Source organism: Elephas maximus, chromosome 21, assembly GCF_024166365.1.
Source record: "Elephas maximus indicus isolate mEleMax1 chromosome 21, mEleMax1 primary haplotype, whole genome shotgun sequence".
Taxonomy (NCBI): Eukaryota; Metazoa; Chordata; class Mammalia; order Proboscidea; family Elephantidae; genus Elephas; species Elephas maximus.
The window spans coordinates 6,601,504-6,673,592 of NC_064839.1; positions in this window are offsets into that span (position 1 = coordinate 6,601,504).

Genomic DNA, 72,089 nt, shown 5'->3' on the forward strand with positions numbered 1-72,089 from the left:
TTTGTAAAGGACCCAGCTTTCATCAACCACAGACCAAGACCCCCAAGTAAACAGAGAAGTTCTGTCTCTCCTACAGACTGACATTGTCCTGTGGGCATTTCCTATAATAAGGGGGAGAACATAAGTTATTTGAGAACATCCTACTCCTATAGAGTCATCTCCTAGTATAAGGAGCTGCTGGTTCTTTGTGGACACGTTCTCTTTCTGAACAACCATCTCTAACAGATGGGCAATCTGGGCCAAGTCACTTGCCCCATCAGAACCACAGCTTCCTCATCTGTAAAGTGAGTTGACTAAATTAGAAAGCACCTAGAATTGTATGTTAAAGAGACCGCGTATGGATTGAATTGTGCCCTGCCCCCTGTGAATATAATCATGGCTGGGAACAGAGGTTTCTTTGTTACGTTACTGAAGAACGTCACTACAGGGTGTGTCTAAACCCAATCACTTCTGAGTTATAAAGACACAGATGCAACACATACATGGGAAGACGGATGCCATGTGAGCGTCACAAAAACCCAGGGCCACCGCCGACAAGGAAGGAATTGACATGGCCAACACCCTGACTGGGACTTTTAGCCTCCAGAGCTGTAAGAAAGTAAATTTCTGTTCTTTAAAGCCACGCACTTGTGGTTTTTTTGTGTCACTAAGATAGGACCTTAGATGTTCTTCATTGTCCTGCAATCCATTGTTGAATGTCCTCATTGATCTGGGAGCAGAGTCATCATCACACATTCCCAGGGCAGTCAATAAATTCTGGTCCCCCAGGGTTCTTAATGGTAAGGGACTGGTACTTCCCATTCACCCAGTCCAAAGGGACCTTCTGTGTTCGAATATGGGAGTTTGCAGATGATTTCCATAAAGTTGGAGTAAGGGCATCTGCAGAGCTTCCTTTAATTGACCCATCAAGGATGGAGCTGTTGTCTTTGGATTTATCCAACGTGCAAGTGCTCCGCAGAGACAAGAGAACAAACAGAGTGATTGGATCCACCCAGAGCTTGCCTCCTCCTTGGCCTTTGTGAGGGCGTCTCGAATGGTCTACACCCACGTACCTGAAACACCATGAGTGTGTGCATCCCTGCTGCTATTGTTAGTTGCCCTGGAGTCACAGTGGGCTCAATGCACAATGTGGGGTAAGCAGAGTGGTACAGAAGAAAGAACAAGGATCTCTGCCTAGAGAGTGGGAAGTCTTGGCTCAAATACCTTCAATTTGTATGACCTGGGTCAGTTAGTAACTTCTTTAGCTTTCAGACTCCTGATCTGTAAAGTGATAGGGTTAATAAAGTTTGCCTCAGTGGCTTCTCACGAGAATCAGATGAGATAGCATGTGTGCAGATGCGTACTAAATTGTTAGGTGGTACAGACATGTGAGGGATTTTGCTCTTTACAAGAGTGGAAGGGACTGAGCCAGCTGTGATCCCACAGCCCCAGTGCCTCCTGAATAGATCAGTCTCAATCAGTAACATTCCAACACATGGAAAACAGTGTGAGCTCGAAAGCTAATAAACTGATATAAAACTACAGGCTTGAGGAGGGAGGCCAGCCTGGGAAATGTGTTATGAGCTGATCAGAAAGGAGAAAGGAAATAAAGTCATTAGCTTAATTAAGGGGCAGGAGGGAACGATGAAACATATCTCCAGCAAAACCAAATTAAGCATTTAGAAGATATTAAAAATGCATTTGAACTCCACTGGTGCTGCAGCTCTGTAATAACACTTTCTAGGGCTGTAGCCAGCTATCAGGTCAATCTGAAGTCAAGAAAAGGTGCGCCACCCCAAGCCTTCAATAGTCATGTCCCCTAATATAGTCTTCTCACCACTCCCTCACCTATGACCCAGGCATCTCTTCGTGTCTGAAACCAAACTCTCTGCCTCTCTTCCCCTCTCCATCCCATGGCTCTTCTATTCTCTGTGTCAGCTTCATTCTCAGGCAGCTCTTTCACAAGGTAGCCCTTAGCAACACCAGGGTTATATCCTTCTAGCTAAGCAGACACAGTTTCTCTTTCCCAATAGTTCCCACAAAAACCCTAGAATCTTACGTCATTTAGCTGAGTCAGATCACATCTCAATTTCTGAGCCAATCCCTGGGTCTAGAGGGATGAAATATTCTGTTGGGTTAAGATTGGATCATAGATACTTTTTGGAATTTGAGGGTGGGACCCACATGAGCCGTGGACTAAGCATGAAGGAGGGGTTGTTCTTCCAACAGAAAACTGAGGTGGTATTCTGAGAAAAGGGAAAGTACATGCTGGGAAGGCAAGCAGAATATGACTATCTTAGGAGCCGGTCAGGATGCAATAGGGGGTTTGACTATCCATTAATAACTGGAAGGTGGAATGTACAAATTATGTATGAAGAAAAGTTGGAAGTTGTCAAAAATGAAATGCAACGATTGAAGATCGATATTCTAGGCATTAGTGAGCTGAAATGGACTGGTATTGACCATTTTGAATTAGACAATCATGTGGCCTACTATGCCAGGGAAGACAAACTAAAGACAACTGGAGTCACATTCATTGTCAAAAAGAACTTTTTAAGATCTATCCTGAAGTATAATGCTGTTAGTGATAGGATAATATCCAGATACCTACAAGGGAGTCCAGTTAATAAACCTATTATTTAAATTTATCCACCAACAGCTAATCCCAAAGATGAAGAAATTAAAGATTGTTACCAACATCTGCAGTCTGAAATTGATCAAACATGCAATCAAGTGGCATTAATAATTACTGGTGATTGGAATTCAAAGGTTGGAAACAAAGAAGGATCAGTAGTTGGAAAATATGGCCTTGATGACAGAAACAACACCAGAAGCGGCATGATAGAATTTTGCAAGACCAATCAAGTATTTGTTGCAAATACCTAAATAGCAACTATACACACGGACTTAGCCAAATGGAATACACAGGAGTCAAGTCAACTACATCTGTGGAAAGGGATGACAGAGAAGATCAATATCATCAGCCAGAAAAAGGCCAGGGACCAACTGCAGAGCAGACCATTAATTGCTCATATGCAAGTTCAAGGTGAAGCTGAAGTAAATTAAAACAAGTCCATGAGAGCCAAAGTATGACCTTGAGTACATCCTGCCTGAATTTAGAGACCATCTCAGGAATAGATTTGACACATTGACCACTAACGACTGAAGACTAGATGAGTTGTCGGATGACATCAATGACATTACACATGAACATAGCAAAAGGTCATTAAAAAGACATACACACAAAAACAAAAGTGGATGTCAGAAGAGGACTCTGAAACTTGCTCTTGAATGTAGAATAGCTAAAGCGATAGAAGAAATGATGAATTAAAAGCTCAATAGAAGCTTTCAAAGGGCTGATGGGGAAGACAAAGCAAGGTATTATAATGAGATATGCAAAGATCTATAGTTAGAAAACCAAAAGGGAAGAACATGCTTGACATTTCTCAAGCTAAAAGAACCAAAGAAAAAATTTAAGTCTTGAATTACAATATTGAAGGATTCTATGGGCAAGATATTGAATTATGCAGGAAGCGTCAAGGGAAGATGGTAGGAACACACATAGTCACTGTACCAGAAAAAACTGGTCAATGTTCAACCATTTCAGGAAGTAGCCTATGGTGAAGAACCAATGACACTGAAGGAAGAAGGCCAAGCATCACGGAAGGCATTGGTGAAGAAAAAAAGCCCTCAAGAATTGATGGAATACCAATTAAGATGTTTCAACAAACAGATGCAATGCTGGAAGTGCTCACTCATGTATGCCAAGAAATTTGGAAGACACCTACTTGACCAACTAACTGGAAGAAATCCTTTTACATGCCCATTCCAAAGAAGAGTGATCCACTGGAATTTGGAAATTGTTGGACAATATCATTAATATCACATGCAAGTAAAATCTTGCTGAAGATAGTTCAAAAAATGGTTGTAGCAGTACAGTGACATGGAACTGCCAGAAATTCAAGCCGGATTCAGAAGAGGATGTGGAACCAGGCATATCACTACTAATGTCAGATGAATCTTGGCTGAGAGCAGAGAATACCGGAAAGATGTTTACCTGTGTTTTTTGACTACACTAAGACATTCAACTGTGTGGATAAAAACAAGTTAAGGACAACATCACAAAGAGTGGGAATTTCAGAACACTTAATTGTGCTCATGCAGGACCTGTACATGGACCAAGAGGCAGTTGTTCAAACAGAACAAGGGGACACTGCATGGTTTAAAGTCAGGAAAGGTGTGCGCCAGGGTTGTATCTTTCACTATATTATTCAATCTGAATGCTGAGCAAATAATCCAAGAAGCTGGACTATATGAAGAAGAGGTGGGCATCAGGATTGGAGGAAGACTTATTAATAACCTGCGATGTGTAGATGACACAACCTTGCTTGCTGAAAGTGAAGAGAACTTGAAGCACTTACTGATGAAAATCAAAGACCACAGCCTTCAGTATGGATTACACCTCAAAATAAAGAAAACAAAAGTCCTCACAACTGGTTCGATAAGCAACATCATGATAAATGGAGAAAAGATTGACATTGTCAAGGATTTCATTTTACTTGAATCCACAATCAACACCCATGGAAGCAGCTGTCAAGAAATCAAAGGATTCATTGCATTAGACAAATCTGCTGCAAAAGATCTCTTTAAAACATTCAGAAGCAAAGATGTCACCTTGAAGACTAAGGCAACACCTGACCCAAACCATCATATTTTCAATTGCCTCATATGAATCTGAAAGCTAGACAACAAATAAGGAAGGCTGAAGAAGAACTGATGCCTTTGAAGTATGGTGTTGGCGAAGAATATTGAATATACCATGGACTGCCAGAAGAACAAACAAATCTGTCTTGGAACAAGTATAGCCAGAAAGTTTCTTAGAAGTGATGATGATGAGACTTCATCTTAAGTACTTAGGACATGTTATCACAAGGGACCAGTCCCTGGAGAAGGACATCATGCTTGGTAAATAGAGGGTCAGAGAAAAAGAGGAAGACCCTCAACGAGATGGATTGACACAGTGGCTGCAACAATGGGCTCAAGCATAACGATGATTGTGAGGATGGCTCAGGACTGGGCAATGTTTTGTTCTGTTGTACATAGGGTCGCTATGAGTCGGCACCAGCTAGACGACCTCTAACAACAACAACAACAGAGGGTCTGACATTAAAAAAAAAAAATCTTGGATGGTGCAGAGAGTTGATGCAGTTGTGTTCTGAAGACTAAGAGAAATGCCGTCATAACCCCAGGTTGGAGAAGAATTTATGACAAAAACATCTCCCTGGCAGAGCAGGGTGTCTGCCCCAGACTCAGCAAATGAAGCCCAGCTTAATTGCTTGCAATCTTGGATGATCTTCTAACTCTTTAGCCCGAGGAAGGGAAAACTTGCATAGATAACCTGCTTTCCCTCGTTGGCATGCTGAGCTCTGAGAAAGTTATTTAACCTCTCTCAGCAGTGATTCCCCAGCTGTAAACATAGGATGACAATCCTTGCCCATTCAGGCTGCAGGCAGAGCTGGAGAGAGCAGGATCTGTAACAAAGGCTTTTCAGGCTGGGGGCTAGGGAGTTTTTTAGAAACGTGACCTGCATCTGAAGTTTTCATAGGTTTTGTCAACTGAGGAGTTTAGAGAAACCTTCTCACCAACTCACAAAATACTTGGCAGTGTTCTCTGCTTCTAGTGTTAATGGAAGAATGAAATTCCCTGAAAATATACTCTCTGTATTGACATTTGTTCTTATGAATCCAAAGGAAACCCTGATGGCATAGTGGTTAAGAGCTACGGCTGCTAACCAAAAGCTGGGCAATTAGAATCCACCAGGTGCTCCTTGGAAACCCTATGGGGCAGTTCTACTCTGTCCTACAGGGTCGCTGAGTTGGAATCAACTCCACGGCAACAGGTTTGGTTTGGTTTTTGGATGAGTCCATGTAAGCCAAGATGGCAAGATATGAGTACTGTCTAAGGGTTAGTCTTGAGAAGTTGGTAGCAGTTATTCTAAAGCAGAAGGATTAAACACATTGATTCTGGAGTAGGCTTGGGAGGTGGAGTGGTGAGTAGATGCTTGCCCCGCAAGAAGCTCAGGATTTATTAAGGGAGAGAGAGAAAAAGACAGAAAATGAACAATTACTCTCTAGGGCAGGTTTTGCCCATAGGACAAATCCAGTCCATCACCTGTTTTTGTATGACCCCAAAACTAAAAATAGTTTTTACATTTTTATATGGCTGAAAAAAAATAAATAAGAATATTTCGTGATAGGTGAAAATTATATAAAATTCAAATTTCAGTGTCCATAAAGTTTTATTGGAACACAAAAACAAAAAAAAGCAGCTGCTGTTGTGTTGATTCCAACTCATGGTGACCCCTTGTGTGTCATAGGGGAATTGTTCTTCATTGGGTTTTCCATGACTGATTTTTCATAAATAGATCATCAGGCCTTACTTCTAAGGCACATCTGGGTAGACTTGAACCTCCAACCTTTTGAACCTCAAACCTTTTGTTTAGTAGCTATCTTAATTACCTAGTGCTGCTGTAACAGAAATACCACAAATGGACGGCTTAAAAAAACAAATTTATTTTCTCATAGTTTAAGAGGCTAGCAGTCCAAATTCAGGGTGTCAGCTCTAGAGAAAGGCTTTCTCTCTCTCTTTCGGCTCTGAAGGAAGGTCCTTGTCTCTTTTAGCTTCTGCTCTTGGGTGGTCTTTGTGTGGCTTGATATCTCTCCTCCCCCTTCTCTGCTTCCCCTGATTGCTTGTTTAATCTCTTTTATGTCTCAAAAGAGAGTGACTCAAGATATACCCTATACTAATCCTGTCTCATTCACATAACAAAGACAACCCATTCCCAAATGGTATTATAACCACAGGCATAGAGGCTAGGATTTACAACACATATTTTGGGGGACATGATTCAATCCACAACATTTGCACCACCCAGTGACCCCTAACAGAGCACAGCGAAGTTCGTTCATTTACATATTGTCTATGGCTGCTTTTGTGTTTCCGCAAGGCTCACAAAGCTTAACATATTTTACAGAAAAAGTGTGCTGACCCCTGCTCTAGAAAGACATATTTCACTCCAATAGAGGAATGGATATGAAGAAGGCCCAAAGGGAGAAACTTTCAATGTGATATGAAATTTGATGGGGCTTGAAGATGGGTGGGATTCTAGCAGGAAGAGATAATGTGAAGGGCCATAGACTTAGAGACTTGTATCTCCATTTACAGATGAGGAGGAAGAGTTGAGGGGTAGAGCTGACATTTAAAGCCAGTTCTGACTGGTTCCATAACTCCTGCTCTTTCTGACTGCCCCCTTCCAGCCTGCCGAGAGCTGTGAGTGATCGGGCAAAAGCTGTGAAGAGGCATGATTTCCCTCCCAAGAAGCTCCACCCAATTCTATACCTACAGGGCTACCATATCAAACTTTGGAGTTAGAAAGTGATGTGATCCAAGTCATGATTACAGAATGATTACATTAAAAACATTAGCAGTTGCAAAAAGGGTAGGTTGGAAAGAGAAGAGAAGTGATGTTGAGAAGAACAGTTAGGAGACTAAGGCTGGAATCTGACTCAGCAAATGAGGGCTTGATCCAGGATAGAGGTAGTGGGGTAGGTCAGAAACACTTAGGAGAGGCAGGAATAACCAGTCCAAGGAGAGTAACTTGATGCCAGAGGTGAGAGAAAGAGATGGCTTCTTGGATTTGAGTCTGGACAGATAGAGGCACTGGAGGAGGGCAAGATCAGTTGTGGAAGACGGTGAGTTTCACTCCATCTACAAGTTTGGAGTGATGATAGGATGTCCAGGGAAGAGCTCCAGATGACTGTGTCCATGCCAGAGCCAGGTTGCTTTGACCCTGGGTGGCAGAGGAATAGAGGGGCAGGAAGCGATCACAGAAGGGAGAAAGGGGAAAGTGTGGATGTGTGCAGAAAAGAGAGAACAAGAGCAAGGGCAGAAAAACTCAGTTTGAGATCCAAGGCAAGGGTGACAAACTTAAAAAACACAGCACTTCCAGATTGGTCAGGTGGCCAGATGTGGGCAACGGTGGAGCCAAGAGTTGGTGCCCCATTGGGAGGAGGCCGCAGTTTCTTAGTTTTAGACATTGTTGCCACAGGAGAAATACATGAGAAAAATCCAAGGGAAAGTGGAATACTGGATATTTATGTGCCATCTTCTGATTTTTAAATATTAGCAAAAATGCGATTAAAAGGAAAACACTGGACAAGTCAATCAAACACATCTGAAGGCTAAACCTCACCTATAGACCGCTAGTTTGTAGTCTTTCACCTGAGACCAATACCAGTAGCCATCGACTTGACCTCAACACATGGTGACCCCTTGTGTGTCAGAGCAGAACTGTGCTCCATAGGACTTTCAATGGTTGATGTTTCGGAAGTAGATCACCAGGCCTTTCTTCCAAGGCACCTCTGAGTGGACTTGAACCTCTAATTTTTCAGTTAGCCGCTGAGTGCATTATTGTTTGCACCATACATGCACTCCCTCACCTAAGAAATATATATAGAAGCCCTACACAATTTGAAACCTTCTTCTTGGTGTTCTTTCCCCAATCCCTCCTGAATTGGTGGCATAAGGCCCTTCCCATGGCAGTCTATAGCACATCTTCAACGCAGCAGGGGTTGTGCCTGTGGCTGAGATGACCCCATCTGGGCACTCCATGCTCTGAGGATAATAGCCAGAGGCGAGAAGAAGCAGAAGCTTAAAAACCACAAACACCAACCAACAAAAAATAATTTAAAAATGACTTTCAGTCTTATGAAATGATAAGACAGAAGGGAAAATCCTTTGGGGACTCTGGATGTTCTCCTGGCTTTTAGGGAAGACTTGGTCCCCAGGGGCAGAGATGTCTGACTGCCCTGGAAAGGGAGATGGCAACAAGCAATCCCAGAGGTCCTCAGGGTTGCACCAGGGACACCATCTGGCTATTGCTGAATGGTGAGCCAGGTCTGGGGATGAGTGGAAGTGGACTTTCTCCTGGAAGCCTAGATTTCTTCTTCTGTGGGGGCCTTTCACCTGGGAGAAAGCACTCTGCTCAAAGATACACATTTGGCAAATGTTCCTTCTATCTTAAGTCTCCGTGCACGGTCAGCTAGACTCTGGAAAAGACCTCTTCATTATGTGAAACTCATAAAGTACTTCTTTTTCCTGCTCAGGAGAATGTAGTTGCAATCAATTGAGCAAGTCTTCAGGAAGTGCCTGTCATGTTCCTAGCCTTGTGCTAAGGGCTGCTGGACACAAGAGGCAAGAAGGAGGAAGTGCAGCCTTTCTTTCTCCTCCAAGGGCTCCCACCATTACTGGGAAGGCAGAGGAGACATGTGGAAATAGACACACCTACTCCAGTCTGTGTCCAGCGGCTCAAGGGAGGTGAGACAAGCCTGGACTGGGGAGTTGAGGAGAGTTTCCTATTAGAAGGTCCTAAGAGAAATTGAGGGATGGAATGTCTTCATGACAAATCCTTGGATCCTTACAGAGAATGTCTGTACTTTTCCTTTCTGAGTCCTCTTCAAACATCCCCTGGAAGACAGGGCTGAGCCATACCTTCTCCTGATGTCGTTTAAATGGTCCTTCAACTCACTGGCTGGGGAGCTTGTCCTGAGAACAGCAGGGTGGAGCCACAGAGAACTGAAAGACCAAGGGAAGATAACGTGTTTGAGAATGAAATAGTCTGGCCTGAGCAATAATGCAAATAGATGCTGAAAGAGCTATGAGGTACTAGGGTGGAAATCAGCAAGATAAGAGATTAGAAGACAGAAATTAAGTTCAGAGAGGAGAGCGGAAGACAGAGATGTTAGAGAAACAAGTGCTTTTTATAGGCCCCTAGGACCTCACCCTTGGATGGAGCAGAAGCTGACACTGAGTTAGCTTAGACAGATATTTTCATGAAGTTAATCTGTGTGTATACCCATCACTGCAAGGCTTGAATGTGTGGCTGGGGCTGGTAGAAGTTAGCTCTAAAAATATTACTTTGTCTTCACCACAATGAAAATAATTTCTATTTTTCTAATGCCTCTCTCAGCCATAGATCTGGGATCAAACCTCATTGTGGCTCATCTTTTCCGCATGTTCAACCCAACGTTCCTTACTTTCTCCCAAGAGTACTCTTCGATAAACCTGCCCGCAACTCCTCATCTCAGCTTCTGTTTCGGAGACAAAATTTAAGACAAAACCTTAAATTCATCTGGCTCAATTACTCAACTGTTGCATAAGTTGCCTGCATTGCCTTCCAAACCAGAAAGGCCCAGCCCCTGCTTCCTCATGCAGTGAGAGGACTTACTACTTCTTGCAGCAGCATCCTGCTCTCACACTTGCTGTGAAGCTCTCCTTGTTAGAAAGTCTGTCCTTAACTTCAATTGATATTCAGCTCCCTGTTTAGAAGGAGGCTTATTTTCTGGGTTCATATTATGTGTTTTTATTTGTTCTAGCTGTAATTGCTTTGGACAACAAGCAGAGTGATATACAGTCCTCATACCTGAGAGGTCACATACAATTCCATACCACCTTTCTAAGGGAGGGAAGATATGCTCCCAAAATGTGTTAGTGCCATTGGAATTCAGAGAAGGAAGAGAGCGTTGTTGGTATGAAGGGTGGTGGTGGAGGGACTTCTTGGAAGGGTTGGCACCAGAGCAAAGCTCACAAAGATGTGTAGGATTCTTACAGTTACTTGGCATAATACTTTCTAGAGTTGATGTGGGGCATATATTGAAATTGAAATACATGTCCTTTCCCCACCTGCCTCTACTTGCCCTTCTTTAGCAGCAGCTCTTTGACTTTCCTTTGGAGGTTTCTCCACTCATTTCATATGATTCAAATGGGGTGGCCAAACTCCCTCAACTTCAAGGACGAAGGACTAACTTGTGACTCAGATTTGGCCAGTTTTTTTTCTCTCTCTTGACAGTGATGGACATGTGACTGATTAATCCCATAAGACTTAATCCCAGGACTTCTACTAGAATTACTGGAAAATTAGAAAATCTAATTTTGCTGGGGTTACTAGAGTGGACAGGAGTAATCTGGAAGCCTCTTTGGAACAACCACAGAAAAAAGCAGAATTTAGCTTAGGGCTGGAGGAGAGTGAGAGTGAGAGCAAGCGAGAGAGACTTTGATTTTGATTTGATGATACTGTTTGAGCCTTACCTAGTCTTTAAAACTGCATGAACTTGAACCAAAAATTCTCTTTTGTACTTAAGTCAATTTGCATTCAGTTATTTATCACTGGCAATAAAATGACTTCTAACTAATACAGCCATGAAACCAGTGCCTGAGTTCTAGTCTGACATCAAAGCCCTGCTCTTACTATTCAGCAGTACTATTCAGAGAAGGGACATATCCCAAGAAACTTGGTGGAAGAAGGCTTCCTAAAGAAACTGAGACTACAGTTCATCCAGAAGGAGCCTATAAAGGTGGCTCTGTAAGTCCCCCATTTGTAGAAGTTCAGACATACTCGTTTGCTTATATCCTGAAGTTCTAGGATGTTATTGGTTTTTATTCGGTGTTTGACTCTCCACAAGATCCTATGCAGAACCTTAATCTTTTTAGATTGCCTTTAGAACAAGCTCCTCTTCAGGCTTATCTTCAAAGAATTCCAGATACCCAAGTAATTTAAATGGCTTCATTCCTGAGGCGATCTTGAAAATAGCTCATTTAAAAATGATTCTTAATTTGAAGACTATCTTAAAATCATAAGAAACACCACATTGAGTTGATCCCATGATTCTCCCTGTGATGTGGGCATTAAGGGACACTGGGGGCAAGGGACATATTCTCCTCCCTATCCATCCTCTCCAGGATTTTGTAGACTTTGATCAATTTTTTTTCAGCTTTTACATTTCCAGAACAAAGTAGCTCATTTTGATCTACCCTTGAATGTCATCTCTGTCCCCCACCTCCTTGATCATTTTCATTGTCCTCCTCCTCACTTCCTCCAGCTTCTTTATATCTTTTCAAGGTATGCCCAGAACAGCACACAGTACTTCCTGAGATCAGAGAGTCAGGCTTTTATCTTTGCTCATTGATGTTAAAAAATGTGATCATGACATAATGAATTATTCTGAGGAATTTATATTGGAATCTAATTTATATTGGAATCATTCCTTCCTTCCTTCTGACATTTGCTGTTTTACTCACTTAATAAGTAATTAGGAAGAACGTACTGTTTGCCCAGGCTGGTGCTAGGTCTTTTGGCCAAAGAGGATGAAGAATCATTCTCTATTCTCAAAGAGTTTACAATGAGCTGGTAATGCAAGACCAACTTAAAAGAAACCAACAACAATCACGTCTTCCACTAGAATCTTACATGAAACATTGAAGTGCTTTTCTATCCATTATCTCATCTGAGTTTCACACCAACTGCAGTTTCATAATGAGGAGGCTAAGAATTAGGGCAGTGGAGACACTCAGGATTTACATGCAAATCATCTGCCTCCAAGTTCATGAACCTTTCCCCTGGACAATGGATGCCATTATAGCACCCAGGAAAGGTCTGAACTCTGAAGCACACAACAGTAAAGATCCACACTCTGAAGTGAGTTACAGCCTGAGATAAACGTGAGAATAAAATGTTTTCATAATATAAGTACCGGCAGAGGGTAGGCTTTTGAAAGCTTAGGGTCTTTCTAGAATTATATTAATGGATTTAGAACGGGCTGAATCCACTTTCCATATCACCTCTGTTCTCGGAGAGCTCTACTTCCCATCAGTCATTTCCTCTTCATACAAATACAACAGCTTGGTTTTGATTTAGCAAGTCTCCTGTCTCCCACTCTCAGCTCAAATTTGAGTGACCCCAGCACTTGACTCCAGCAGTCAAGCCTTGAACACTAAGCATCATTACCTCCATGCTACTGTGATTGGTCCAGAAATGGGCGAATTTGAGACAATAAACATCATCCCTGCGATTTCTTCTGGAAAAGGTGGAAAAGGCAAGTTCTCTTTCTTCCAAGTTCTGAGCTGGTGGGAGATAAGCATGAGGCTACTGGTGACCATCTTGCCAAAATGCGCACAGAGAAAAGCAGAGTGGCGAGACAGAGATGGATAGGTGAAGAAATACACTGAGCCCTCCTTTCCAGTCCTGGACCTTAAGTTACGCAAGCCAGTGGTATACTCCCGTCCACACACAAATCACCTCTGGGCAGCGTGAGCGTCTCCCTTCCCTCTGCATCTCTTAGGCCTATCTTCTCTTACCCATGATTAAGTGCTTTAGCGTATCTCCTCTTCAGGTTCCACAGACTTAGAGCTTCATAAGGTTAGGCACCAGGTCTGCTCTATTCACCACTAAATACCAGCAGGGAGCCCTGGTGGCACAGTGGTTAAAGTGCTCAGCTGCTAACCAAAAGGCCAGCGGTTCAAACCTACCAGCTACTCCATGGGAGAAAGATGTAGCAGTCTACTTCATAAAGATTTACAGCCTTGGAAACCCTATGGGGCAGTTCTACTCTCTCCTATACTGTCGCCATGAGTTGGAATCAACTCGATGGCAGTGAGTTTTTGGGGGTTTAAATGCTGGCAGAGCTGGGTGGGAGAATAAACTCCACATTCGCACTGGGATGACGCCACATTCCCTCAGGGCCAGATGAAGTGACTGCAGCCATTCCTTCTAAGGTTTCAATAACTTAATACGGCATCACAAGTAACTCATGACTGAAAGTAGTCAAATTAACTGCAGCACTAAGTTTGTGAATTATTTATCTTTATTTAATCTGGCAGGCTCAAGCACCGCTGTGTAACACACTATGTATCACCATAGCTCCACTGTCACTGAAATCCCAACAAGCATTCTCGAATGGGTGGGGTCCGCTGATTGTCTTTTCCTTTGCAAGTTATTGAGATTTTTTATTTTTCTGGTTCTTCCTTTGTCAAACAATTTTGGATTATATCCTAGATATTCTGAGTATTTTGCTCTATGACTTTGGATCTTGTTTTAATCCTATGGGGAATGTTGATTTGTTTTTTTTGTTTGTTTGTTTGTTTTAACAAGGCAATCAACTGAGTTACAGCCAACATTTAATGACTTGTGGTTTCAGTGATAGTTTCCAGGCCTTTGCAGGGCTGTTCAGATTTGTCCCACAGGTGTGGGACTCTGGGCAATGGCCTACCCCATGGCTCAGCTCTGCAAGCCTCAGGTACACTGTTCTTGGTCAGATCCATGTATGTGCAGCTTTGGGGTTCATATGTGACTCTATGGGATCCCTTTATGAGATCAAGCTGCCCCCTCTCTTCAATATTTCTGACACTCTGGCTTCCAGAATTATTCCTTCTCCCTTGTCTTCTGTCTAAAACCTGGGATATTAGTCTCCCTGCTCTGATGCACAATCCCCGAAACTGTATCTACCTCTGAGGTCAAGTATCAGAAAGACAGAGATGAAGCAACAGGAATCCCCCCTATCTTGTTTAGATGACAATTCCTCTGGTCAGAGAGAAGGCTTCCCTTCCCTCAGACTTTTAGGTACTTGTCGGTAGCCACTAGCATCCCTGCTCCGCCCCTACCCAGCTGCCACTCACCCACTGTGAGATGACAGCTTTGGGGCTGGGGGTTGCCTGGGAACTGGAATGGAAGGGAAAAAAAACTGCACAAAACCAAACATGAGGGGATGTCACCTACTCTTTCTGTTCTGTAGACCCCTCCTTCTCACTCTTTGAACCAGAAACAGTTTTTCTTAAAGCTCTTCCTATCTATACCCAGTGTGAAGTCCCAAGACTTGGGCTTGTTTGAGTTCAGTCCTGGAGAATCAGAAGGAAAAAATCTCAGGAAACCCACCCCTGGAAAACTTAGAGTTCAAGTTCTTGTTCCCTTTGCAGCCTGCCAGCTACCATTTTCTTTTCAGGTCCTCATGTAGCTGCTCCATGCAGTCCACGTAGGTTCTTAGTTGAATTCAGTGGCCGATACAGGATGGACTCTGTTGCCCTCACCCAGAACCGGAGCCTTTCTGCCTCTACTTCTTGTCTGTCCTACCAGGACATTAGTGCCTGGAATTGTGCCAAACTTTTTTGCTGCTTCCATAGTTCCTAAACTATGTGTCTCGCAACATAATGAGATTTGCATGTGTTATATAAGTTTATCTTCACAACAACTCTAAGATACAGGTATCATTTCTCTCATTTTACAGACTAAGGAACAAAGTTCAATAGTGTTAAATAACTCGTTCAAGGTCATAGCTAATAACAGATGGATCAGAATTCTAACTCTATCGGTATTTTTGCCTGTGCTGGGGACATGATCCTTGTAATAATTTTCAACATTAAAAACCAGTTGCCATTGAGTCATTCTGACTCAAGGTGACCCCATATGTATCAGAGTGGAATTGTGCTCCATAGGGTTTTCAATGACTGATTTTTTCAGAAGTATACTGACAGACCTTTCTTCTGTGGCACCTCTGGGTGGACTTGAACCTCCAGCCTTTCAGTTAGCAGCCAAGTGTGTTAACCGTTTGCACCACCCAGGAACTCCTGTTCAACACAGATGACAGTATTACTACTTCCTTACTATAAAGGAAAAAAAGAGCTCAGAGAGGCAACAAAACAAATCAGGAGTCAAACCATCTAAGGTCCAAGTACTACCAACCGAAAACCAAACCCTTTGCCGTCGAGTCGATTCCGACTCCCATCGACCCTGAAGGACAGAGTAGAGCTGCCCCGTAGCATTTCCAAGGAGCAGCTGGTGGGTTCAAACTGCAGACCTTTTGGTTAGCAGCCGAGCTCTTAACCACTGAGCCACCAGGGTTTCCCAAATACTACTACTTCACAGGAAATTTATGTAGCTAGGTGTGTAAAAAGTGCTCAATAAATGCCTTTGCAGAACAGGGACCTTCTAAAGAAAACATATTGTTCAACCTGAAGGAATTATTTTCTAATAATGGAGAAACTGGGTTAATGTTTTAGGCCCTTATGGCATTGCTTGGTAACCCCACACAGTGTGTTTGTCCATCTGTTTGCGGGTGCATGCCCCCTTTCCTCATTTCATTGATTACTGAACCCCAGTTTTTCAATTTCCTAAGTGTTTGTAACTGGAGCAATCACATTTTAATCTGTCGGTTGCCCTGGATTCTCTGCATTTCCCACAGAAGAACAAACTAAAATCCATGGACGAGTCTTCTCTGTACAGTAGCCTCCCACCTCCCCAAGCAGATAGCGTGTATAAACCTGGGGCCGCGTGATCACTCTCATCAGAATGGAGGAGATGATGAAACCTGGAATTTGTACAGAACACCTTTCCACAAGGCTGACTCTTCCTCAGATGAGAATTCATTCACCACGGTCTTTGAGTCCTTCAGGTAGAATAAAGGTGTTACTATAATGATTTTTTTTTTTTTTTATAATGATAGCCTATGAAATGAGATTAAATGCAGTGCCCTTGCTTCAGAGGGCTCTCTGTAGCAAAGAAGATGATAATAAAGACAGAAAACACATCTTGCTGTATTTCCATAACAACACAGCTTACGGCTCCAGTGGGGCAAGGAGTCAGGCAAGAGATTTACAGATGCTTTGTTGATGTGCAAATTTCTCTGAATCAAGGAAAGGCACAGAGCTTCACTTAGGTGTATTTTCCCAGGTAATATTTTTTTTAATAATTTTTATTGTGCTTTAAGTGAAAGTTTACAAATCAAGTCGGTCTCTCACACAAAAACCCACATACTCCTTGCTACACACTCCCAATTACTCTCCCCCTGTTGAGACAGCCTGCTCTCTCCCTCCACTCTCTCTTTTCATGTCCTTTTCGCCAGCTTCTAACCCCCTCCACCCTCTCATCTCCCCTCCAGGCAGGAGAGGCCAACATAGTCTCAAGTGTCCACCTGATCCAAGAGCCTCACTCCTCAGCAGCATCCCTCTCCAACCCATTGTCCAGTCCAATCCATGTCTGAAGAGTTGGCTTTGGGAATGGTTACTGTCCTGGGGCAACAGAAGGTCTGGGGGCCATGACCGCCGGGTCCTTCCAGTCTCAGTCAGACCGTTAAGTCTGGTCTTACGAGAATTTGGGGTCTGCATCCCACTGCTCTCCTGCTCCTTCAGGGGTTCTCGGTTGTGTTCCCAATCAGGGCAGGCATCGGTTGTAGCCGGGCACCATCTAGTTCTTCTGCTCTCAGGATGATGTAGTCACTGGTTCATGTGGCCACCTTTCTGTCTCTTGGGCTTGTTATCACCTTGTGTCCTTGGTGTTCTTCATTCTCCTTTGATCCAGGTAGGTTGAGACCAATTGATGCATCTTAGATGGCTGCTTGCTAGTGTTTAAGACCCCAGAGGCCACTCTTGAAAGTGGAATGCAGACTGTTTTCTTAATAGATATTATTATGCCAATTGACTTAGATGTCCTTTGAAACCATGGTCCCCAGACCCCTGCCCCCACTACGCTGGCCCTCGAAGCATTCAGTTTATTTAGGAAACTTCTTTGCTTTTGGTTTAGTCCAATTGTGCTGACCTCCCCTGTACTGTGTGCTGTCCTTCCCTTCACCCAAAGTAGTTCTTATCTACTATCTAATTAGTGAATATCCCTCTCTCACCCTCCCTCCCTCCCCCCTCTTGTAGCCACAAAAGAATGTTTTCTTCTCAGTTTAAACTATTTCTCAAGTTTCTTATAATAGTGGTCTTATACAATATTTGTCCTTTTGCAACTGACTAATTTCACTCAGCACAACACCTTCCGTATTATGAAATGGTTCACAGATTCCTCACTGTTCTTTATCGATGCATAGTATTCCATTGTGTGAATATACCATAATTTATCCATTCACCCACTAATGGGCACCTTGGTTGCTTCCATCCTTTTGCTATTGTAAACAGTGCTGCAATAAACATGGGTGTGCATATATCTGTTCGTGTAAAGGCTCTTATTTCTCTAGGATATATTCCAAGGAGTGGGATTGCTGGATCGTATGGTAGTTCTATTTCTAGCTTTTTAAGGAAGCGCCAAATCGATTTCCAAAGTGGTTGTACCATTTGACATTCCCACCAGCAGTGTAGAAGTGTTCCAATCTCTCCACAGCCTCTCCAACATTTATTAGTTTGTGTTTTTTGGATTAATGCCAGCCTTGTTGGAGTGAGATGAAATCTCATTGTAGTTTTGATCTGCATTTCTCTAATGGCTAATGATCGTGAACATTTCCTCATATATCTGTTAGCTACCTGAATGTCTTCTTTAATGAAGCGTCTATTCATATCTTTTGCCCATGTTTTAATTGGGTTATTTGTCTTTTTGCAGTTGAGTTTTTGCAGTATTATATAGATTTTAGAGATCAGGCACTGATCAGAAATGTCATAGCTAACAACTTTTTCCCAGTCTGTCCGTAGTCTTTTTACTCTTTTGGTGAAGTCTTTGGATGAGCATAAGTGTTTGATTTTTAGGAGCTCCCAGTTATCTAATTTTTCTTCTACATTCTTTATAATGTTTTCTATACTGTTTATGCCATGTATTAGGGCTCCTAACATTGTCCCTATTTTTTCTTCCATGATCTTTATCGTTTTAGATTTTATATTTAGGTCTTTGATCTATTTTGAGTTAGTTTTTGTGCATGGAGTGAGGTATGGGTCTTGTTTCATTTTTTTGCAGATGAATATCCAGGTATGCCAGCACCATTTGTTAAAAAGACTGTCTTTTCCCCCATTTAACTGTTTTGGGGCCTTTGTCAAATATCAGCTGCTCATATGTGGATGGATTCATGTCTGGATTCTCAATTCTATTCCACTGGTCCATGTATCTGTTGTTGTACCAGTACCAGGCTGTTTTGACTATTGTGGCGGTATAATAGGTTCTAAAATCAGGTAAAGTAAGGCCTCCCACTTTGTTCTTCATTTTCAGTAAGGCCTTATTGATCCGGGGCCTCTTTCCCTTCCATATGAAATTGGTGATTTGTTTCTCCATCTCATTAAAGAATGTCATTGGGATTTGGATCGGAATTGCATTAAATGTATAGATCACTTTTGATAGAATAGATATTTTTATACTGTTAAGTCTTCCTATCCATGAGCAAGGTATGCTTTTCCACTTATGTAATTCTCTTTTGGTTTCTTGCAGAAGTGTACTGTAGTTTTCTTTGTATAAGTCTTTTACATCTCTGGTAGGATTTATTCCTAAGTATTTTATCTTCTTGGGGACTACCGTAAATGGCATTGATTTGGCGATTTCCTCTTCGATGTTCTTTTTGTTGGTGTAAAGGAATCCAACTGATTTTTGTATGTTTATCTTGTATCCCGATACTCTGCTGAACTCTTCTATCAGTTTCAGTAGTTTTCTGGAGGATTCCTTAGGGTTTTCTGTGTATAAGATCATGTCATCTGCAAATAGAGATACTTTTACTTCTTGCTTGCCAATCTGGATGCCCTTTATTTCTTTATCTAGCCTAATTGCTCTGGCTAGGACTTCCAGCACAATGTTGAATAGGAGTGGTGATGAAGGGCATCCTTGTCTGGTTCCCGATCTCAGTGGAAATGTTTTCAGGCTCTCTCCATTTAGGGTGATGTTGGCTGTTGGCTTTGTATAAATGCCCTTTATTATGTTGAGGAATTTTCCTTCTATTCCTCTTTTTCTGAGAGTTTTTATCATGAATGAGTGTTGAACTTTGCCAAATGCCTTTTCTGCATCAATTGATAAAATCATGTGATTCTTGTCTTTTGTTTTATTTATGCAGTGGATTATATTAATTGTTTTTCTAATGTTGAACCATCCCTGCATACCTGGTATGAATCCCACTTGGTCATGGTGAATTATTTTTTTGATATGTTGTTGAACTCTATTGGCTAGAATTTTGTTGAGGATTTTTGCATCTACATACATGAGGGATATAGGTCTATAATTTTCTTTTCTTGTGGTGTCTTTACCTGGTTTTGGTATCAGAGATATGGTGACTTCATAAAATGAGTTTGAGAGTATTCCATTTTTTTCTATGCTCTGAAATACCTTTAGTAGCAGTGTTGTTAACTCTTCTCTGAAAGTTTGGTAGAACTCTGCGGTGAAGCGTCTCGGCCAGGGCTTTTTTTGTTGGGAGTTTTTTGGTTACTTTTTTTTTTTTCTTCAATCTCTTCTTTTGTTATGGGTTTATTTAGTTGTTCTACCTCTTTTTGTGTTAGTTTAGGTAGGTAGTGTGTTTCCAGGAATTCATCCATTTCTTCTAGGTTTTCAAATTTGTTTGAGTATAGTTTTTCATAGTAATCTGATATGATTCTTTCAATTTCAGTTGGGTCTGTTGTAATATCGCCCCTCTCATTTCTTATTTGCGTTATTTGCTTCCTCTCCTGTTTTTCTTCTGTCAGTTTGGCCAATGGTTTATCAATTTTGTTGATTTTTTCAAAAAACCAGCTTTTGGTCTTGTTAATTCTTTCAATTGTTTTTCTGTTTTCTATTTCATTTAGTTCAGCTCTAATTTTTACTATTTTTTTTCTTCTGGTGCCTGTGGGTTTCTTTTGTTGCTCTCTTTCTATTTGTTCAAGTTGTAGAGATAGTTCTTTGACTTTGGCCCTTTCTTCTTTTTGTATGTGCGCATTTATTGATATAAATTGGCCTCTGAGCACTGCTTTTGCTGTGTCCCAAAGGTTCTGATAGGAAGTGTTTTCATTCTCATTGGATTCTCTGAATTTCTTTATTCCATCCTTAATGTCTTCTATAATCCAGTCTTTTTCGAGCAGGGTATTGTTCAGTTTCCAAGTGTTCGATTGTTCGATTTCTTTTCCCTGCTTTTCCTGTTATTAATTTCCACTTTTATGGCCTTATGGTCAGACAAGATGCTTTGTAATATTCCAATGTTTTGGATTCTGCTAAGGCTTGCTTTATGACCTAATATGTGGTCTATTTTAGAGAATGTTCCATGTGCGCTAGAAAAGAAAGTATAGTTGGTTGCTGTTGGGTGGGGTGTTCTGTATATGTCTACAAGGTCAAGTTGGTTGATTATGGCATTTAGATCTTCCGTGTCTTTATTGAGCTTCTTTCTGGATGTCCTGTCCTTCACCGAAAGTGATGGGTTGAAGTCTCCTACTATTATTGTGGAGCTGTCTATCTCACTTTTCAATGCTGATAGAGTTTGTTTTATGTATCTTGCAGTCCTGTCATTGGGTGCGTAAATAATATGGTTATATCTTCTTGGTGTATTGCCCCTTTAATCATTATATAGTGTCCTTCCTTATCCTTTCTGATGGATTTAACTTTAAAGTCTATTTTGTCAGAAATTAATATTGCCACTCCTGCTCTTTTTTCATTGTTGTTTGTTTGATATATTTTTTTCTATCCTTTGAGTTTTAGTTTGTGTCTCTAAGTCTAAGGTGTGTCTCTTGTAGACAGCATATAAATGGATCGTATTTTTTAATCCATTCTGCCACTCTCTGTCTCTTTACTGGTGCATTTAGTCCATTTACATTCAGGGTTATTATGGATAGGTATGAATTTAGTGGTATCATTTTGATGTCTTTTTTTTGTGTGTTGGCAGCTTCTTTTTCCCACTTGATTTTATGTGCTGAGTAGGTTTTCTTTATATATTGTCTTTTCCTCATATTTGTTGTTGTTGATTTTGTTTCTGCTGAGTCTGTATTTTTTTCTTGTATTTTATTTTGATGAGTAGGATAGTTTGTCTCCTTTGTGGTTACCTTATTATTTACTCTTATTTTTCTAAATTTATAACTAACTTTTATTTCTTTGTATCGCTGTATCTTCCTCCCCATATGGAAGGTCTATGATTACATTTCTTAGTCCCCCTTTATTATTTGAATGTTGTCTTCTTTTATATAATAACATCGTCGTTGCCCTGTGTTGGTTTTTTTAATCTTGCTTTGTTTTCTTTTTTTTTGGATTTTCCTGTCTGGGTTGACTTCTGGTTGCTCTGCCCAGTGTTCTAGTCTTGGGTTGATACCTGATATTATTGAGTTTCTAACCAAAGAACTCCCTTTAGTATTTCTTGTAGTTTTGGTTTGGTTTTTATGAATTCCCTCAACTTGTGTTTATCTGGAAATGTCTTAATTTCACCTTCATATTTAAGAGACAGTTTTGGTGGGTAAATCATTCTTGGCAGGCAATTTTTTTCCTTCAATTTTTTAAATATGTCATCCCATTGCCTTCTTGCCTGCATGGTTTCTGCCGAGTAGTCCAAGCTTATTCTTGTTGGCTCTCCCTTGTAGGTGACTTCTCTTTTATCCCTCGCTGCACTTATAATTGTCTCCTTATCTTTGGTTTTGGCAAGCTTGATTACAATATGTCTTGGTGACTTTCTTTTCAGATCTACCTTATGTGGAGTTCGATGAGCATCTCGGATAGATATCTTCTCATCTTTCACAATATCGGGGAAGTTTTCTGCCAACAAATCCTCAACAATTTTCTCTGTATTTTCTGTTATCCCTCCCTGTTCTGGTACTCCAATCACTCATAGGTTATTTCTTTTGATAGAGTCCCACATGATCTTAAGATTTCTTCATTTTTTAAAATCCTTTTATCTGATTTTTCTTCAAATATATTAGTGCCAAGTGATTTATCTTCAAGTTCAGAAATTCTAGCTTCTACTTGCTCAATTCTGCTTCTCTGACTTTCTATTGAATTATCTTATTCTGTAATTTTATTGTTAATCTTCTGAATTTCTGATTGCTGTCTGTCTATGGATTTTTCCAGCTTATTAAACTTTTCATTATGTTCCTGAATAATCTTTCTGAGTTCTTCCATTGCTTTATCTGTGTGTTCCTTGGCTTGTTCTGCGTATTGCCTCATTTCCTTCCTGATGTCTTGAAGGGTTCTGTATATTAAACTTTTGTATTCTGCATCTGGTAATTCCAGGAATGCACTTTCATCTAAAAGATCCCTGGATTCTTTGTTTTGTGATCCTGTTGAGGTGATCATGGGCTTTTTCTTTATGTGACTTGATATTGACTGTTGTCTCTGAGCCATCTATAAGTTATTGTTTTAGTTTATGCTTGCTTACTGTGTCGTAGCTTCTTGCTTTGTTTTGTTTTGGTATACCCCTATGGGTTGCTCGAGTGAGCTAGCTTGATTCCTTTCGCCTTTGGAGCTCTGGTGTCCTGTCCCCAGCTGGCTAGAGCTGTTATCAGGTATATCAGTCTAGGAGTCCATTCAGTTGTCTTGTATGAATTCAGCTCAGGTTTCCAGGTGGCTGATATCAAGTATGTGGTACAGGCTCTGTCCTACAGTCTTAGAGGGGCAGGGGTGATTGGCGTATATACCGGTATCTGATTGTAGCAGGGCGTCACGCTCTGAACAAGGCAGGGGGCTGAGAACCGACCCCCAAGAGTCTCTGAGGAAAACGTGTCTCTGTTCCCTAGAGTGTGCTGGTGGGTGGGCTCTGCAGAGGGACCATGAGCACCCAAAGATTTTGTTGTAAGGACTAGGAGGTACCAGTTATCCTTGGGTCCCTGTCATGGGTGGCTGGGCGACCCAAGTGGAGCCAGCAGTCCTTAGGTCCCTGTTGTGTGTAGGTGAGGACCTTGTTTAATAGGCAAAGCAATGTCAAACGTCAAAACCCACCTCTCCACCGCACCATTGAAATGGTTGGAGTTTGCCAACAAGGGCCTATTGTCCCGAAATAGGCCCACACAAGTCCATGCAGAAGGGAAAGGTGCTCAAGGTCCACGGACAGTTTATGCCTGGACAGGAACCGCTTGTGCCCTGAGCTCCCCCAGTTAATGGAGCTAGCAAATTATCTGTTCCCCCAGTTGCAAATTTTTTCCTTCCCCAAGGCTGGGAGGACAGCTCCAGGTACTCACCAGGGTCTCTCTCAGGCCTAGGGATTCAGCTGCTGAAGCTGGCTTGGAGGTGGGGGGTGGTGCGGTAAAATATACGCAAGTACTTGGCTTTTGCCGAGAGTGCCCTTCTGCTCAGGTTCCGGAGGTGTGAGTAGGCTGTGTGGCTGGCTGCTTCTCCCTGAGGAAACTGCGGCCGAACGCTAGGACCAGCCGCTGCAGCCGCTCTGGGAATGGTGCCTGAGGGCTCCCTGCGATTCAGGTCCAGCAACTCCTCTCGGCTTCTGAATAGTCTCTTCCTTCCCCTGCCCCTCAGTTCATTGTCTAAGCTTGCCTTTGATGCTCAGGGCTCCAGCTTGTCACAAATATACTCGTTTCACTTGTTTTTTTTGGGTCTTTGTTGTAAAGAGGGCTCGACGGAAGCATCTATCTATTCCCCCATCTTGGCTCCACCTCTCTTCCCAGGTAATTTGGTGGAAGATAAATTCACCAAAATGATCAGCCTTTGGAAATCATTTTACCAGCTCATTCTCAAACTCTGTTACCAGTGACTTTTTTTTTTTTTAAATACAGAGGCTTGTACCATCAAAACAAAACATACTTCACTGAAATTGAACTATTTGGAAGTCTTCCTTAGTGTCTCAGAAATGCAATGCTCTCTCCTCTGAGCTGTTACTTTTATCTTTTTCCTTTAGAGACTTTAATTTAATGAACACGGAGGGTATTCAGATGTGCATAGTCAATTCAGTGCCTGCCCGGAAGAGAAATCCCCTGAAGCACGCACACCACTACCACCACTGCTGTCAGCTGCAAGAAGAAAGGCACAGATTTTGTAAAGCATGAGAATAATCAGCCCAAAATGCTAGAAGTAAGTTAGATATTCACCCTATGGATAGATGATGATGGTCAGAAAGATTTTTCCTAATAGCTTGAGACTGTAGATTCCAGGCCATCATAGGACAGGAAACGGGATCTACATCCAATGTCATCTCGAGTCAAACCCACATTTCCCCAAAACCCCTAATTGGCAGCATTGTGGCCATTGGAACTTTTAAAGTTGATGTCCCAAAGTCTGTTTACCTTGCACCTGGAAGACGACTTTTTAGAATTACAAAGGATATTTTTAAAAAGAGAAAACAGTCACAAAAACCAGAACATCACCCCACTGAGTTTTATAGATTCTAGTTGCAGGCGGTGAGCTCACAGATGGCGGAGTGAAGTCACCAACTGAGGGAAGAGCCTGTCTGGTGCCAGAGAACCACACGGCCAAAAAAATTTAGAAAGAAACCCATACCAAGCCAGGTGACCCAGGTTTTAAGGACTGGAGTCCAATTAAGAATAGGTTCAACTGTTGACTTTCTTACAGGTCAAGGCCCCAGAGAGGGGACAGAACGTCACTAGAGCCCTGAAACCATGTGATGAGAACTTCCTCAACTGTTCATAAGGTTCACATCTGCTGTGTGTTTTACTTCCAGCACCAACTTGCTTACATGTACTTTCACTAGAGATCTGGAGTGTGTCTTGTTGGATAAAAATAAGACTAAAATGAAGGGAGAAGACCAAAGACAAATGAAAGGTGGAGGATTGCTCTCCTTTTATTTCCAGGTTTCTTTCTTTTCTTAGTATGAGAGTGTATGTGCATATGATCTCATGGCTGGGTTATTTTGTGTATGATTAGACCAACTGTTATTAAAAGTAACCATTTTCTTAATTTATGTAAATTGTACAATTAACCCAGGTTCTCATTTTTTTCAGCTATGTATTTTCCTAACATTTAATTCATTCAGTAATTTATTGAACATTTGCTTAGCGTCATTCTTCCTAAGTACAAAGCACCCTCCTAGGCATTGGGGAGTGGTGTTAATAGGAAGATGAATGAGATATGATTTTTGTCCTCAACACATCTAGCATGAATACGTATAGAAGCAAAATGAAAATGAATAAGCGGAATAAAAAAGGAGAATGCAATAAATGTCATAAGATGTTTTGAAAAGTGACGTATTTGCTTAACCAACCCAACTTTAAAATGCAAGGTCTGATAGGGGGTAGATCCTTCTTTGCTCAATGATGGGATTGAGTTATTTAGATGAGATCATATGGGGGTTAAGAGGTGGTAGAGATCATTCTGGTGGGCAGAAGTCAGAGAGAGTAACACAGAGGAAATGCTGTCTGAGTAGATTGCTGAGATTTGAGTATTTGGAGATGAAAGGAAGGACTTCCCAGGAAAGCGGAACAACATGAGCACACGCTCAGCAGTGGGATAATGAAAGATGTGCTTGGCAATGTATAAGCCATCCAGTTTTCCTGAGCAACTATCACAAAGTACACTGAAAGGCACTGAACAAGAGTAAAACTAAATAGTTAGACACTTGATGTCCTGGCAGGATTAGCAAAGTGTGGGATGCAGCCTGCTGGGAAATAGTCTGTCATTTGAAGGAAGCTAAGTTCTAGAAACATCAAAGTCAGCCAAGAAGACACTAAAAGGCGGAAAAGTGATCTAAGTCGTCTGGGCCTTGTTTTTTTTCATCTGTAAAATGACCTTATAGCACCTACATTGCAAGGTTGTTTTGAGTGGGCAAAGTGCTAGGCTGCTAACCAAAAGGTTGGTGGTTCAAACCCATCAGCCGCTCCACAGGAGAAAGATGTAGCAGTCTGGTTTTGTAAAGATTTGTTGTTGTTAGATGCCATTGAGTAGGCTCCATCCCATAGCAACCCTAAGGACAACAGAATGAAACACTGACCAGTCCTGTGCCATCCTCACAATCATTTCTATGCTTGACCCCATCGTTGCAGCCACTGTGTCAATCCATCTCACTGAGGGTCTTCCTCTCTTTCATTGACCTTCCACTTTATCAAGCATGATGGCCTTATTCAAGGACTTGTCCCTCCTGCTTACATGTCCAAAGTACATGAGAAGAAGTCTTGCCATCCTCACTTCTAAGGAGCATTCTGGTTGTACTTCTCCCAATATAAATTTGTTCATTCTTTTGGCACTTCATGGTATATTCAATATTCTTCACCAACACCATAATTCAAAGGCATTAATTCTTCAGTCTTTCTTATTCCCCGTCCAGCCTTCTAATACATATGAGGTGAATGAAAATGCCATAGCTTGGGTCAGGTGCACCTTAGCAATCAAGTGACATCATTGCTTTTTAACACTTTAAAGAGGTATTTTGCAGCAGATTTGCCCAGTGCAATAGGTTGTCTGATTTCTTGACTGTTACTTCCAAGGGCATTTGTTGTGGATCCAAGTAAAATGAAATCCTTGACAACTTCAATATTTTCTCTGTTTATCATGATGTTGCTTATTGGTCCAGTTGTGAGGATTTTTGCTTTCTTCATGTTGAGGAATAATTCATACTGAAGGCTATACTCTTTGATCTTCATCGATAAGTGCTTTAAGTTCTTTTTGCTTTCAGCAAGCAAGATTGTGTCATCTGTATATTGCAGGTTGTTCATAAGTCATCTAACCCTGAGGCCATGTTCTTTTTCATATAGTCCAGCTTCTCAGATTAATTGCTCAGCATACGGATTGAATAAGTATGATGAAAGGATACAACCCTGATGTACACCTTTCCTGATTTTAAACCATGCCATATCCCCTTGTTTTGTTCGAACAACTGCCTGTTGGTCTATGTACAGGTCCCAAAAGAACACTATTAAGTGTTCTGGAATTCCCATTCTTCTCAGTGTTACCCATAATTTGTTATGACCCACACAGTCAAATGCCTTTGCATAGTCGATAAAACACGGGTAAACATCTTTCTGGTATTCTATGTTTTCAGCCAAGATCCATCTGACATCAGTAATGATATCCCTGGTTCCATGTCCTCTTCTGAATCTGGCATGAATTTTTGGCAGTTACCTGTTGATGTATTGCTGCAACCACTTTTGAATTATCTTCAGCAAAATTTACTTGCATGTGATATTAATGATATTGTTTAATAGGTTTTGCATTCTGTTGGGTCACTCTGTTTTGGAATGGGCACGAATATGGATCTCTTCCACTCAATTGGCCAGTTAGATGTCTTCCAAGTTTCTTGGCATAGACAGGTGAGCACCTCTGGCATTGCATCTGTCTGTAATCTTTAAAGATTACAGCCTTGGAAACTCTGTGGGCAGTTCTACTCTGTCCTTTAGAGTCACTGTGAGTCAGAATCGACTTGTCAACAATGGATGGGTGGTGGTGGTGGATAGGTCAATAAATTGGCAGGCATATAGACACTTGATTTGTGTTCATTATTTTTGTCAATAATAATAGCAGACATTATTTAGCCAGGTGTGGCTAAACATCATGGTGTGAGAACCATTCATCTGAATTCTACTGAGGTATGTACTCATAGTTAATAAGACATCTGAACAACTTGCCCGTTAGGTTCAGTCTCTGTTTTGTGATTTACCTCATGCATTGATCTCAGCTGCATCTGGTTAGAAATATTAAACACCACTACTGCCAGAGATTTAGTGTATCTCGTGTAATTGAACACAAAACTGAAGGTTTTCAAAGGAAATTAAGTAAAGAAGGAAATAGGAAGGCAGCGTTGTGCATTGGTGAAGGGGTAAATGTTGTAGAGCCAAATTTAAATTCAAATTCCTATTCAGCCACTTACTATCACTGTGATCTTCAGCAAAATTACCTAATTTTTCTAGACCTTGACTTCCTCATTGTAAAAGGGGGATGGTGAGCATGAGGTATTGTTGATGACAACAACAGCAGAAACCTCAGCACGACAACAGTAGTGATAATGTATCTCCCTCATAGAGTCATTGTTTCAAGCGCAGTGCTCGATGCATAGTAGATGTTATTATTGTTTACTGATTTTATTTCCCTTTATATATTCTCCTTAGTAGTTCCAACAGCAGGTGACCAAGACTTGTGGGAAGAATGAATTTCCATGTGTGATGATGGAGAGGTGAACACTTGTTTTGCTGCTGGAAAACCTGAGCCCTGTTCCTAGCTCTGCTACCAGCTCTTCGTTTGACCTTGATCAAGACAATGCCCCTCATATAACCTCAGTTTCCTCATCTCTTAAATGCAGAATTTGGAGTAGATGAGTTCTATCTTCAAGCTTTGTTATTTTAGAATTCTATACACCTAGTGTATACAATTTCCCACCAAACCAAGTCTGTGTGTGTATTGCAGGAGACAATTTGAAAGACCAGGAAAACCAATCTACCGTTTTGTGTATTTTGTTCATTTAAAGAATCACAAAGCCACACAAATAGAACACTCCCCACCTTAAAAGAAAACAAAGAGACAAACAACCCTCTTTCTTAATGCAGGCTATTATAGAGAAACTCTGGCAGTTCTGAAACTCTAGATAAAAGTTGTATTTTGTAGGGTAAAATTTAGTGGGCAAACTTTGGCCTATCCAAGTTTTTGGCAGGATGAGACCATTCATATTTGCTAAGATTTTGACTCATTAATAAGGCTAGTAATATTGGACAATGTCTTAGTTATCTAGTGCTGCTATAACAGAAATACCACCAGTGGATGGCGTTATCAAAAAGAAGTTTATTATCTCAAAGTCTAGGAGGCTAGGAGCCTGAATTCAGGGTGCCAGCTCTAGGGGAAGGTTTTCTTTCTCTGTTGGCTCTGGAGGAAGTTCCTTGTCAGCATTCTTCCCCTGGTCTAGGAGATTCTCAGTGCAGGAAACCCTGGTCCAAAAGACATGCTCTGCCCCTGGCAGTACTTTCTTGGTGGTATGAGGTTCCCCGTCTCTCTGCTCACTTCTCTCTTTTGTATCTGAAAAAAGATTGACTCAAGATACAACCTAATCTTGTAGATTGAGTCCTGCCTCATTTACATAACTGCCTCTAATTCTGCCTCATTACATCATAGAGGTAGGATTTATAACACATAGGAAAATCACGTCAGATCACAAATTGGTGGACAGTCACACAATATTGGGAATCATGGCCTAGCCAAGCCGGCAGACATTTTGGGGACACACAGTTCAATCCGTAGCAGACAGGCACGGCCTAACTCTTTAAAGAGCTGCTGGCTCTCAGGATTAAAGACATCCTAGACCCATTAGAAAGATTCCTGTATACTATCGATAGAGACAATTTGGGGAACATTTTTTTATAACAGCTCCTTGGAGTTGGGAGGCGGGTATTTTTAGGCCTCCCCAGGCCCCCGTGAATGCACAGCACCTGTTTTTCAAAAGCCAAATGGTAGAGGTATATCCTGTCTGGCCTTCTTGGTGCATTTTGGAGGGCAGCCTGGACTCTGTGGTGTGCCACATGCCTTAGCTGCTTTGATCCTTAAACACAGAGCTATGAAAACCAGGGCTGCACACAGGCAAAGGAAACCAGACATGTGAGTTTCTAAACAGAATCCTGCACAGCCCACAAAAGCTGGCTGCCTCTGTTCAGCACCCTGGACAGCTCACAGGAAATAGGTTCTCCCTGTGATCTTGGCTCCTAAGGGCTGCCTGGGATCCGGACTAAAGTAAGGCAAGCAAAGAACCCAGGGTGCACCCTGAGAGCGAGTGCCTCCTTAAATTTTGCACCCTAGGTGCCTCGCTTGTCTCATTCTAGTGCTCTCTACAGTTCATTCATTCAGTGAACTGAGTTCCTAATATGTGCCAATCACTGGGCTACATGCTGGCAAAACTAAGTAAACAGTCCCTCCCCTCAAAGTGTTATGTTCCTTTACGGAAATGCAAGTCAATATGACTGGAACAGTTTGGAAGAGGAGAAGTGTTTCAAGAAATAACTTAGGGAAGTGAGCAGGAAAGAGAAATGGATGTGGTGTGGGTCACACTTAGGAGGACACATTTAAAGCCTGGTGATAACTATGGGGCCATGTCTTTGTGGTTTAACACCCGGAGCCTGGCAAGAGAAGAGGTGGGTGCTCAGTGTTTAAATCAACAAGTGATTTTATGCTATGAGGTTTTAAGAAGAGTGGTAGCTTGTTCCCTTCTGCATCTCATAAGTATCACTCTGGATGCATTATGGTGGATGGATTAGAAGGAAGAGAGACTAAAGGCAGGAAAACCAGTTATAAGATGATTGAAGTGGTTAAGGCAAGAGGTTATAACAGAGATGACCAACAGGATACAAGAAAATAAAGAACATAGAATTAACAGAAGTTTAGAAAGAGATGCAGGTTTTGTGGGAAAGATGACTCTCTTTGGGATAGCTTGACTTTGAAATGTCTATGAAACATTAAAGTACACATAACCAGGGGGCAGTTGTTTGGAAGCAAGCCATAGGCCTGGGCTTGTGAGTATATATTTGTTTCCAGAAAGAGTTATGGGCTTGATGGAGTCATTTTCTCCCTCTGATGAGACAACTAGCTGGAGTTTGAGGGGTAGAGAGAGGCAAATGATGAAGGATGGCAAAACTAAACCTATTGCTGTCAAGTTGATTCCAACTCATAGCAACCCTATACCAAAAACACCATACCCATTGCCATCAAGTCAGTTCCAACTCATAGCAGCCCTATAGGACAGAGTAAAACTATCCCATGGGGTTTCCAAGGCTGTAATCTCATGGAAGCACACTGCCACATCTTTCTCCCATGGAGCAGCTGGAGAGTTCGAACTGTCGGCCTTTCTGTTAGCAGTTGAGTGCTTAACCAACTCTGCCAAGGCAAAACTAAAACACCCAAATTCTAACACCCCGTGTCAATAACCTCTCCTTGACAGACCTGTTTCCTCATCCATAGAATAAAGGTATCTGTTCAGGTCATCTCTTTGTTCCTTTCAAACTTTGTATTCTCTGCCTATTCTAATTCAGAGTTTAAAAGTTTAATGTCTAAAGAAGCAAGTTTAGTTTTTCTAAATAGTAAAGTGGGCCAGGTGGAGACCATGGTAATTTGAAGTGTTTTTTTTTTTTTTTTTTTTACCTAAAGGTGCCACCCAAGACTTATCTCCAGGTAACTGCTACCACGTGGGGATTTAAACTGCAGCAGACGCCTTTGATGCCCCATGTCGTGTACTCTTGGTCCAGTTCTCATTATAGCCCCAGGGACTCATTCATGTGATCTCAGAGTCATTCTATTATTACAAGATCCCGTCTTTCTGTCCCAGGGCCTACCCTAAAGTTGTGGGGCTGTAATTGCTTGGGCACAAGCGAATCTAAAAGTGTGGGTGAGCTAACAACCCTGAGGGAAACCCCCAACCAAAGGGGGATAGAAGCTCATGGAGAATCATTCCAGCATCTCCTCTTTCAGGTGGACAATTCCAGGAGGCATTTTGTATGCTTTTCAGCAGTTAGAGTGGAGTTAAGCCCCATTGTCTTTAACAGAGACCTTGAAAATTCACTCATATGTAGTGACATGCAGAAAGCTCCCATGACAGTTTTAAAGTGACTGTTATCTCCTATGACTGGAGATGGGATTCGCAGCTTCAACAGATCTCTTGTGCTCAAATCAGGACCAGGTTAGTGAAGCAGCATGTCTTAGTTACCAAGTGCTTCTGTAACAGAAACACCACAAGTGGGTGTTTTAAGGAACAGAAATTTATTGTCTCACAGTTCTGGTGGCTAAAAGTCCAAACCAGGGTTTTGGCTATGTTTATTTTTTCCTTATAGGTAGTCTCAAATGTTCCTTGGTTCCTAGGCTTTCAGACTGTCCTTACATGGTCTGTCTTCTTCTATGGGTGTGGACCTCATTGTCTATGCTGCTTTTTATATAACTCAGAAGTGGTTAGGTTTAGGATCCACACTACACTGGTATAACCTCAACCTATTGATTGATTACATTACATTGGGTTTCATTATGGAATAGATTACATTACCTTGCATTGGATGTAAGATAACTACATTAGATTACATCCACAGGTATAGGGGCTAGGATTCCAACACATATTTTCAAAACAAATTCAAACCCATTGCCATCAAGTTGATTCCAACTTATAGCGATTCTATAGGACAGAGTAGAACTGCCCCATAGGCTTTTCAAGGAGCAGCTGGTGGGCTCAAACTGCCAACCTTTTGGTTAGCAGCTGAGCTCCTAACCACTGTGCCATCAGGGATCCAACACTTATTTTAAGGGGACACAATTCAGTCCACAAAAAAGCAGAATTCTGTGACACAGAATGGTACTACTTGAGTAGATAAGTCAGAAAAGGAAACCCTGGTGGTGTAGTAGTTAAATGCTGCGGCTGCTAACCAAAAAGTTGGCAGTTCAAATCCACCAGGTGCTCCTTGGAAACTCTGTAGGCCTGTTCTACTCTGACCGATAGGGTCGGTAGGAGTTAGAATGGACTCAATGGCAACGGGTTTGGTTTTTTGGTTTGGTCAGAAAAACTTGAACTTCCAGATGCCATTGAAACTTTGAGGGCAGTAAAAGCAGCTCCTTTTTTCTTGTTGGAGGAGAGCAGTCTTTCCTCTCCAGGAGACCCTTCCTGCAGTGGATGTTTCTCAAAATAATACTTGTTTTCCCAAAGACCCACTTACTTCTCCACTCATTGCCCCCATAACAATAACTAGTCAAATGTCAAGTCTGAGCGTAGGTCAAGTGAGTAAATATAATCCCTGTTCAGGGAAGAAAAAGTTTGCTCACTCAAAGGGTTTTAGGACCAGTGGAGTAGTGGTTAAGAGCTCGGCTGCTAACCTAAAGGTCAGCAGTTTGAATCCATCGGGTGCTCCTTGGAAACACTATGGGGCAGTTCTACTCTGTCCTATAGGGCCGTTATGAGTGGGAATCAACTCAACAGCAATGGGTTTTGTTTTGTTAGTACGTATCAGCAGGAACCAGAAGAATGTGTGCAGCAGATCTTGAGGGATTGGACCACGTGAGATAGAACACCAGGCTGTGTAAGGGTGAATTTATCAATGTGGGTTAACTCTCCTGTGACTTAGGATTTAGTATCCAGTAAGAATACCTGGAGCTCATCCTATTAAGCTGCTGAGATAGTTCCTTAAAGCTGGGGTATGATGAGGGACTATAATAAATGAGGTGGAGATACTGGAGGTTCCTTTGAAGAGTTTTGTAGAAAGAGTAATAAGCCCAAAGGAAGTGGAACTATCAGAATGGAGCACACTAAGTACACTCTACCTAATTGTCTTCTGGAAGGGCTAGAAGTCTTACCCTTAACTGGGCAATTAGGGATACACTAGTGAAGGGGCAACAGCATGACTGCAAAGCTCAAGGTGGCAGATTGTTGTAGGCCAGCATTAACTGTAGGAGACACTGACACAGAGCTGGGCCCCAGAATGGCAGAAGCCAACCGGCAACACATTACATCCGAGGAAGGGTGGACATAATGACCACAGCTGGCAGCAATGCCAGGATGACAGCCAGAGATCTTTGATTCACAGGGATCTGTCAGAATGGCCAATAGATGATGACGTTCTTATGGGGGAGATAGATGGGAAGCTGAGTAGGGTATTGCTTGACTTGTTTAATGGGAAATAATCAAGCATTGGTAAGTAGAGGCTGACATCAGCTACAGAAATGGAAAATTGCAATTGCTCCCTCAGTTTCTAGATGTGAGTCAGATATCAGATTCAAGGTCTGTTGGTTGAACGGAGGCAGATTCCTCTTGAAGAAAGACTCTGAAGTGCCACCACAAGTTTATTTGACAAATATTCTCTTAATCCTTCCCCAAATAACTGACAGCAATTTATCAGACTGTCAACAGCGAAAAGGGAATGATTCAGGATTTATTAGGGGTATTGCATTTGGAGTCAGAGATCACCATGACACCAGGAGAGCCAAAACACCATCATAGCCCCTTGGTTAAAGTGAAGGATTAGGAGAACAGATAATAAATGAAATCCTGACCCGAGCCATTTTACAGTAGATCCATGGATTTACCTGGTCTTTGGATGTAAAATTGGGTTGGATATACTTTACTGTTGGCATAATTCTCACATAAGCCCTAGACCTGTGGAATAAGACCGTAAAAGTAGGAAACGCCAAGTGGAAATTGACAAAATGTCCCATCCTCCAGCCAAGATACTGTATCAGAAGAAATATCACATACTAGGAGGAAGTACAGTGTTTAGCTAGTGAATGTGATAGGTGCAAGGGGTGGATCGTAGCAGATGTTTTTGGTACTCTGCCACATCTCCACGTTCCACTTCTGATTTCAGTTGTAGCTGTGGTAGATAGTTCTGAGTCACTTCTCAGTGACAAACATCTCACTTCAAGCTTATACTGCATGTCTTTCTCCTGTTAGCCACAGAATATTCCCCAGTCATGGGAGCCCAATGAAACTATAAGCAAACCTGTTCAGAAGAGTAACATGTGAGCAAGTTCATGTCCCCAGGGGAGGTGGTCACCGGTGCAAAAATGTTTTGTTCCCTTGCCCTTTGGCCATTAATTCTGGAAAACATTCGGCTTGCATACAGAAGTTTCAGTGCAATCAAGTCTCCGTTACTTTCAGCAGTAATTACCCTTTTGTTGGCTTTTCCTCCTTGTCCTTTTCATCTTCCTACTCCCTTTCTACTGATTTCTAGGATCACCTTTCGCATAAACTACCTACACCCGAACTCTTGTCTCAGTCCTGCTTTCAGGGAACCCAAGCTATGACTTAGCCGTGATGCTGCCAGACCTTCCTATTTTTAAAGAGAAACTGGAAATATTAATTTCCATGAGAAGCTCCTGATTTTTAAATGTGGACAGCTAATTAATTAAGAAAAAACATTGTGTTGGCCAATTCTAACACATCCATATCCCTTCTTGTCCCATGAACCACCAGTGTGTAACATTTGTTCCACATGAAATTCTGTACCGTCAAGAACCAGAGGCTTTGGTGTCAAAAGCTGTTGGACTGGAAGGGTAGATTTAAGAGAATTGCACTCATGACCCTTCCTCTCTTCTCAAGCAAAATGGAAGCCAAAATGAAATGGAATGTTTTAGACCAGCATATTAAGTATGACCGGATACTGGTGTCTAGAAGAGCGAGCAATTTAATCTTGGTCCGATCTCAATTGTATGCATACAACCAAATGTGACTTGAAGTTACCTTGCCCATAGACTGCAGCATGAGCTTCTCTGAGCTAGGATGTAAACATTTGATACTGAAGCTGGGCACCTTGTCCACCGAGAGTTTGGATCTGGCCCCAGAGATCAAGCCACCATGCTGGTGTTCAGAATCATGGCCATGGCTACATGAGAGAATAAAAAACACACAGCTAGTGCCTGAGTCTTCAATGCTCACGTCCCTTGGGAGAGCCTGCTTGGTCATGTGTATCTAAGCACACAACCTTGGTTACCCAGGAAACCAAGGCCAAGTGGGTCTGGGTGCTTTCTCTATGGCCCTCATGTTTAGCAGCTGAGATGTTGCCAGAGCAGCTCAGCTGTGAGCATTTTGGAATTCATGTTGATTTCTTCACAAATGTCTGTAATACATGCAATTAAGAGTGCAAACACCTCTGGGTATTGGAGCACATTGCCATTACTCTGAAGGTCTTGTGCCTAAGCACACAAAATGAAAATAGATTTTTATTCATTCCTTCATTCAAATATTTATTAAGTGCCTACTATGTAAAAGGAGCCCTGGTGGTGCAGTGGTTAAGAGCTATGGTGGCTAAACAAAAGGTTGGCAGTTGGAATCCATCAGCTGCTCCTTGGAAATTCTATGAGGCAGTTCTACTCTGTCCTATACGGTTGCTATGAGCTGGAATCAACTCAACAGCACTTAATAACAACAACTACTAAGGAGCTCTAGGGGCACAATGGTTAAGAGCTCATCTGCTAACCAAAAGGTTGGTGGTTCAAACCCACCTAGTAGCTCTCTACAGGAGAAAGAACTGGCAATCTGCTCCCATAAAGATTACAGCCTAGAAAAATGGGGCAGTTCTACTCTGAAACATGGGGTTGTTAGGAGCTGAAAATCAACTCAACAGCACCTAATGACAACAATATGCCTCTTCTGAGATAAGAGCTCCCCAGGATCCAGCATCACAGATGGGCAGGATCTCAGTCTCGAGGTCTTCTCCTCCTTGATTAACCCACGGAAATGAACTGTGTGATAGGAGCAAGTCCTCTTCCCTGAGCCACATGAAGGGCTCATAGTAGCTGGGGAATGCCTTGCGTTCCTTGTATTTTACACTCTAGGACTGCAGAAGTGGCAGGCTATCTCCTCAAGTTGTGAGCCTACTGCCCTCATGTCCTCGCCATTTCTTGTTAACTTTAAATTTGCCAGCATCAGCCTGAGGAGAATTCAACTGCAGATTGCACGTAAACAGAGCCCTGAGTATGCTGTGTTGCCAACTTTCCTTTGTGGAGTCCCCAGAGACATCTCCTTATAGAGACCTGGGAGACACCTCCTCACAGAGATCTGGAGACTTCTCCTTGTGAGGTCTGGGGACACCTCCTCGTGGAGACCCTAGCGATACCTCTTCATGGAGACCCCAGAGACACCTCCTCGTGGAGACCCCAGAGACACCTCCTCATGGAGACCCCAGAGATACCTCTTCATGGAGACCCCAGAGACACCTCCTCGTGGAGACCCCAGAGACACCTCCTCATGGAGACCCCAGCGATACCTCTTCACGAGACCCCACAGACACCTCCTCATGGAGACCCCAGAGATACCTCTTCATGGAAACCCCAGAGACACCTCCTCGTGGAGACCTCAGAGACACCTCCTCGTGGAGACCTCAGAGACACCTCCTCGTGGAGACCCCAGAGACACCTCCTCGTGGAGACCCCAGCGATACCTCTTCATGGAGACCCCAGAGACACCTCCTCGTGGAGACCCCAGCGATACCTCTTAATGGAGACCCCAGAGACACCTCCTCGTGGAGACCCCAGCGATACCTCTTCATGGAGACCCCAGAGACACCTCTTCGTGGAGACCCCAGTGGAGACCCCAGAGACGCCTTCTTATTGCTTCCCTAGGACCCACACCCTCCTTGAGCGCTGATGAGGAGCCCATGAAATATGTAAACGTGAACTATTGTGTAGCAACGTTTTGAACGCGTTTCTCTGAGCCTGGGGGAAGGTGTCCGATCGTGGGAATGTTGCCTAAATTCCTAAAACGCAAACTGAACTTTCATCAGACTCAGTAACTGAGGCTGAGCTTTGGGTTTGAGATGTGAGGAGAAGCTGATTTCTTTAACCAAGAAGGAAAGTTATTATTATTTTTTTAATTGCGAGTGAGAGAGGCAGAGCAATGCAGAGAAGTGGTTAGAAGAGCACAGGGCAGGAAGTCCAGAGCTCTGGGTCCCAGCTCTTTGTGATGTTGGGTAAGCCCTTCACTTCTCCAGGGCTTCTTTTTCTCTTCTGATTCAAACAGGTCATTAGGCCCAGTTTCCTGCTTCCTTAGGCCGAGAGGAAGGCAGAATGACACAATGGATGGAGAGCGATTCCATTCTGGGTGTGATGTCACTCTGCCAGCTGTTTGTTACCAGTCTGCACTGAGATAATTGGAGAAAGTAAGAGTATTTAGGAACTTTTATAGCAATTTGATATTGCATGACATTCAAGCATGTGATCAGGGGACTTGCTTCATTCAATAGGTTATAAAGCAGTTTGGATGCTGACAAATTCACGTGATAAGACATATGTGGCATGAGCTGCATACTAGTATTGGTCCATGATAGATTAGAAATAAAACCAACCAAAGAACAATGATGACAACAAAATCTGGTCCTTCATCACAAATGCTTTGAGGAACACCAATGTAGGTTCTTGTTTTTAGAGATATTTCAAGTTCCATAATACTAAGGTGGCCTGTAACTGAATGAGGTGTGCAGTAGCTGATAAAAGAATAGAAGTGACAGCAGAGAGACCTGGAGCTAGTCCTAGCTGTGCCGCTTACTTTCTCTGTGACACTGAGTATGTTGCTCCTTTCTCTGGGTCTGCTGCTGTGGATAGTCTCTACCTGAGACTTCCTCTTTTTCCCTAAGGTGCAGGTGTAAGATCAAGGAGAAGACAGAATTCCTGTTTCTTAACAGAATGGGTCGAAATTAGCTGATGAATTAGGGATGGGGTTGGGAGTTTGGTTGACTGCAAAAATGGCCACAATCTTCCACTCCTCTTTGTGTCCATGCCCTTTGCACCAGCTATAGCTCTTACCATCAAGAGTTGACTTACTTTGGCCACTACAATGCAGCAGAGGTGATGGTGCACCAGTTCTGAGGCTAGAGTTCTGAGGCTAGACTTCAAGAACCCTCCACTTGTGATTTTGGATTCCTACCCAGCCATGTGAACAAGAGATGAGCTATCATCCTTGATCAGCTAACTCCCAGGTAACTTGGTAGGTCAGTTAACCTACCAGACAACTTGGCAGATCTATGAGTGAGCTGAGTTGAGACCAGAAGAATCACCCAACTTAGCCCAGCCCAAATGACTGACCCACAGAATCATATGCTAAATAAATGGTTGTTGCTTTAAGCTTCCAAAATTTTTGAGTGGTTTTTTAAGCAGCAGAAGCTAATTGGTCCAGGAATAAAATATGATGCTGGTTGTTGCTAGATGTGTTGTCTGAGCTCCAGGCAGAATGATGATAGAACCATTTTGATTTGAGTATCCTTCAGGTTCTCCTGTCTATCTTTGCCCCTCCCCCCATTCCAGCAGTAAAGTTGCTTCTGGTTTTCTGATGTCACTCAGTGAGTTATGTTCTTCCAGGGTGTGCCTCCCACCAACACAGACCAATGACTCTTCTAACTTTTGGATTCTCTTTGGAAATCTGGTAAAAAGCTGAGGCTCCATACCCCAAGGAAAAAAAAGCACATCTCCACATTTACATCTATTTTGTATACAATTTTAAGACTCTTTTGAGTCTTTGGGGTCCAGTAGTGAGCCCTTCCACCAGGGTTAAGAGTTCTAGGCATAGACCTAACTGTTCAACCGAGCCCCTCTCAAATCTCCCCTCTCATGCTCCATTGTTCAAATTTCCCAGTCCTATGTCTTTGCTCCAAGGGTCTTGCTAAATTTATCAATAAACTCACGTAAGGCAATGAACGATAATCCATTAAAAGTGTAGAACCCTTGGAAATGATCTCCCCAAACACTCTCTTATACGGTATCTCTGTTAATCCTCTTAACAGCCCTGTGAAGTATGTGAATGGGAACTGTTATCTGGATTTTTCTAATAAGGAGACTGAGCCTCAGCCTAAGATGTTACTTGCCCAAGATCACTCACCTAGGAAGAGGCAACATCTGGATGCCCAGAGTTATCTCCTCCCATTTTGCTTTCCAGAGACATGGCGTGCTTATGGTATCAAGTTCAAGTGGGAATGCTCGTCCTGTTGAAGAGGCAGTAGGAAGTCCTGTGTGGTCACTTGAAGAGCAGAAGGGTGGTAGGAGTTGAGGCTAAGAGGCCAGAATGTCTAGCACATGCAGAATCTTGGAAGCCTAAATTCCCAGAGTACAACTGGGAGAGAGTGGTTGTAATATTCTAAGTTTAACCTCACTTAAGACAATTCCATCTTTAATTACATCGGCCTATATTTATGTTCCTCCTCTCCCTCTTCCCAAAAAGGAAGGGATCTCAGAGTTTTTCACACAGTCCAAACTTAGAATGTTTACACTTCATCTTAAATACGCCAGTCTATACCTTTCACAGCAAAACACAACTTGTTGAATTTTATTTTTAAAACAACCAAGAGGAGATGAGTCTGACAAGGAGACTTGATGTTCTTTGAACCATATCAGGAAACATTTATTGAGCACCTACTAGGTTCATTGCCCTGTCTTGGGACCTGAGATTGATGAGCATGGGAGAGGATTTAAAGTTGAATTAAATGTCTTCAATCCTCAAGAAATGTCAGGGATTCACACATACAAAAAAAAAAAAAAAACCAGACTTACTGGTCTGACACAGACTGGAGGAATCCCTGAGACTACAGACACTGAGCCCCCTTTTAACTCAGAACTGAAGTTACTCCCAAAGTTCACCCTTCAGCCAAAGATTAGACAGGCCAATAAAACAAACAAAAACAAACGTGAGGAACGTGCTTCGTAGTTCAATCATGTATTTGAGAACAAATGGGCAACACCTTCCCAAAAGCAAGGACAAGAAGGCAGGATGGGACAAGAAAACAGGACAAATGGAAACAGGGAACCCAGGGTGGAGAAGGGGAGAGTGTTGACACATCATAGGGACTGGGACTAATGTCACAAAACAATTTGTGTACTAATTGTTGGATGAGAAACTAAATTTGTTCTGTAAACTTTCACCTAAACCACATTAAAAAGAGAGGAAAAAAAAAAAAAAAAAGAAATATCAGGAAGATAAGCACTAGCTCACTCACCAGTAGACTCTTTTTCAACACACAGGGATGAGCTTCGCTTTCTTTTCTTCCCAGTCCTTTCCCACTCCAGAAGGAAACATTCTCATTTGTATCTGTTCTCCACTGCCATGTTGTTGTTATTAGGTGCTGTCAATTTGGTTCCAACTCATGGAGACCCTATGTACTACAGAGTGAACCACTGCTCAGTCCTGCGGCATCCTCACAATTGTTGTTTGAGCCCATTGTTGCAGCCAATATGTCAGTCCATCTTGTTGAGGGTCTTCCTCTTTTTGCTGACCCTTTACTTTACCAAGCATGGTGTCCTTCTCCAGGGATTGGTCCCACCTGATAACCTCTCCATCCTCACTTCCAAGAAGCACTCTGGTTGTACTTCTTCCTAGATGGACTTGTTCATTCTTCTGGAAGTCCACAGTATATTCAATATTCTTTACCAACACCATAATTCAAAGGCATCAATTCTTCTTTGGTCTTCCTAATCCATTGTCCAGCTTTTGCATGCATATGATGCAATTGAAAATATCATGGCTTGGGTCAGATACACCTTAGTCCTCAAAGTGACATCTTTGCTTGTTAACACTTTAAAGAGGTCTTTTGCAGCAGATTTACCCAATGCAATATGATGTTTGCTTTCCTGACTGCTGCTTCCATGAGCATTGATTGTGGAGCCAGGTAAAATGAAATCCTTGACAACTTCAATCTTTTCCCTGTTTATCATGATATTGCTTACTGGTCCAGTTGTGAGGATTTTTGTTTTCTTTACGCTGAGGTGTAATCTATATTGTGGTCTTTGGTCTTCATCAGTAAGTGCTTCTAGTCCTCTTTGCTTTCAGTAAGCAAGGTTGTGTCATCTGCATATTGCAGGTTTTTAATGAGTCTTTTGCCAATCCTGATGCCACATTCTTCTTCATAGACTCCAGCTTCTCAGATTATTTCCTCAGCATACAGATTAAGTATGGTGAAAGGATGCAACCCTGACTCACACCTTTCTTGATTTGAAACCACGCAGTATCCCCTTGCTGTATTCAAACAACTGCATCTTGATCTGTGCACAGCTTCCTCATGAGCATAATTAAGTGTTTTGGAATTTCCATTCCTCGTAATGTTATCCATAATTTGTTATGATCCACATAGTTGAATGCCTTTGCATAGCCAATAAAGCACAGGTAAACATCCGTCTGGTATTCTCTGCTTTCAGCCAGGATCCATCTGACATCACCAATGATATCCTTCATGATACCAATGATATTCCACTGCCATAGTACAGGAAAATACATCAAATGGAAGCCCACAATATATTGTGATTTAGTTATTAGCTCTTCAATTTCGTCTTTTCCACTCAGCTGTGAGCTCCCTGAGGACAGGCATATTTCTTTTTTCTCTTCTGTGTCCCAGCTCCCCATCCCTCCCAACTTCCCAACCCACTCACAGCACTAGACCATATGGAACTGAGCTGAATAACCACAAAACACACAGCAAATGCTAAGCGCTCAAAGAAAGGGGCAGCGAAGGGTCTTCAGAGGAAGGGTCTTTAAGGACAGAGACCACCACTCCGTTAAAGAAGAAAATTAATCTTAGGTACTTACTGCAGTGCTAAAAACATAGCAGAGTCCTTGGTGGGCATAAATGGTTGATACAATCGGGTGCAAATTGTTAACATGCTTGGCTACTGACTGAAAGGTTGGAGGTTAAAGCCCACCCAGAGGTACCTCGAAAGAAAAGTCTGGCAATCTACTTTTAAAAAATCAGCTATTGAAAACTCTACAGAGTACAGTTCTATTCTGACACACATAGGGTCACTGTGTATTGGAGTTGTCTCATCAGCAACTGGTTAGAAATATAGCAACTACTTAAAGCTTTGATATTATTATTACAAGGAGCCCTGGTGGCGGAATGGTTAAGCACTCAGCCGCTAACTGAAAGGTCTGCTGTTTGAACTCACCAGCAGCCCACTAGGAGAAAAGACCTTGCAATCTGCTCCTTAAAGATTTCAGCCTAGGAAACTCTATGGGGAGTTCTCCTCTGTCCTGCAGGGTCGCTTAGAGTTGGAATAGGCTTAATGGCACACAACAACAACGTTATTATTACTTTGGTTGCTATTGCTATAATGTTACCCCTTAAAGCAGGAGCATTTCTATGAGAAGAGACCCTGAAGGCACTAGACACCCTCCCTCATTTCTGTGGTTCAGAGATCTGCCCTGCTCATTCTCTCGCTTACATAGAGAGAAATTCCTTTTCTTTCTCCAAGGGAAATGAGTATGAAACGTCCTTGCATTGAAATGTTTGGCTTTGACTGGCCCAGGAGCCATGGGATTCAATAAGCACGTTTCTCTCGTCTAGAGCCTAAGGTAACGGAGCGCTCGTCTGCACTGTTACCACGGCTCCTTCGGCTCGTTTGGATTTCTGTGAGCACGTTTGGATCCTCAAATCCATTGTATTCGGATTGTTTATTATCTACTCAGGAGCTGGAGAAGGAGGCATGGCTGGGAGCTGAGAGTCTGTGTGAGTGGAAACGAACAGATTGAGGACACTGATCCCAGGCCAGCACATGCACAACTTGTCTGGTGCACATTAACTCTGATCTCACAGGTCACTAATTTCTTATGGGTTACCCAGTCAATACCTAGGTCTGTTTCCAGTGAGGGCAAAAGCTGGGGTTCATTTCTTACAGAAATGGGTGAATGGTGCCTCAGTTAAGAATAGTTTGATTGCAAATACCACAAGCCAACCCAAGCCGGTTTAAAACCCTTTTGTGCCAAGCAGTACCTACACCAACCATGAACATTTTCAGCTGCTGAAGGCTTATTGGGAAGCTGCTGTACCACTGACAGTGAGTCCTGACACAAAGCAGGGCCTTTCTGGCTGTTTGAAACAGAAGAAATGGCGTGTGCTGCAAATTACTGCTTTTACAGGGTATCGTGGAAACCCTGGTGGCGTAGTGGTTAAGTGCTACAGCTCCTAACCAAAGGGTCGGCAGTTCGAATCCACCAGGCGTTCCTTGGAAACTCTATGGGGGCAGTTCTGATAGGGTCGATATGAGTCGGAATCGACTCGATGGCACTGGGTTTGGTTTTTTTTTTTTTTTTTGTACAGGGTATTGTATGAAGTGTCTGAATTTTTCATAGGAAAAATAGAAATTTTGAAAATTTTGATTTGTTACACATATGTAGCAATAGACTCCAATGGGGACTTTGGGGTATAATTAGTGGTACTTCACATGTACCACTAAACACAGGATAGGCTTGGGTACTTCCTACCAAAAAGTCAGACACACTCAATGATTCATCACGCTTCCATTAATGAAAACACATGGTATCAACAACAAATTCAAAGCAGAAAATAATTAGGCCATCAAAGGGCTTTTAAACAGAAAAAAACAGTTTGCTGAAAGAATAACAGAGCATCGTATGGAATCCTAGACAGACAAGGATCGTGGCTCTAGAAGGGGCTGAACCGGACATCCTTGGTGACCCTAAGTATTGCTGGCTGGGCTGTTCAACATTTCCCTTTCTAGCACTGCCCCAATTTCCTTTTGAAAAAATATCGTTTCTCTTTTGAATATAGCTTGGTGGGATTAAAAACAGGGGCCCTACACTGCCCTAGTTGAGGAGAAGTCACGTGACCCAAGACAGGTCAATTGACTCACTGGGATTTGAATCTCAATTGGAAATACGAAGAGGCTCAAAACTGTTGGGACTCATCTATTTTGGCTATAACGCCTGGACCAGCTTCTTCTTGCTATAAGACCATTCTCAAGGTTGCCGCTTCTTAATCCCCCAGGATTGCATTAGTTCTGCACTTTTCAGTTTTTTTTAGCTTTCCCAACAATTCTCCAAGGTACCCATATTCTTCTAATAAATACCCATTCCGATAAATAATCCAAAGCTTTGTCTGCTGGCAACAAGAGGACTCTGACCACACATAGGCCATTCCTCTAGAACGCTGCCACTGCCTGGAGTCAGCTCACTGTCCCACCTCTACATCCTGTAATCAGAATTTTCCAGGAGAGAGAATTTGGCACATTTTGGGTCAGGTGTCCACTTAATTCAATTAACTGGACCAATGGGGCAGGATCTTATATTTTAAACATATGTGCAGTGCCTGCTCCTGTGAGGCAAAGGTAGTTCTCAGGAAAGATGACAGGACTGGTGGACTAAGCCAACACTTCCAAAGCCCTTACTACAAGCAGAAAACCTTTGCTGGTCAGAAAGTGTGGCTGCTGTGGCAATGGTACTGGGAAGTGGATTTGAGTAAGTGACATCTTATGCCAGATATTGATTAGATCTGTAGAAAGGAACATTGATCATGAAATCCACATTTTGAGAAGCAATGTGGGCCTTGGGTTGAAGCACTCCAGAGGCAGTGATAAGGACTGCTATACCTCCAATCTATTCCAACAGTAAGTTTAGCCTTTTAGAGTCCAAGGCATAAACACTTCTCAGGCAAAAGACATGGTCTTCCTGTACTGGACTTCAGAACCTTGGTCTACTTTTTCCTGAGGCCATGTTTCCTTCTCACTCTTATCTGCCAACCCAGTCCTGTGGCAGCAGGTTATGGTATACATTTTATAAATATTGGTTTAATTCTCTACTTCACTTAGTTGAGAATAGTCACCAGTTTTTTTTTTTCTTCCAGTGGTACTCATTTTACTAGTCATTGGTTGGAACACTGAGGGATGAAGTCTAGAAAAATCCTAAATCTCAATTACATTTGTCTTTTCTGATTTGTTTCATCCAGTATTTGTTCTTATTCTTTTACAAATAAAGTTTCTCTGTATGCTTGACTTGAGAGGCTAAATTTCCAATACCTCTGGAATCGAAGGCCACAAAAGCAGCTAATTCGTAAGTAGAAGCCCCGTCCGCCTTTGAAAGGCAAGCCCTGGGCTTCGCTCCTCAGCTTGGTTGGAGCTGAAATTTCCAGTTTCTCCGATTTTCCCAGCTAAGCACAGACAGTTTGTGAAGACACTATCTTGAGGTCATGTCTGACTCTCCTCACCTTTTCCAAAGGCTACTAAGTCCACTTGAGCTCTCATCATGGGTTGGTGACTGCAGGTCGTAGTCAATACTGTTGTTAGTTGTCATTGAGTTGGCTCTGACTCAGTTCTTAAGAGAACAAGACATCGTCTGGTCCTGCTCATCCTCTCAATCGTTAATATATTTGAGCCCGTTGTTGCGGCCACTGTGTCAGTCTGTCTCATGGAGGGTTTCTCTCATTTTCCTGATGCTCCACTTTATCAAATATGATGTCCGTTTGTGGTAACTGGTCTTTCAATACCATAGGAATCCAAATTCCCTGAGCCCCTAGTACACATGATTGGAGAGAAATCTGTCAGAGGCAGGGAGCTTAATGGCAAAGTCTGTAAGATACTTAAAATCAACATTTCTCAAGTTAACAAAAACAACCACCACATTTTTAAGAGGAATCATGTAGCCAGCACCATCTGGCGTCTAGCCCCGTGCAGTGTGTGTAGGGGAGATGGAGGAGACACAACCCTGTACTCACAGAATAGTCGTTGAGCATTTAATAGGGCCCAGTGCCTTAACCCTTTTGTCAGCACTATGTGGTAGACACTACAATGATCCCCATTTCACTGGTGAGGAAACTGAGGCTCAGAGAGGTCCACATGACCAGTAAGTAATAGAGCTGGGAATCAAATTCAGGGCTTTCTGGTGGCAAAGTCCGTGCTTCTCAGGAAACTTGTAAAACAGCTTGGACAAGACAGGGTGTTCTGGGGGAATTGTGGTGGGTAAGAAGAAGAGCATGGGGTGGGGGCTGGAAGGGAAGGAAAGATCAGCGTGGTCTAGAGGACAACAGAAGGCTTTCTGGAGGAGATAGAGGTTTCTGGATCTTTGAAGTACATTTGGAAAAAGAATTGATTTAACTGACATTTACAAATAAGAAATTTTCACTAAAAGATTTGGGTTTGTATCATCTTTTGAAATACCAGACCTGGGAACCTGGAGTCACTTCTGCAAGGGGACCACGCTGGGCTGAGCAGGAGTGTCCCTCTTTAAACCAGGCATGTGCATCCCAGTCTGCCATCAGCGGTGTGCGCGTCCCGGTCTGCCATGAGTGCCCACCCTCCTGGGGCTGCTCCAGGCACTGGCAATTCCTGTCTGGCCCCGGAGGCTTTCGAGTGCCTCAGGATCTCAATGTCTCCCTTCTGTTCTCTTCCCCTGCCCCTCAGCCCCACATCAGGACAGAATTGGGCTATTATGGCTCAAGGCCAAGAGCAGGGTTTGGGCCAGATGTCTGGAGGAATGGGCTCCATTGATAAGGAAAGAGGAAAAGAGCTTACGCCTCTCCCTGGAGGGAACCTATAGAATTCCTTACCCTAAACCAGCATGACTGAATGGCTGTTTTTAAGAAAGGGCCAGGGTTAGCTTGGGCAGATAAAGAGGGAAGATCTTAAATTCTTACACAAGCAATTTAAGTCAGACCCCAGCAAGAACTTCTTGTCTTTTGATAAAAGTGAATATGGGATGCTAGGGAGTTTTTTTCCTTGGAGAACATCTTCAAACCAGTCTGCCTGCTGTTCTTCTCCCTAGACAACCCCCTCCAGTAATCACCATGCCTACGACAATAGTGATGACAGCATCAGCTACCATTTGCTAAGCACTTACGACGTGCTAGGCGCTTGACTAGGGCTTTGTGAACATGGGCCCATTTGATTTCCACAGCAACGCCCTGTTGTAAGAATGAAGAGACTGAGGCCCAAAGAGATTAAACAACTGACCCAAAAGACACAGATGGAAAGTGACAGCCTGTAGGCAAGACCAGACCCAGCACTCTGTGTCCAAATTCATGTCCTGAACAAATGACACCAGGGTCACTTGAAGTGTGTGTGGAGGCCACAGACTCCTTGCATCAGAATCACCTAGGTCGGTCAAACTGTAAACATGCCGGTTCTTGGGTCCCGTCCTGAATCAGAACCTCTGCAGATCCACTGGGAGGTTCTGGATGCTCAGTAACCTTTGAAGACTTCAGCTCTCTGGGCTTCCTTGTCCCCCAAGGCTCCCCTCTGCCTGGACAGCACCAGCACCTTCTTACACTTGAGAGTATTCAGCCTGGCTCTCTGCCCCACTCTGCTCCGAGCTGTGCAGGCTGCTGAATTATTGAGGCCATTTCATAGAATCAGAGAGAATCTTCAAGACCACCCTCTCTTCTGAGGAGACTAGGAAACTGAGGCTCACAGAGGGTGACTGACTTGACCCAGGCACAGAACAACACAGGCATCTTACCCCACCAGCCAATCCGCTCCCCTTTATGTGGAAGGTTCCTTGCCTCCTCCAGCCCCTCCTTTCCCCCTTTCCAGGCAGAGGCCACCTTGGCTCTCCCCAGCGGGATGGACGGAGCCTAAGCTTCTCTTTGGGGCTGGCACTTTCAGAGAGAGAACCCCCACAACTAGGTCACTTCTGCAGTTTTGAGCAAGGCACATGGTCTGTCTTGCACCTATGACAGAAAATTGTCACCTCAGGGGCATGTAGCCACAACATTTGCATTTGGACTGCTGAGCACAACCGGGACCCATCGTCATCTGAAAACTGAGAGCTTCACCTACCTTGCCCCCCGCCACTCCGCCCAAGTGAGCCCTGAGACTTACCCCTTTTGCTCTTAGTCACCCCGCCCGAACCTTTAGGCTATGTTCCTTAGGTTGTTTTCTCTTGCCTCCATCCCCCACCCTCTGCTCTCTTTTTTTCAGCTGCCTTCAAAACAAAGAGGAGAAGCCTCTATTTGGTGCTGACAACAGGATCTCAGTGCACTTTTTGCCTTGTGTTCTACTTCTGCCATTGATCAGTAGACTCAAATGCCAGAACTCCATCACAGCCATGGGCTTTGATTGCCCAAACTGTCTTGGCCGAACGGAGCTTGTCTGCTTAGGCTGTGATGCTGAGAAATGTCACCGTTGCGGGGGGGGGGGGCGGGGGGAGGCCATGGCCTGTCAGTGTGTAGGGAGGAGGGCAGTGACAGCTCATTCAGGCCCTCTCCAGGTGTCCCACAGACCCTGAGGGGGACCGCAGGCTGGAATTTCTTTCTGCCAGGGGCTGTTTGCAGCTGCAGGTAAAGTCTGTCACAGAACGGGCACTGGGTCAGGGAAGCATCCCAGTGCCCATGCCAATCAGGACTCATTTACGTGCCTGCCATCAACTCCTTGAGCAAAAGCACTGCACATGGGGTCCCTATATCCTGATCTTGGCTGGGACACTCACCAGCTGTGTGACCTTTGGCCTGCCGCTTGACTTACCTGGGTGTAGGTTTCCATAACTCTAAAACTGCTCCCCGTTTGAGGAACAAATAAGAAAATAGATGCGGAAGTGCTTGGGATGTATGGACTGCTATGTGAGGGGGACGCGTGTCACTCTGATGTTTGCTGAAAACTAGTTAAACAGGTACTTTCTCCAATCCCCGCACCCAAATGTCTCTCTTTAAAGGATCACACCTGGAGCTGTGCTGTCTGTAGAGCGATTCTCACTCAATGATGCGCTGTGGAAGTCGCAATTATAGGTACATCATGGAAGAAAGGAGAGCTGGGCTGTTGCTAAATTTTTCACAAACGCTCCTGTTCAACAGTTGCCTTTTAGTAATACCACCTCCAGCCACCTCAGTTCCCAAACTCCCCTCCCCAGAAAAACATACTCACAGGGGGTTCCTGGACTTGAAGGGGAAATGAGACAGGGTGTGTGGCACCTGCCTTCTTTTCCCTATGGGGATACAGGTGTGTCTTTATCTTGTTAGTTCCCTCTTCAAAACAGAGGCTGTCAGCCCTCCGTCAGCAGTGACTGAGATTTCTGTCCAAGTATCATTGAAAGAAAACTTCACAACTAAGATGATACCTTGTGTATTGTCGTGGACAGGGATCTGAGGGTGGCTTTCTTCCCCAGGAAATGGTTCAACATCTGTTTGGGGCAGAACTACAAAATGGGTGTGCCCAAGAGCCACTTCTCTCTGCCCACAAGCCCGCCAATACTCTGGTCTCCGAGGCCGGGGGTAGGGCCCCTATCAGCTGTCAGGGCCTGGCCAATAATGAAAACAGGTCCATCCAGATGGGAGAGCTTTGTTGTGAGTGAGAGAATGCTTCTTCCAAAGTTAGTGGCTGTTATCTAGCTCCAGTCCCCTTGTTGCTAGGGAGATGCAGGCCCAGAACTGTTAGGTCTCCTGATGTTTCAAGAGAAGACTAGAATGTGAATTACCAATTTTCAAAAAACAAGAAGCGTTTATGGGCCACCAGTTTACAACTTGTAGCCTAAGTTTATGCCAGGGTGGGGAGGGTTAGGAATCCAGGACAGCAATGAAGATATCTAATTCAATCCTTTTCCCACCCTTGAGATGACCAGGCCCCTGGGCCAGGAAGGCCTCCTTCAGCACGGTCATCCCAACTCTCCTCGCCCAGGCTGCCTCCCTGATTCCAACATAATCACTCACAGCAGGGCCGTTGGTTAGAATTCTGCTGAACAGGAGCTTAGTTTAGGAATTTTATCTGTGTGCCCAGCAGTTGTACCCTACACTGCATTGGACACAGAGTTACCCACCCTGAACGTTAGATGCCTCAGAGGCTGGCTGTACACGATGCTGGTGGTCGGCAGGTGAGGAGGAGGGTACTGCTGACTGTGAGCATCTTCCTGATCATTTACACTGAGTTCACTGGTACTGCACCCTGTGCGTCCACCTCAGTGTGCTAACGGAGCTGTCTGTGCTTTGCAAAGAAAAAAAAAAAGGTTTTTAAGAACAAAAAGCAATGTAAATGGTTTCAGTGATTCTGCTCAGGAGTGAGTGATGTTCATTTGTTGTTGTTGTTAAAAAAAGATGCTGTCAAGTCAGGCCCTGATTCATGTGACCCTGATTCATGTGGTCCCATGCACAATGGAAGGAAACTCTGCCTGGTCCTGTGCCATCCCCATAATCAGATGGAGATCAGACTGTTGTGATCCATAGGATTTACACTGACAGGTTTTCAGAAGCAGATCACCAGGCCTTTCTTCCTAGGCTCTTTTAGTCTGGAAGCTCCTCTGAAACCTGTTCAGCATCATAGCAATATTCCAGCCTTCACTGGCAGATGATTGGTGGCTGTATGTAAGGTACACTGGCCAGGAATCAAACCTGGGTCTCCTGCACAGAAGGCAAGAATCGTACCCCTGAGCCACCACTGCCCCTGTAGTTCACTTAGGTGCCTCCATTCCTACATCCTCTCGTAGGAGAGCGTCTTGCCACTAAGAGTCTATTTCCAGCTGTAAACTACTAAATTTTCTTAAACATGGGCTGTGGGGGAGCACTTTGTGTTTACTCCCACATTATACCCTACACTGGACTTAACTGATGACTTAAGCAACTTTCAAGGGTAATTTGGACTTACTTGACTTTCACCTTGTCCCTAGCTTTAGAGCCCAACATCTGATGAGAGAGCCCAATCCTTCGAGTGGGAACTAAGCTTAGAAATTCTTGTCAGCTAGAGCCAATGCAAAGGTATACAACAGTGCCCCTCACATCCTCGGGGAAATGGATGCTTGAGTCAGAGGGAAAGGGGCAGAGGAACAGTTAGGGCGCCAGGAGCTGAGAGGCCATGAGTGATGCCTCCACGTGGTTGTGGGTCACCAAGGCTTGTTGAGCTGCAGTTCCCTATAACATTGTGGTGGCCTTCACCAAAACTGGGAGCTTGGGCATCACCTGTCAACTGTGTTAATGGGGGACTGAAAAAGCAAGATTGGGATCCCTCAGTCTCTCTGACTTTTACTCTTTGTCTTTCCCTCTTGGGAAATAAACTATACAGACAGGGCTAAAGGCCCACTCTCTCAATCTTTTCTTCTTGCTCTTTCCTCTATATTTTTCCTTTGCATGTATTTATAGTTTGCTCGTTTAGTATACTACTGTTTTGCCTTGGGGTCAGTGGTGGTTCAGTAGTAGAGTTCTCATCTTCCCTGTGGGAGACTCAGGTTTGATTTCCAGCCACTACGCCTCATGTGCAGCCGCCACCCGTGAGTCAGCGGAGGCTTGTGTGTTGCTGTGATGCTTAACAGATTTCAGCCGAGCTTTCAGACTGTCTTAGCCTGGGTTCTCTAGAGAAGCAAAACCAGTAAAGCATATAAATATCTATATAGAGAGAGATTTACATCAAGGAAATAGCTCACCAGGTTGCAGAGACTGGAACCTCCCAAGTCTGTGGGTCAGGCTGAAGGCTTCCCCTGATTAACATAGCCTCAGGGGCTGGCAAACCCAAAATCGGCAGGTCAGAGAGCAGGGCTCTTTCTCACAGTCTGTGAAGATCAATGAATCCCAAGATCAGCAGGGAAGACTGCAGGTAAGCTGCTAGCTCAAGTTCCAAGAACCGGACGTCAGATGAACAGGAGCCAGCTGCAGGATCCAGAGGGAGCAAAAAAACCCCAAGCCTTGCTGAAATGTCCACCTCTATTCACTTCAGCCCACACTCCCAAGGAAACTCCCTTTCACCTGACTGGGCTGCTCATAGCAGATCCCATCGTGGAGGTGATCTCATCATCGTATGACTGCCAACCTACATCATAACTGCCAAACCACTGAGAATCATGGCCCAGCCAGGTTGACACCCAACCTTAACCATGACACAGACTAAGACTATTAGCCAATGAAAGCCTTATGGATCACAATGATCTGATCTGGAAACAATCATCGGGATGGATGCAGCACCGGACAACATTTTGCTTCATTGTTCGTGGGGACGTCAAGATTCAGGGGCCAACCTGACAGCAGTTGACAACAAGGATACTAGCATTTTGTGTGTGCATGGGCTTGTTGTTGTTACTTGCTGTTGAGTTGATTCCAACTCATGGCTACCCCGCTTGTGCAGAGCAAAACTTCTCCATAGGGTTTTCAAGGCTGTGAGCCTTCAGAAGCTGATCACCAGGCCTGTCTTCAAAGGTGCCTCTTGGTGGATTCAAACCGCCAACTTTCGGCTAACAGTCAAGCCCTTAACCATTTGCGCCACCCAGGACTTCATACGCTGGGCTCAGATGATGGTATCAGGACATGCATATCTTTTTGCAACTGGCTACTCTTCTTTACCCTAAAGAAATTGTGTCCAATTCTCTAAGCCCACTTGGAGTCTTGGGCCTTTCAGGAGGCCGCCTTGGGTGCCCAGCTGTCATGACTGTCTTCTTTCTGCACTTGACAGAATGGGCGGTTAATTACAGATGTGTTGCCCTGCTCGCTACCCGGCTCCTTCATGCTAGTCTGGTGCCCCAGCTGGACCAGAATCTCTAGGAGGGCAGCTACCGAGTCTCATTCCTCATCCCTGTAACTCCTCTTTCCTCCCCCACAGCCCAGCACCCAGACTGGAGTGGGACTTGCCTTGGGATATTATTATTCTTTAGTGTTCCTTTGGTGATGAAGTCGTGAGGCGTGAATTCTTATTCTCCCCAACTTGGTGATTTGCATTGGTAAACACAAGACTTTCATTCATTATTGGCCTTAGAGGGCCCACAAGAGACAGGAGCTGCCTCCCAGAACAAGGATCAATCCCACAGGAAGAAGACTTGACTAACTGGTGCGTTTTGTCCCCTAACTTAAAACGTAATCACTCTTGGGGTTATTTTAGGGTTTGCCTGAGATATTCTTTCCTTGGGCAGATATTTCCCAAACTGGCGATTCTCAAACCTCACTGTACTTCAAAATCATTTGAGGGGCTTTTGGTACCTGAGATTCCCGGTGCCATGCAGGTTTGGGGAAGCCCTGGGAATTTGCATTTTATCAATCTTATCAATCACCTCTCCCACAATTCTGATGTAGGCAGTGAGAAGCTTTTCAACTATTAGCCAAAAGACTGGTTGTTCAAACCCACCCAGCAGTGTCTTGGAAGACAGGTCTGGCAATTTGCTTCTGAAAGGCAACAGTCTTGAAAACCCTATGGAGCAGTTCTGCTCTTCATACACAGGGTCACCATGAGTCAGAACTGATTCAACGGAAACTAACAACAACACACCCACAGTCTAGATTCTACCAGTGACATTTTACTAGACTTGCTTGATGACACACCTGTTCACCTATCCGCCCCTCATTCCACCCATCAGTTCATCTTTGTTTCTGAGGCATTTTAAAGTGAATCCCAGGCCTTGTATACTTCCTGTAAAATACCTTGACACACATATCATTAATCAAGATTTGTTTTCTTTTTTTTGCTTTTGAGACTAAATTTGCATAGTTTTTTATTGCACACAAATCTTGAGTGCGCCGTTGGATGTGTTTTGACAAATGCGTACACCCATGTAACCCAAACACCTCTCACAGATAACAGCATTTCATCGCTCCAGAAAGTTCCCAGGCAAGCCCTGCCCCGCTCCTCAGGGACAAATACTTTTTCTGATTTTTCCCACCATAGCTTAGTTTTGCCTTAATAAAAATAATCTTTAAAAAGCGGCAAAATAAATAAATAACAAAATTATATCCAGATTCTCAATATTTTTAATGGCTAAAGTAGAAGATGCTGCAGTCAGAGCGGGAGAGGGTGCTCAGGATCCTGCCCCCCGAGTCTCCATTTTGTCCCCCAGAGTGTTATCTGGGGTGTCGCTGGTGCCCTGCACTCCAGGAAGCACCTCTGGAAGCTCTGCCCTAGAGGCCGGCAGTGACCCGATCATCTTCGTTCCTTTGGTACTTGGAGTGTTGCTTTATTCTGGGGAAGCCTTGCTTTCTCCCAAAGAATTAGAGTAGAAAAAAGGTCCTGGCTTCCTGGCTACAGCTTGCTACAATAATTCTATAAAACAGAAAAAGAAGAAAAAAAAAAAAGAAAACCCATAGCTTCAGTTATTATTTTTGTTTGTTTGGAAAAGTTTCTTAGTTCAAAGTCAGGCACATGGGTAACACAGTTTCATTTCACAATTCTCATAAAGGTACCTGAACTCTGATTGTATCAGTAACCTCAGGCTACTTCCCCGACACGCACCCTGTAATATAAGCCTGTAATTCCACTGTGCAGCAGGGTCTGGCTTTATGGGCTGGGGGACGCGGCAGTCTCATCTCACCATCTAGCTGCCACAGGCTAATAGTGTGGAACGGAGCTCACCCTCAAAATGTCAGAGAGAATGAAAGAACAGCCTCCACCCCACTCTACCCCTTTCTTTGACACTTTACTAGAGCAGCGAGTACTATGGCTGCTAACCAAAATGTCAGCAGTTTGAATCGACCAGGTGCCTCTTAGAAGCTCTATGGGGCAATTCTACTCTGTCCTGTAGGGTTGCAAGGAGTCTGAATCAACTGTAAGGCAACAGGTCATACGGTCCCCAGGCTCTCCCAACCATGGGCCAGCACCCAGGCTCTCTGGAGGGGCTGCTCAGCTCTCAGTTTAACTTCCCAGGTTTCTTGGAAAATCAGTTGCTCACTCACAAGGTCGTTGGGAGTGCTACTCCGGCCCTTTGTTTCTCTCAGTCTCCATTTTCCACTTTCAGGGTTGCTTCTGCAAAGCAAGTTGCTAAATCAAAAAATAAAACCAAGGAGAGGGGTTAGCTCAGACTAGGTGCCCCACCCCAATCTGGACCCAAGTCAGGGTGGTCATATGATTTAGAGTCAAACAAGAATGCTTAGAGAGTGAAGAGGAACACTATACTAATGGTGCAAACATAACAGAGGGCCACCTCACAACGAATTAATAATGACATGCCTGATAAGTAATAAGAGTTCAATAAATGTTAATTACTGCATTGTGATGCCAACTCCTAGTCAGTCTCTCTCTTTCATGCTCCCCCGGTCCCCATCCTCCTGACCCGTGTGTTCCTAGTATTAATGTACAAAGCAGGTTTTCAACGATTGCTGGATTATTACCTAAGAGATTGTACGCATGGTGACCTCATCGCCATGGATTTTCCGTTCCACAACTCCATGCCAGATCACTGCCATCCATTTTAGGCAGCCCATTTTTGCTTCCAGAGCTGAAGCAGGGACTCTCCTGATCCTAAACAGTGAAAAGGGGGTTTTAATCAGCCGCAGAAGGAGTCATAACTGTCCGAAGCATCTTGGCTATCCATTTTTGAACAGTGACGTTACTAGCCAATGAGGACACCTGGGAAGAGCAATGAACATACCAAGTCTCATTCTTCTCAAATGAAGAATGGCCGTGTGTTAGTTCATAGAACATACTGTTTGATTAAAATTGTCCATTCATCAAAGTGTTGACTGAGCCTAAATCCCTGGTGCGAAACTCACATGCATTTCCTACATTTCAAACACATTTAGCAGGTATAAAACTTGATCCAAGGTCCCCGAGAAGTGCAATCTGTTTGTACTCAACTGCTAACCTCAAGTTAGTGGCCCAAGCCTACCCAGCAGCTCTTCAGGAGAAAGACCTGGTGATCTGCTTTAGTGGAGATTACAGCCAAGAAAACCCTACGGAGCAGTCCTACTCTGTGACACACGGGGTTGCCACGGGTCAGAATCAACTCAACAGCAACGGCTTTTAAAACTTGGTCCACAGATGCCTGAGTGCAGGGACTATGGTATGTCTACCCTTCATTTTATCTGGACTCTGAGCTCCCATGGCATCAGGTCAGTGGGGAGGTCAATCCCAGCCTTGAAGGAGCCATCCTCGTACCCCAGACTTTGCTGGCGGCTCTCACAGACGTAGCCATCAGAGCTGTATGCCAAATACTCTGGTCCCTTCTCTGCCTTCTGGACGTGGTGTGGGTTCACTTCCCCAGTCCCTTGTGGTTGAATGGAGCCTGACAAAAAAGCAGGGAGATCTGAGAATCTGATCCTTTCTGTTCCTTGGTCCCACAGACAAAACTGGCAGCTCGTCTGTACTCACACTCTTCAAGTGGAAAAATCTGGGGCTTGAATTAAAATCCTCTATAACTCTGGACATGTTATCAAGAAGGACCCTGGAAAAGGACATTATGCTTGGTAGAGGGTCAGCAAAAAAGAAGAAGACCCTCAATGAGATGGATTGACACAGTGGCTGCAACAGTGGGCTCAAGCACAGCAACAATTGTGAGGATGGCGCAGGACCAGGCAGTGTTTCGTTCTGTTGTACATAAGGTTGCTGTGAGTCGAAACCAACTTGACGGCACCTAATGACAACGACAGGCCTAACCTGCTGTTCGGCCTTGGGCAAGTAGCTTAACATCCGGGAGTCATCATTTTCTCACTCATAAGCTGGTACCCAGCACACGTACTGCAGGGGGTGTTTGAGGATTAAGTGGCATTGTCTACCCCTTGTAGAGTCCTAGGATATAGTAGGGGCTTAAGCCAGCAGTATTCTTACAGCTGTCTCCACTCACGGGTATTGGCAGACGTGTGGCTGGCCCTGGGCTCTAGACAGTTGATGTGTTCCCCCAAAGTCTTCTAGGTTCTACTGCAGAGTTATGTCAGGACACAGAACCAAGTAAGACGTTTACTGAAGAGGAAGCAGGCAGTTGCTGAAAACGCGCTGCTTCTCTGGATCAGGTGCGTATTTCAATGGACTGCTAAACGTCAAGAGAATGCTCTCCTCCTGCTTTTGGACTTCACCAAGACCATCTCTCTGGAATTACAGAGAGAAGGTGTTGGCCGTCTTGATTCACTTGCGAGCCACATGCTATATCTTGGAGAAGGGGAGTTAACAGGTCTATATGTCAAGACAAAACAAAATCTCTCACCCTGGAGATTTTCCATGGATTGTTTTACTAAAAACATATATTCATTTACCCACACATTCATTCAAAATATTTATTGAGACCCTACTGTCTGTCAGGCACTGTTCTAGAAAGTAAGGGTACATGGATAAATGAAAGAGGGAAATACCTCTGCCCTCACAGAGCTTATGTTCTAGTGGGGGAAACAGACAATAAGCAAGATAAGCCAGTAAAATACTTGCTTATTGCTGGTAATCTCAGCGTGATGCAAACAGTTAAGCATTTTAGCTATTAACCAAAAGGTTGGTGATTTGAATCTACCCAGAGGAGTCTTGGAAGAAAGGCCTGGTGATTTCCTTCCTAAAAGATTATAGCCATTGAAAACTCTATGGAGCATGTTTCTACTCTGATACCCATGGGGTTGCTATGAATCAGAACCAACTTGATGACATTTTGTTTGGGCTTTTTTCTTTGTTGTTGCTGTTGTTTGGCCCATTGCTGTCGAGTTCATTGCAGCTTCCAGTGACCCTATAGGACAGAGCAGAACTGCCTCATAGGGTTTCCAAGGCCGTAAATCTTTATGGAAGCAGACTGTCACATCTTTCTCCTGCAGAGCTGCTGGTGGGTTCAAACTGCCAACCTTACGATTAGCAACTGGGTGCTTTAACAACTATGCCACCAGGGCTTTGTTGTTTTTTAGATTGCAATAAATGCTAAGGAGAAATACGAAAGCATGGGAGAAGAATAAGAAATGTCAGAGTGAGTTTGGCAATTTTAGATAGGGTGGCCTGGAAAGGCCTCGCAAGAAGGGAATTTTGCGCATACCATCTATGGGCATCTCCGTCTCGTTCCACCGTTGTTGATAAATTCAAAGCAAAGAACAGGATGTGCGCATGACTGGTACTGGGAATAGTCGGAAAAATGGAGAGCAGAGAAGAAAGCCACCTGAGGACAGTGGGGTGGGAGGGCTGGATGCAGAGATGACCCTGAAGGATGGAACTATGTTCATTCATTCATTCAACACATATTTATTTCTGCCAATATAATACATTTACCTTGTAATCAGATTAAAAGTAGTTTAAACAATTTGACCAACCCCTTTATGCTGTATCAGATCCTGTCCAGGGTGCTGAAATCCCTTAAACCGCAATAGTGCTTGTCTGACATCAGGGAGCTTACAATCTACCTGAAGAAAAGGATCTAGGTAAATATTAGTAATAACAAACACATATAAAATTTACTCCCTGTCCAGCCCTATTCTAAGGCTTTACATATATTAAATCTTCTAATTATCACAATCCTACAAGAGAAGAACTATTATTATCCCTACTTTTGCAGATGAGGAAACCAAGGAACAGATATATTCAGTGCTCGTCTCAAGTTGGTAGCAGGTGTCACGACCAGAAATTTGAACTCATCCAATGGTGTTCTAGAGTCTATGTTCTTAATTACTACACCTCCTTCCTATAAACAAATGGCTGTAATATGGCATGGTAAGTGCTTGTACTTTCTTATACCAAACAACAGTGATGTTGACAGAGATAAGAATAATCACACTGCGACATTGATCAAGGATTCAGGTGTAGGGAGAGGCATCTCTCAGGTTCAGCATCCTGGGGCTGGGGAGAACCTGGCTTACCCATGGAGAAAGGATTTTGGATGTTGGGGCCTGGCAAAGAGCAGGAGGAGGCGGGAGGGCCCTTGTTCCACATCGACTCTCTCACCTTCTGGGGACTTGAAGTTTGTCTGGGAAGAACTGTTAACAACAGTGTTTGTTTCTGGGTAAACACCTTTGTGGCCGGAGTTGGCTGTTTTTAAACTTCTCCAGCTGAGCTAGCTGACATCAGGCGTGACATTTTAAAGCAGTTGCCCAGCTTTCTGTCAGGTGAGCGAGGTGGAGGGTATGAAGGAATGGAGGGGAGAGCCTGAGAGAACTTATTTAGATTGAAGGAAATGGCAAACTGGAGTTTAAGACTGTACTTTGACCATGTGGCATACCTCAGGTTTAGCTACCAGACTGTCCGGTGCATAAAGAGCAGGAGGTGGGTGAGTTGGAATGGAGGTTCCTATCTGTCTTCTCTCCTCACTTTCACAAATGTTGCCATGACTGACTCTTCACTCAGGTTTGTGTGAGTCCCTCCCCTCCAAGACGCTCAGGGTTGCTCCACAAGTATAATAGTTTCTGACATATTTTCATGTTCTGTACATCTTATTTTCCTGGTCAGTTTTCAGTCTGAAACCTGGCTTTTAAAGACCATAGTTAGGTTTTCAAGAGGAAACATGTTTTCTAAATTCCAAGAACCATACTACTAATAAATGAACAGCTAGGCTTGGCTAGGTAGACCCTGGAGCTTCACGACTGACCATGTACAGAGAAAATCCAGAAGCTGGTATATAAAGAGTGTCCATCAAGAAGAAAGAGGAAGAAGGAGGAAGAGAAGATGGATGGAGAGGCCAAAGGCTGGAGTACTGGCTACCCTCTTGGCAGGAGAGCTTGTGGAGACCTAGAGAAAGTAGGAATACTCCCATAGATTTGGATAACTCAGTTCAGGGGAGCTTGCTTCTAATTTCTTGGGCTTCAGTCTGGAAAATATTGGAAGTATCTGAGAAAAATCCTTTGTTCAATGTTGAGCTGTAACACACAGTTCCACAGGGGCTGGGCTTCAGCTTGGATTAGCCTAAAGAATCATTAAGGAAGCATCTTTAAAGCACCCCGACTCTAGTGTGTCATTAAAGAAGCATCTTTAAAGCACCCCGACTGTAGTGTGTCATGGAAGAAGCACAAAGATCTCACAGGCTGTCAAATGGTTGAGGCTGGTAGTTGAGTTGCATCGGAGGGTCCCCTACAGCTCAAGTGGAGCCGTGTTTGCTGGGACCAGGAGAGGCTCAGTTCTTTGGGACACTATATACATTTTACCACCACGACTTCAGTGGTGGTATCAGAACACCGCCACCCCTAAAATAAACAGGCCAGCAAACCCTCAAAGAACAGCACTTTTGTCACTAGCCTCCTATCTCTATCACTGGGCCGCTGCAAAAAAATTCCCTTTGAACTAAGGGCCACCTTTGAAATGCAAAAGCCAGAGAAGTCTGAGGAGGGACATCCTTGATCAAACTCTAGCTTTTACTAAATGTTTACCCAAGACTGTTAGTGACCCTTTGGTGCAGAGATATCCCTTGGAAAGTTTAAGTTCCTCACATCCCATCGCCGCTTAGCAGGATGGGACCTGTAAGGCCCTTTGACTTGGTTATAGGTTATAAAGAATGCCCCCCCCCCTTTTTTTGCGCATCTGATTGTAGTGTCTAACTTGTTGATCTCAGAATTTAACGTAATTGCAGGGATCAGACATGAAACAGAAAGCAAGGCAGAGAAGAGGTGGTAGATACCAAATGAGTGGGGCTGGCAATAGAGCATGGGCAGCTTGAGGTGTGAACAGTCTGCATGTTCTGGTTGAGGAAGGCTCGTTGACCTGCCTGGAAAGTGGGCAAGATTGTGGGCAAGTCAAACTGCCCTGAGTGGTCCACAGGTTTTGTGAAAAAGAGATGAGATCAGGGATACCAAAAAACCATCAATACAATTTAGAAAAAAATCAGCAAAACCCATGGATGTGCTCTAAGTGGATGATGCATGTTCTAGCAATTCTACTCTAAAGACGAGAAAGCGGGGGCTCGCAGGGCACTTGTACACAGTGTTCATTGCAGACCTGGTCACAGCAGCCAAAAGGGGAACCAATCCAGTGTCCATCAGCAGACGAGAGGACAAACAAAATGTGGTATGTCTGTCCAGTGGAACACTTGCTGCTGCTGCTGCTGGTAGTTGTCCAGTGACATACAACTCACGGCGACCTTGTCTGTAACAGAACGAAATGTTGCCCTGTCCTGCTCTTAATGGAATCTTCTTCCCCCATAAAAAGGAATGAAGTTCTGATACATGCTACCACATGGATGAACCTTTAAAACATGATGCTGAGTGAAAGAAGCCAGACACGAGAGGACAGATATTGTACGATCTCACATGAAATATCTAAAATAGGTGAAGTGACAGGAACGGAAAGTAGATCAGAAGTCACCAGGGGCTGGGGGAGGGGGAAACAGGGAGTTATGGCTTTGTGGGTACAGAGTTTCTGTTTGGGGTGATATACAAGTTTGGAAACAGGTAGTGGTGGAGGTTACACAGCTTGGTGAATGCAATTAATGCTGCCAGATTGTACACTTCAAATGGTTAAAGGGCAAATTTTATGTTATACAGTAAAACCTATGAAAGCTGAAGCCTGCGTAAGGCGGAAACTTGTCAGAGAAGGAAAACTCAAATATTTTCCACTAAAACGAACAATAGAAAAGTGGTAAGACTGTACCCTGTCAAAGATGGAAAACTTGTGAGACCCAGAAAAGCAAGGCAGCCCCACGGAGTTCCAGCTCTTTCAGGTTTCACTGTATATATATTTACCACGATAACTTTTTTAAAAAATCAGGAACAGCTGTAGACATGCTTCCAGTGATCGGCATGCCTCCTGATGGCTTTGCCCCTTCCACGGAGCTGAGAGCACGTCCTGGCTGGCTGGCCCCTGATCTTGGCACACTGCGGAGACGGCCCAGGCTCTGTCCACGCTGGTGTCTGATGCCTGCGGGGTCACTGTGGAGCGCTGTGAGCAGACCCCCACCCCCTGAGGCTAGTAAACATGTCACAGGAACTTGGCGCCCTTGGAGGAGCAGAAGATGGCGGCTGGGCTGGAGGGCTTGGGGGGATGTGGAGGTTGGTATGTAGGGAAAGCGAAAAGGCTGTGAAGACCCTTACCCATTTCACCATGCTGAGGCTGCCGTGGCGCCTGATGTGGAGGAGGCAGGCTCCAGCCTGTGGGCTTTTTCTGTGCCGTCTTAGGGGGGGTTCTGAGGTCACGTCTTGAGGAACCTGGACTGAGTCCTTGGTGATGAGTGCCTTTTTCATGGAGCATTCTCACCCTTGTCTCATGAGGTAAAGTGAGAAAAACCTTCACTCCCCAGGGTGTCAGGGCGGCAACATGGAACAGGGTTTTCCCCTGAGGTCCCTGGCCGGTTTTCTCCACCTTTAGTCATGGGAAATGTCAAAACTAGAGGCAAATATGGACTATCCTACTTTGCATACACGCGCTCACACCCAGAATGGGCAAGTGTTGGTTTTTGTCTTACAAGCTTCAACTTAAAAAACACATATAAACCAAAAACCAAACCCACTGCTGTCGAGTCGATTCCCACTCTTACCGGCCCTAGAGACACAGGAAAAATCACGTTTTCAAACCTTCACGATTCCATCTTCCCCTCCCTCCCCAGAGAAAGCAAGTATTATGAAGTTTGTGGTTGTCCCTTCTGTACATGTCTCTATCATTTATGAATTTATAAACAAAGGTAGGGTGTTGTAGGCTGTCATTTTGCAACTTGCTTTTTTCACTCTACAATACACTCTTTTCAGATTTCTCTACGTAAATTTGTGTAGTTAGAGTGCATTCATTTTAACTTCTGTGTAGTAATATGTGACTATCTTATAATTTGTTTATTCGTTTCCCTGTGAATGGACTTTTTTTCCCTTCAGAATGTCAGGATTACTAACAGTGTAGCGAGCAGAACCCTGCTCTGTATTCACAGCAGTTTCACCGGGTTGAAAACTGCAAACGGGGTTGCAGCTAGGTTATTATGCGCGTGTTCTTTCCTCTTCTTGGAGGACTGTTTTTATTTTGTTATGAAATTATGCTCCTCTCTATTTTATTCTGTTTAGTTATTGTTAATATCACTAACGGCTCCCTTTTGGTTCGTCTTTATGAGAGGTAGTATTTCCTAATCTTTTTTGCCAAACTTTTGTGTTTGTCTGTTTCATTACACAGCTCTTCCAAATAGCATAATCTCTTAATTCAGTCTGAGATTTTCTCTCTTGAAGAGGAAAGTTTAATCTATTTTCATTTATTTTGAATGCTGGTATACTTGGGCTTGTTTTATTTTGTGTTTTCTATTTTTATTTTGTGTTTTCTATTTACCATATTCTTACTTGATTTTTCACACCCTCCTTTCTTGCTTGGCAGAAGAGAGATGCAGCAGTCTGCTTCTGTAAGGATTTACAGCACTGGAAACAGTATGGGGCAGTTCTACCCTGTCCTGTAGGGTCTTTATGAATCAGAATCTCCTTGATGTCAGTGGGTTTGGTGAGTTATTGCCTTGTATGACTTTACAAGATCTTATACATTTCACTTTTCCCTCTGCTGAATTGGAAACTAGAGAGTGTATTTTCAGTTATCTGATGATTGCCCTTACACTTTTACATACATACTTTACTTAAGTTTCTCTTGCACAATAGAAAAATCTGTTACAGTTGATTCTAACTCATGGCGGCCCCATTTGTGTCAGAGTAGAACTGTGTTCCATAGGGTTTTCAGTTTCTGATTTTTTTGGAAGTAGGTCACCAGGCCTTCCTTTCAAAGGTCCTCTGCTAACTGTTCAGTTAACAGCCAAGAGTGTTAACCACTGAACCACCCAGAGACTCCTGCACAATAGAAAACCGGAAAACCAAACTGTTGTCATTGAGTCGATTCTGACTCATAGCAACCTATAGGACAGAAGAGAACTGCCCCAAAAGGGGCTTCCAGCTCTTGGCTCTGAACTCACACTTCCCTCTACATGTTATTGTTGTCTAGTATTTTCTCCCTCAATTTAGCTATAATAGCAATATTTATTTAAATTTACTGTTTTTTTGCTATTGATTCTTGCATCTCACTCTTTCCTTCTAGGTTCAAGTTCCTTCTTGTTAAAGTTTATCTGCTATATACAAAAGTATATCCTTTTGAACACAAAAACTTGTCATCTACCCTCTGTTCTCTTTAATTCTCATCCACATTTTCTATTGCCTTATCTTTCTGTGGTGCTGGTTGGCGATTTCATTAAAACTAGCTTCCAACCCACTAGGCTATCTACAGCAGCATTCAGTCTATGTTTAACCTACATACTGAGTTTTATTTCATTGATTATTTCATCTCTAGACTTTCTATTTGGCTGTCTCTTGAATTTCAACTTTCTTTGTTATAATGTCAGGTCTCGTCTTATAGCACCCATTCCACAAGGAAATATTGGCTGAGGGTCAGTGGTTGGTAATGGACTTCTTGTTGTTATTGTTAGGTGCCCTCAAGTTGATTTGGACTCACAGCCACCCCGTGTGACACAATAGAACTGCATTATAGGGTTTTCCAGGCTGCAATCTTTATGGAAGCAGATCACCAGGTCTTTCTCCCGAGGAGGCACTGGGTGGGCTCCAAATGCCAACCAGTTAGCAGTTGAGAGCTTAACTGTTTTGCCACCAGGGCTTCTTTGATGAAGGACTGGTATGTCGCTTCTCCCTAGGATTTGTGGATTTTTTCAGAGGAGTTTCTAGAAGGCTTAATGCTACTTTCTTGTTGGAGTGGAGTTTTAGGGACTGTCACAGGTTATTGGAGAATAAGCTTTGGGGCAATAGATTCCTTCTAGGACCCCACCACTACCTCCAGGAAATCTACCTCCTGTGATGACTACACCTAGTACTAGTGGCCACTGGTTTTCAATGCCTGATTTTTCAGAAGTAGATCTCCAGGCATTTCTTCTGACTCACCTCTGGATGGACTCAAACCTCCAACCTTTTGGTTGGCAGCTGAGCATGTTAACCATTTGCACAGTCCCTAAATTGGGACTGCCACATCATTTGCTGCATGCAAAGAGCATTAGCCCCTGGCATGTATATTCTAATCTGGGGTCTGATCTGCCCTCCCAGCATCTCTCAGTTCTGGAGATCAGTGAGAGAAGAGGACATTTCAGAAGAAATGACCTAGAGCTGCCCCCACAGACCCTTAGAAAGCAGAAGGTTCGGAGAATACATCATGGAGCCAGGCTTGTGACATCAGGTGTCGTTTTTAATAAGGCTTCCGTGGAGCTTCTGAGAAGGCCCCTGCACCTCGAACACTGGCCTACTACCTGAAGAAAACACCTGGGTATATTCCATCCAGTAAAAGGCCAAGCAAACCAGCAAGGCCTAAGCCTACTCTTCAGGTTGGCTCAGTGAAGCCCTGCAAGGACTGACCTCATGGCCTCGCTACAGGATGGGATAAAACAACAACAGGTGAGAAAACTCTTTGCTGTGTGCAGACAGCTTGTGAAGAAAAGAGAGTCTGCTTGAAATTTTAGCACTTCATTTTAGGCAAAAGTATGTAAAATGGTCAGAGGAAAAAGAGGTGCTTGGCCCCTTTCAGAAGCATTTTGGAGGTTTTATTTTCAATGCTGAAAAATTGAAACCACGCAGAATGTTCACATGAGACTTTTGAAAGCGAAATTTGTTAAATAAAATAAACGATGGCATATTTATACCAATGCAGCCTTTTAAAATGATATGTAACGACATGGAAAGATGTCGAAGAAATGGTGTTACTTGGAAAAAAATGTTTACTAGTCAGTAAAAAAACAAAACCCAAACCCATTGCTGTTCAGTGGATTCTGACTCATAGCGAGCGACCCTATAGGACAGAGTAGAACTTCCCCATAGGGTTTCCAAGGAGCAGCTGGTGGATTCAAACTTTTGGTTAGCAGCAGAGCGCTTAACCACTGCTCCACCTTTCTATTTTTTAAAAATATATTTGTAGGGAGGAGACTAAGTGATCATATAGGTAGATGTTAGCTGAGTTATCTCTATAGGTTTGTAGCCTTGAAAACCCTCTGGAGCAGTTCTGCTCTGCATACATGGGGTTGCCATGAGTTGGAGTCTACCCGATGGCAGCCAGCAGCAAGAGGTGTTTTATGTTCTCTTCTTCTTGCTTCTTTTTGCTGGTGATATATGTATTTCAAAAAGAAGGATTTGCTCATTCTGGGCTTTAGTTCCCCTCTCCATAGAGAAAGAGAACTAAACTAGATCTTTAAGGTCCCCACCAGGTATGCACAGTGGCTAACCAAAAGGTCGTCGGTTCGAACCCAAATCCACCAGCCGCTCCTTGACAGAAGAGTGTGGTAGTCTGCTTCTGTGAAGATTTACAGCCTCAGCAACCCTAAGGGGCAGTTCTACCCTGTCCTATGGGGTCCTATGAATCTGAATACACTGAACGGCAATGGTTGTTTTATTTACCAGTTGTGAAATTCCAAGACCATGATTCTGAAAAATGGGAAATTATGTGGGCTTAGTAACATAAAACGTAATTACTAAAATAATGTTTGCCCAACTTAAAAAAAAAAAAGTTGTTGGAGGAGCCAGAGATGGCTGCCACGCTCACAAAGTCCACGGTCTTTCAGGATGTTGTTGCTGCTGTGACTAAGGAAAGAATGGGGAGAGCCCGCAGTTACTGTACGCATGGTTTACTAGGCTCCCTGCCAAGTGCTGTACACGGATCATTTCGTTTAATCTCACCATAACCCTAGAGGTAGGTGTTACCCTTGCCTACATTTTTAGATGTGGAAGATCTGACTTTAGAGAGGTACAGTTATTGCCCAAAGTCAGTAACCCAAAGGAACCAGGGTGTAGATTTGAACCCAAAACCGGAGAGCCCAGAGCCCACGGCCTTACTTGTATGCTTTGCTGGCCCCTAGTGGAACACTCTCCTCACCCCCCTCAAGGGTCTGAAGACTGTGCCATCAGTGGGACTAAGGTGAACGGAAGCCTCTCAGGTCAATGAGTGTCAGCAGAGAATGACAAACTTAAGCCCCACCAGAGCAAATGCAAAAACCAAGAGCTGAGCTTGGTGAGGCTCATTCCAGGGAGAGATCAACATGGTTTTCCTCAATTCTGACTCAAGGAGACTGGAGCTATAAGTGAAGAATTGCTAGTAGCAGAGGACGGAAGAGAGAAATAAGTCACACCTAGGTGTTCACATTTCCTTAAAAGTGTTGTGTAAGGTTTCATATTGGACAAAGTTTCTTGTTAGTCAATGAATCATGCTTTAATAAGTGTTTTAGTTGTAGAAGTCTGAGGTATTGAATCGGGGCTGTGCTCATCCCCACCCTTCCCCTGCTCTGCTCTGTATATCACAGGGAAGGGGCTAACCTCTTCCTGATGAATGCCCCAGGTTGGTTCCTGTGCCAGCTGACCGCCATCTGGGTTCAGCCAAAGGTAGGCACAGGTGGGGAGTCAGACTGTGGGAAGAAGAGAGCAGCCAGGTTATCCCTCCTCCACTGGTCCAGTTGCTCCGCTGAGGGCTGGGTCCCCTCTGAGGTTCTAGCTATCACTGAGTGGCCTACCACATTTCCAGCTTCTGCTGGTGACCAGATACCCAGGATCCAGTAACCCCGCCCCTTCCCATTGTCCTTCCTGCCTTATGATGGTAGCAGCTTCTAGCTATTTCTAATCTTCAGCTAACTGGCCATCCTTTGTTTGGTTTCCCCATTCTTCCATTATCTATGTACATAATTAAGTTAACTCTGCTTGACATATTAGAGTTGTTTCTTTTTTCCCCAATTGGACCGTGACTTATATGGGGCTACTCCTTGTTCTCTCAATTACCAATGTCTAAGGTATTCTGCCATCATAAAATATCTGCCACCCAGGGAAAAATGTGTCAAGGAGTATAAAGAAATTTCAGGGCGGGTTCTACGATGTCATAAAGGTGGGTGATATTAACCTCAGCCAGGAGTATCAGGTGTGGCATTTAACTTGGCCATTAAAGAATGAGGGAGGGTGAGGAGAAAAGAATATTATGGGTGGGGTGTCTGTAAACAGCTCTCTGGGTGATGCAAATGGCTTGTGCTTGACAGTTAACATGAGGCTTCGTGGTTGAAACCAACCCAGCGGCGGCACGGAAGAAGGTTCTGGAGACCTGCTTCTGTACAGATTATGGCCAAGGAAACCCTGTGGTGCGGTTCTGCTCTGTGGCACGTAAAGCTGCCATGAGTCAGAGCTGACCTGATGGCAATGGGTTTGGGATTTTTTGGTTTGATCGTTGTAGACAATCTGCTCCAAAAGACCTCTCTAAAGTGTTAAAAAGCAAAGATGTCACTTTGAGGACTCAGGTATGCCCAATCCAAGCCATGGTATTTTCAATTGCCTCATATGCATGTGGAAGCTGGACAGTGAATAAAGAAGGCCAAAGAAGAACTAGTAAAGAATATTGAATATACCAGGGACTGCCGGAAGAACGAACAAATCTGTCTTGGAAAAAGTACAGCTAGAATGCTCCTTAGAAGCGAGGATGGCAAGACTTCATCGCATCTGCTTTGGACATGTTATCAGGAGGGATCAGTCCCTGGAGGAGGACATCATGCTTGGTAAAGTGCAGGATCAGTGAAAAAGAGGAAGACCCTCAGTGAGATGGATTGACACAGTGACTGCAACAATGTGCTTAAACATAGCAACAATTAAGCGGATGGCGCAGGACAGGTCAGGGTTTCATTCTGTTGTACATAGGGTCACTATGAGTCGGGACCAACTCAATGACGTCTAACAACAGCAACAACACCTGTGTAAACAAAGGCATGGTAAATAAGAATCAGGGTATCATTGTAAAGGAGCTCAACACTGTGCATTGAAAGTATGCAATATGAAGGCAGAGATGTCCAGGAAATAATGGGCAGTGAATGTATCTAGAATGTAAGGTTGGATGGTGTCGGAAGGGGTAAACCCATAAGGCCATGGGTTAAAGGTCTGGGGCTCATCTTAGGGCACTCTTAGTCACCATTACACTCCCAGTGCATGGTACATGAAATGTGTTCAATGAGTACTGTTGACCACATGAGGAATTAGTGAAATTTTTGGTAGAGGGGAGGGATACGAGCAGAACCACGCTCTACAAAGATTGCTCTGGCAGAAATGTGTAGACTGGTTTGCAGTGGAGGGAAAGCAAGAGGTGGAGAGACCATGTTAAAAGGCTGGCTGTTGCGATTAGTCACGGGCCCTGGTGGCACAATGGTTAAGCACTTGGCTGCTAACTGAAAGGTCCGTGATTCAGACCCACAGCTACTCCCCAAAAGAAAGATACAGCAATCTGCTACAGTAAAGATTAAAACCCACCCACTGCTGTTGAGTCAATTCTGACTCATAGAGACGCCATAGAGTTTCCAAGGCTGTAAATCTCTGCGGAAGCAGACTGCCACATCTTTCTCCTGTGGAGCCACTGGCCATATTGAACTGCCAACCTTTCAGTTAGCAGTCGATTACTTTAGGCACTGCACCACAGATTACAGCCTAGAAAACCCTGTTGGGCAGCTCTACTCCGTCCTATAGGATGGCTATGAGTCAGAATCGACTCAACGGCATACAACAACAACATGGACCAGTCAGAGGGCTTGAGAAAGACAAGGAGGGCTCAGACCTGTTAGATAAAAAAATTGGAATTGCAGATCTCAGACCAGACGGTGCAGATGGGGAGGTGGCATACAGGTGACTGGGTGGGTAGAAATTTCACTGTATTTGTTCACACTGGCTGTGCAGGGATGCGAGAGGACAGGCACGGAGGAGATGGGGATGCACACTGAGCGGTGACACTTATTTAGTACCAGCCCCTGGATGCTCTGGCCTTTTCTCTCCTGTTCTTGTAAAGACATTCATTTTTCTTCAAGCCCAATAAATTATTCTCCATCAGCCAGCTGGGGGAGGGGTTGAAGAGAAGATCTTGGTTTGCTCTCGGCTTTTCCTCTGTCTAGTCCAAACACTGGAAATGTCAAGTTTGCTCACTAATTAAACATGTCTGTCTTGGACTGCTCTTGTATCTTTCACTGAGAAGGTGTAGATTTCCAGGGAGACATTACACATTCATGTTTCCAAATACAGCATTCTGAAATCTCCCCAGGTGACACAAATACCAACTTTGTGGAAGTGTCTCCTAATAACAGGAAAGACGTCTGAGGAAGGCAGCCTGGGTGGGCGAGAGTGAGGATGTACATGGAGGCTGCCCTGTAATTTACGTCCTGGGAGCAAAGCTCTGCAAGCCGTGTGGGCCCAGACAGAGCCCTTGTGGATTTCCATGAGTCCTAGGTCAGGTTGAAACTGTCCTTCACCATCACTGACAGCTTGTGGCCCTGATTTTGCAAAGCCTCACCAGAACCCTGAGATGGACATGTTACTAGCGCTGACATTCCACAAAGGAAGAACCAGGACTCTCTGCCTTGAAAAATTTATAGAATAAGATTAATTTATTACATATTTTTGGCACCAACTATGTACCAGGCACTGTGTTGTTGTTGTTAAGTGCCTTTGAGTCAGCTCTGACTCAAAGCAACCTTATCTATAACAGGACAAAATGTTGCCCAATCCTGCACCATCCTCACAATTGCTACTATGTTTGAGCCCATGGTGCCAGGGTATTATTTTCATAAAAATAGAGGAAACACGCACATACACATACACACACACACATACATAAAAATAGAGTATACACACACGTACACATACACACATATATATAAAAAATAGAGTATATATACACACACATACACACACATATATAAAAATAGAGTATACACACACACGTGTATATATATATAAACCAAAAAACCAAACTCATTGCCTTCGATTCGATTCTGACTCATAGCGACCCTATAGGACAGAGTAGAACTGCACCATAGGGTTTACAAGGAGCAGTTGGTGGATTCCAACTGCAGACCTTTTGGTTCGTAGGCAAGCTCTTAACCACTACGCCACCAGGGCACCATATATATATATATATATATATATATATAATATATATATATATATACACACACACACATATGTATACACCCTACCATCTACTGTTATTAAATGTCAAGTTTGCTGGCTAATTAAACATGTCTGTTTTGGACTGTACTTTTATTTCCAGGGAGGCATTACACATCTGCGTTTTATACATATGCAATACATACGTGTATGCATGTATGTGTGCATACCACCTGCCATTATCATCTCTTGCTAAAGAAAAGAGATTTTCACATCTAGTAAAGAAGAAGGACATAATCTAAAAATTTAAAATGGCTCTTTACATTGAATTATTTTAGCTATTGAAAAAGCCACTCTGTTGTCATTTTTCTCATTTCCCTGTGGACTGTGGTGAAAACCAAACCCATCTTTGGACCCAGGCCCAGCCACTGGGAAGATGGTCCCTAGACCCCTTTCAGTTCTGAGAGTTCTTGGCTTGAGGAGTACGTATGGCATTTGGAGTCTGTAGCTATTCTCCTTGGAAGCAGACTGGTCCTGGCCCCATTCCATCCCAGGGTGGCGTCTACAGACCTTTGTTTGGTCTGTGATCACTGAAATGGCAGTGTCCTGACAAAGCAGCTCACTCCAAGTCCTGCCATATGGGGGCTGCATTTCTACCGGGTCTGGCAGCTCTTTTGCTCAGAACATCAGTCCCCACTGATAGATTTGTCCCTGTCACACTATTTACTGAAGCTAGGCCACTTAATTAAAAACCAGAGCTTTTGTATAAACTCCAACAGTGGCTTTCTCAATTCCAGGCATTGGAAAGGGACCAGACGGAAGAGTGGGTCAATTATTACGGAGCCCAATGCTCCGCCTTTCCAAAATGCTCTTTAATCATGGAGGCACCTGCTCTCCTCAGAGAGAGGATGCTGTCTCCTCCGTCAGCCCACCATGAGCAGGGGAAGTGTCAATACCAGCACAAATAGGATTTGCCTTCCTGAGGGTCTCTACCCTGCAGCATTTACACCAGAAAGTCAGGGGCTCCTATGTGCACTTCTGAGCCAGAAGTGGAGCCAAGTTAGCTGTATGAGGGCAAGGGGATTGAGGATGAGGTGATGGCCCGTGAGGGGAGGCATCTTCGA